General features: G+C 39.7%; 1 long non-coding RNA gene across 1 annotated transcript; it reads right to left on the bottom strand.

The window, feature by feature from the left end:
* Positions 1-33,888: 33,888 nt before the first annotated feature.
* Positions 33,889-52,774, bottom strand: LOC133276371 (uncharacterized). The gene is made up of 3 exons (XR_009745851.1): positions 52,672-52,774; positions 35,480-35,911; positions 33,889-34,350 (listed from the first exon to the last, which is right to left on the bottom strand). It is a non-coding gene; the product is annotated as an uncharacterized LOC133276371 (long non-coding RNA).
* Positions 52,775-53,974: the final 1,200 nt, after the last annotated feature.

The following is a 53,974-nucleotide window of genomic DNA, read 5'->3' as shown; positions in this document are numbered from 1 at the left end:
TAGGCTTGGAAAGGATCTTTAGAAGTTATTTGGATAGTACTTTTGCTCCCAAGTAGGATCCACTACACCTAACTCATTTGTGACTGATGCATGTCTAATTTGATTCTTAGTACCTTCTAGTATTTCACATCCCTAGGCAAACAGTTCCAACACTGAACTCTCAATTCTGAAAGCTTGTCTTAATGTTACCCTAGGCCTCCCATTCTGGGAACTTGTGCATGGGAGCATGCAGCCTAGCCTCTGTTATTGCTGCTCAAAAGATCCCAAACCCTGTCCCTGCTCACCCTGCACTGTGTTTTCTCAGTTCACGGAGACACAGGAGTTTTTGAGCATGCTGCCTCCTTTTCCTAGTGGAGCTGTTCTGCTCAGTTTGGACAAGGAGAGATTTTATGAGCCTTCCCTGTGTTGGAGGGAAAGACCCTGGGGTGAATCACTCTGGGTGCAAGAGAGGCTCACCTGAAAATAAAAACCCAAACCAAATCAAACCGAAAAACAGATGATGTAACTGTTTATGCTGAAGAGAAAAAGCACTTGCAAAGGGGGCCTGACCTGGTTCTCCACTTGGTACCAGTTATGGAGAAGGAAACACCATGGGGGTTTTCAGGGAGATAAGCAGAGATCAGGCATGCACTGAGTCAGGCCCCATCCCTCTTCCAGGAGCTGATGCTGGGTGTGCTTCTGCCAAGGATTCTTGGTGCTTTTTGGGCTGGAACAAAGGAAATCAAGTGGCACAGTCTGTTCCATTCAGCATTGCCTTGGAGCTTGGTCCCAGTCCTGCAAAGAGGAGGACAATAGCAAGAGGGGACAGTGACTGGGAGATGCAGGAGGGAAGAGCGAGGGAAGAGCAAGGGAAGGAGCTTTCATCCTCTTGCCAGCAAAGAGCTTGGAGCAACTAAAATCTGCACAATGTCCCTGAGCAATTTAAATCTATTAGTCTCGTCTGTCTGCAGCAAACATGAAAAACAGTTTATTCCCTTCGTATTTAAAAAAGGTTTTTGTGTTAAAAGGAATTCTCTTCCTCCTGCTCAGCTTTCTGTAGGCTACATGATCTCTCAGTCTTTCTGCATAGGCGATAAGTACAAATTCTGATTCTGTTTCTGCCCAGTTGAAGTACACTCTCAAAGGAGAGCCAGTCTTACCACATCATACTGAACAGACAGAATACTTTATGAGCTTACATATGACTGTCTTTGTGATACTTCCACAGAGGAAGTTGCAGAGTTGCCTTTTTACCCTAACCCTGAGCTGAGCAGCCATTGATGTCATTCTGTTTGTGTTAGAAGTGTGGCCCTGCATCAGCCAGAGCAGGGGTTTTGTGTGGTGCTATTGCCAGTGAGAACAGCTCTGTGATTGTGAGAGGCAGAGGGGTGAGGTGGGGCAGTAACAGGGATGCAGGAGGGGCTCAGCCTTTCCAATTCCATTTAGATTGCCTAGAGAAGTTGTGGATGTCCCTTCCATGGAAGTCTTTAAGGTTGGATGGGGTTTTGAGCAACCTGGTCTAATGGAAGCTGTCCCCATCCATGGCAAGGGGTTGGAAGTGTGTGATCTCTAAGGTCCCTTCCAACCTAAACCATTCTGTGATTCTATGAATTCTTCCTACTCGAACCATGAAAGCCTGCAGTTTTGCATACCAGCCACTTAAAAAATATTTTGAGGTCATTATTATCCTGTTAATTTTGTTTCCTGTGTGAGCTCAGATTCCTGGCTGTGTCTGTTAATTAGTTAACTAAAAATGCAGTTTCTCTGGACTCTTAGCAGAAACTAGGTCTATAACTGAATACCGCGATAGATGACTCTTCGCAGTGTCCAGGGAGATCCTTTGTTGTTTGTTCTAAAATCTGGACTTCAGCCTCAGTCTAGTGTTGTGGTTTAAGCCCAGCTGGTAACTCAGAACCATGCAGCCACTCGCTCACTCCCCCTTTTCTTCCTCCCCCCCCACCCCCGCTTCTGGAGGGGTGGGGAGAAGAATTGAAAGAATGTAACTCCCATGGGCTGAGACAAGAACAGTCCAGTAACTGAGGTATAACACAAACCACTGCTGCTACCCCCAATAATAATAATGATAAAGGAAATAACAAGGGAAGGGAATACAACCACTCGCCACCCGCCAATTGATACCCAGCCCAACTGAGCAGTGATCTAACGCTTCCGAGTAACTGCCTCCACTTTATATAGTGGGCATGACGTGCTGTGGTATGGAATACCTCTTTGCCTAGTTTGGATCAGGTGTCCTGTCCCTGCTTCTTCCCGGCTTCCCCTCCTCCCTGCCAGAGCATGAGACTCAGAAAGTCCTTGGTCAGAATAAACATTACTGAGCAGTAACTAAAACCATTGGTGTTATCAGCGCTGTTCCCAGGCTGAAAGTCAAAACCACAGCACTGCACCAGCTACTAAGAAGGAGAAAAATGACTGCTACTGCTGAACCCAGGACATCTAGTCACCTACAAAGAATTTGTTTTAAGTGTTATGTTGGAGTTCAGGTGGACTGACAATGTCCATTCCATTAGTTATGGAAATGAGCTGTCATTTAACTTGGCCCTATTCTGCACTGCACTGACCAATGAATGGAGAATCAACCTTTTGGAACTAAAAATAGATTAAGCATTGATGCCCTAATGTCTAGAAAAACCACCATAGTCAATGTTTGTTTTGGCAAATTCTGGATAATGAAATAAATGGTACAGCGGGTTTTTAACTTGTGTCCTAAATGATACATGTAAAGGAAATGTTCCTAGATGGCAAAACAAGATTTGCTGTTTAATCAAACCGCTCTTCAAGGATGATGAAAGTGCATGGAAATTTCTTTGAGTGTGAAATGACAAGAGAACCTTGTCATTCTGACCAGGTCTTCCCACTTGCATGCAAGGAAACCAGCTTGGCTCAGACCCTTATGGAGTGATATATAGTAATTTTCTGTTTCATGATGAAGAGAGTGTTTGAACACATTGGCAGACCTTTTACAGCATATGGTCAAAACAAAAAGAATCCCTGCTGTCACTGTTGAAATCTGCATTTTGACTACTTGGACAGTCAAAATCTGCTCAGATGCCTATGTGTGAGCTTGAATTTGATATAACTTCTTCTAGAAGAATTCTTTTCAAACAGCTTATGTACTTTATTTCACAGAAAACATTGCAGAGAATACAGATGGAGGCAGCTGTGCTGATCTTACCCAAAGGCTGCACTCTGGGAAGGGCAGAAAGCTCACCACTGTGATTATGCCTCTTTGAAAAGCTGCCTAATCGTACCCTCTTCTCCATGTTCTGAATGTAAATCCTGATAAGTTAGGACTTGATTCAAAGCCCACTGATGACAGAAATAAGCTCTTTTTTCCTTCAGTGGGCTTTTCTCTGTTTTCCAAAGGCTTCTGAACTGTGCCCTGCATTTGAACTTGAATGAAGTTTGTAGTTGGATATGGCAGAACATAATAATTTTTAAACCAGGAATAAGAGAAGTCTTGTTAGTGTCTGGGTTTGTAATTTAGAAGACCTTCTTATAGCCTTTCTGAAGGGGGATATTTTTAGACCTAGCAAGCTGGAACCATTTTTTGATCACTCTTTTTTTTTTAAATTACTATTCTGTGACTAGACTTGAATCCCATATTCCTTTAGGTTTTATTCTGAACCAGCCCAGTAATTTAAATAGTGTAAGTGACATTGCACTGTTTCTCTGCATCACTGTGTGAAAGTTTTTGCTTTCCTATGCTTTCAGCCTCTTGGTCTTCCAACATGATGCCTTGGATTAGCTGAAGGTCATATTTCAATGTAGTTGGTTTAGTACAGTTTCAGTGTAGATTTAATACAGTTTAGTTTGTTCCTCACAGTTGACCCAATGATTCCTTTTTCCAAAAAATTTTTGGTTACAACATAAAGTTGCATTATTCATGACATTTGCCACAATCTTTATAGTAACTGGATATGTTATCTTTAACTTTTGTCACCTGCAGTTAGCATGTTGAGTGAGAATTCAGCTTTCATATTCCCCTACCCTTCCTTAAAACCCCTGTGCTGCTGCTTGTGGAGGGAAGTTGAATTGGCTGTGCTCTGATAGCTTGTCAAAAAGGAGGCAATTAAAAAGAATGCCATTGTGAGCCTGCCTTTTTCCCTATCTAATGATTTTAAAGGCAATATCATGATTTGAGATCCCAGATTCCCAAGAGCTTGCTTGGGCTTAGTACTACTGCATTTGGCTGTATGCATGTCTTTATAGTGTCTTTAGCATTTTGTCATCTTTCCACTGTCATTACTGATACTGTGTTTGTAGTGTCCTGGTGCCTCTGTCAGGGAGGATGTCATAAATTCACTCTTCATATCATTCAAGACAAGTAAGATTTTGATTTATAGCTTGAATGAAGGTCTAATGTGATTTTACTGGAATTGCCAACTTTCTGTCCGGCAGTAAGCTGAAGGGAGAGCTGGAAACTTTTACCAGATAAGTTAGTCTTGCCTTTGCTTCTAAAGTAAGAAGATAGGTATCACCAAAGGTAGTATTTTATTTCCGTTTTTTTGCATCTTTTCATAAATCTAATAGGTCTTTTAAGTAAAGTGGGCATTTGCCAAGTACAGTTTTCAATTAATTCAGCTGTTTAATTTAATTGTATTTTTTTTTACAAAAGCTATTTTGAAGAGAGTAAAGTCCTGAATTAAAACACGTACTGCGATACAAGTTTGTTGAAATGTATTTGGCTTAACAATAGATAATGAAAGCCAAAGGTGAAGCATTTTCTTCATATCAAATATTTTAAAATATTTACATTCAGTTAATTCCAAAGGCAAACAACAAATATAAATGTCATTTCTTTTTGCTGTCCCTTCTCCTTGCAATCAGTGCTTTGGATTATAGCCTTTGTGGATGGTTGCTACATCATGGCATGAGAATAATGTTAAATGGAAATTTAGCAAAATGGAATGGCAAGAGTTATGCCAAATTCACCTGCCATTCATTGCTACTAGGTTTTGCAAATGGGTTTTCGATCTCCAGCATGACTTGACTGATCACCTGGTGAAGGTGTGGTCTTACTGTTTTGATGTGAAGCCTCAATGCTGTTACCTGCTACCAGGATACTGCACTGGTTGCCCCTTGGTTTCCGGTGGAGTTTAAGATGTTTATTGTAAATCATGAAGCTGTAAGTGGCCTGGTATAGGACAGTGTGGGAGAAGCCAGCAACATGCTCTTAATAGCCTAAGACAAAGGAAACCTTTCTCCTTCTATGCTCCTCAGTGGTGACATTTCAGGAAGACTGCAAGGGTAGAGTCTAATGGGATTTTTGGAGCCTATGCTTCCTAGAGAATCAAAATCCTTGACATTTATTCCAGAAATCAATTTATGTTTCAAAGCTCCTAGGATTTCACTGTATGTGCTGTATTGTTACTGAATTGCCAGGGTGCCTAGAATTTTAGATTGTATTTTAGACGTAATTTCAGATGTATTTATAACAAAACACAATTGATTAAAATAATGCAGTTTTAAATATTTGTGTATGATACACACGAGACATATATCCTACGTATGCTTTTTCCCCCATTCAGGGAGGTACTCCGTTTTACATATAAACTTAACCCTAGTCAAGCAAGTACCTACAGAACCTTAAGAATGTTGATTTTAATGAGACTAAAACCTCGATTTATGGTTAAACACATATTTCTGTGGGTTCCCAAAGAGGTATCTTCCTTTTTTTAAGGGGTGAGATGTCCTTTCCCTATAATCAGATCTGCATTAGTAGAGGGAGCCATGGTTTGTGTGTAAGGTCATTGTTGATGAGCTGGAGCATTCAAAGGTCTCCTGTGCTTTATAGAATACTTTAACAAACAAAGCATTAAACTCAGTTAATGCTTTGCTTGCCAGGGAGAAATGTCAAAAATAAACGGAATTGGTTCAGTATTTATAATGCTGATGGAAGATAAAAAGGTCTGGCTCTTAATTTCACAAAGGATTCTTTATGACATTTATGACTAAAAATTCTTGAAATATGAGTGAACCTTTACACCTCCATTAATTACAGGATCTCTTAGTTGATGGGGAGTTAAACTGGAAAACAGGATATCCAGTCCTTGCTATTTGAATGCAAGGGGTTTTATGGAGCTTCTGGAATCACCAAAATAACTTAAACTGTCATGGGAAGAAAACTGAAAAAGATAGTCAGTATTATTTAAAATTGCAGAGAAAATCTTGAAAATATGACCCTACTTCATCTCAATGACCCAGAAACCAAGAGACAAATAAAATCAGACTTAAAAGTATTTTTCTACTACCATGATTAAGAAATGAATCTCAAGTGTTTTGAAACCACTTACATGAAATATTATTACTTACTAGAAGCTGTGATACTAGGATACTGGGAATACTTGGGATCCTGATCCTAGATTTGTAGTTTAGTGGAAAAATTGCCTAAGCAAGTGTGTCAGGGCAACGTCTTTTCCCATTCCCAGAGCTATTCTGACTTTTTGCTATACAGAAACTGCACAGCGATGGATAATTCCGCCTTGCTGTTTTTTGTTGGCAAAGAAATATTTTTACCAGCAGAGAAATAGTTACACTCATTAACCTATACAGAACTATCCATAAGATGGTGCTGTATCTTAAATCTGACCAGAGTCATTCGCATTGAAAAATAAAAAGTTTGTTGCAATTGTAGCTTAAAGCTCTTGTTATAAGCTGAGTGCTGGTAACAACTTCTTTGGCAGGCATATTGCAAACGTTAGTTTCCAGTCACTCCAATATGTTAATTTACATGTATTAAAATATTAGTCACAGCATCTTTGTTTGAGCCTGAAAAAATGTAAAACCAGCTGAAAGGTAGTTTCAGTGGTGCCTGCGATGTGAGCTGCCAGTAGCTTGCTTTCACTCCATCTTTTTTTTGCTAAAGGCAAGTGTGGTCCAAGGACACCTCCAGACATGACTGTAATGGAAAAAGAGACAAAACAGTGCACTGGGGGTTCTATTTAAAGGGGTAAGTTGAGAGATAATGGCCAAATTTGGCCAGCAAATGGAAAGACTGTGGGAGAAATGAAGCTGAGACATTATAACCACCCACACAGGCAGCGAGAGCACAAATTTCATGTGCAGCCAACACATAGTATTGCAGGATTTTGGTAAGAACAATGGTGTCGAATGAAGGACTGGCTGGAGAGCAACCAATTACAGCATTATCCTGCTGGAGCCTGGGCAGTGAATCCTAGCTCAGTAATCACCTTCCCCCACATCTCATGGCTGGAGTAATGCATAGCCAGGGCTGAGCTGCCAGTAGTTCGGTGGCTCCCAGCCCAAGCCAGCCAAATTACTGACAGGAGGAGGGAAAGAGACTGAAAGAGAGGGAAAAGGCTGTCACATCTGCTGAGGTCCCTACAATACCACCTGTGTTTCAGCTACAGTCTTCTGAAGACCTTGTTACACTGGGAATTTTACCTGCACGAATCATTCAGGTTTGCCCTTATATTTTTATCCCTGCTCATTTCTCTGAAGGGATGAGATGACAAGAGTAACTGATCAGCTGATAAATCTCTGGTTCTCAACATAATTAATTTCAGTTATGCATGTACTTCTGGAGTTATTTGTACATAGTCTGAGTCAGTTTTTCTCCTTGAAAACAGGAGTCAGGGAAGACACAATATGCAAAATGGCTAATGCAGAAGGAGAGGAAGAAGGAAAGATGGGTTCAGTGCATCATCATGCTGTAGGCAGTAAGGAAAAATGTAAATGGCAAAGGAATTGTGAATGGTCAAGGGAGAGGGAGAGCACCTCATGTCAGCAGTACACCTGAGATGATCCAGGCTAGCCCAGGAGATGAAATGTGCCAGAAAGAGCCTCATAACATCTTCCCTCTGTTTTTGATGGATTTGGATTATATTCTCTGCATATATCATTCTCCTTTTCTTTTTTGGATAAACCTGTGACTCTTTTGATTCCAGAACTAGTGAAACTCCAATTGCCTCATTAGAAGGATAGAAACTCTCTCAGCCATCTAATAAATTTAATTCACTGGTAAATGTTATGTAGAAAAACCTGTGTGATTATACTCCTAACTTCAGTCCCTATGTTTTTCATGAAAGATGCAGCACAAACTTGAAAAATATTTCGTTTTTTCTCCTTGCTATTTAGCCATTAAGCGAAAACTGAAATATTCTTAAGAGTCCACAATCATATGATAACACCCCTCTGCAGACAAATTTTATTCTTGAACTGGTTCATATGATCAAGGAGAAAAAAAGGAAAGCATAAGCTACTTTAAAGGAGCTAATATAAATTAGAGACTAAAAATATACATATATATGGCAAATGTAGTGTATGCCAGATTATTAATGAGATGCTATAGGACTACTTGCGAGAGGCTACATGCTAATGTAAGGCTAGAACTCCTACCTTGCATCATGTAAGAGACGCTGTCAATGTACTTTGATTTAATCTGTGAATTCTTGTTAAACACACTTCAGGAATTTTTCTTCCTTGCTATAGTGCCATCTTTCAAGCAGCATTCTGATTGCTTTCTGGTGTAATGATGCAGGATCTGATTATAGAGACAGCTAACTCTGCTGATGTGCTGTGTTATTATAATGCCACCTGATACCTTATTCTTTTGATACATTAAGTACTGTACTACATCAACAAAGCAAAGTGCTCACATCATTTCTACAAAGATGGAATGTTTCAGTGGCAAGCATGAATTCAGGGTAAAGGCAGTGCCAAAATGCCCTTTGGCTTTGTTTTTTTTTTTTTTTTTTTTTTCACTGTTAGATAATTCAAGAAATGAAAGAGACCTATTAAAAAAAAATCAAAAAAATACGAACTCATGAACTCATCCATTATGGTCTCAACATGACAGAATTCTTGGTTTGCTTTACGTATATACATCATCATCAAAATAAGAAAAGGAAGAGTAAATTGTTTCTGGAATATATTTTAATGTTTTAGAAAGCAGCTATCTATCTCCAAGGGAGCTGATGACTAAAAGCTGTGTTTTCAGCAGGTATACAAATGACATACAGACAGAAGTAACTACTAAAATGGATTCTAAGATGTGCCATAAAATCATGGATGCTTGTTGTTAACAGTTTTTCTGACAACAGAAGACATCAGAGTACCACGTGAGGAAGAGGTTTCCTGACTAAAGGTCACCTCTGGAGAAACAGCCCATGCAATAGCAGGAGCTAATCACTCCTCTGAACTCAGGCTCTTGACAGAACATAAAAGGCAGGTGATGAATCAATCAACTGGGTCCCAAACCATTAAGAATATTTAGGTATTATTCTGTGTTCTGATGTAGGGATTCTTGAGGACATCCCAGGCTGGAGTACAGCCATCATATATGTTACACACTCTGCCTTGAAGGAGACTGCATCTGTGTATGGGACAGGGATGGAGCTGGGCCCATTCCTGCAGGTTCATCACTACAATGGCCCCTCTACCTGAGCCAGGCCACAGCTGTGATGGGTGGCCTCAGAGACAAAGAGAGCAGATATCCAAAAGTGGTTGGACAGCCTCATAACTGAGGTGCAAACAGTGCAAGTACACAACATGCCATTCACACATTGCCACTGCTTTTTCCTGGACAGATTCCTTGTTCCTGTTATTCATCATGTCCTGGCTTGTTGCCCAAGATCCTCCAGCTGTGCCCTTTCTTCTTAGGCACCAGTGGTTTGGGGCTGGTGGAGGTCACCTGGCTGTCTGTGCTGCCTGTTTGACATCCTTAGCAGGCTGCTTGTAGAAGGCAAGACTTGTAGCTGCATAAAGGTGTATGATGTTGGACTCCCTCTCTGAGAGTGGACTGGGGCCTGAAGTTTGGACATCCTTCAGAGCATCTTTTCCATGCACATATATGACTTCTCTGTCACAGTATTTCTGGGAAAGGTTATTTCTGAGGTACATTTTCTCCCTCTGCAAGTGGAACTCTGCAATGGTGTTCTGGTTTATTGAGGAGAATTGCTGTCATTTGCCTGACCATGGGCTATCTCCTTTTTTTCTCACCTTTACCTATCATCACACCCAACTGCAATTGCAGTGCTCGCCTTGCAAGGTGGTCTCCTGCGTGACAGTTGTGGTTCAGTTTCCTGAAAATGTTTTTTCCAGAGGCATTCCTTCTAGGTGGATGGAAAGTGACTGTCACTGTCATCTCCAAGAGCACTCCGGGCAGAGGGCTGCCGAGTGCTCTGATAGGACTGAGGAGCCCTGAGCCTTCTCCTTTCCCTCATGCTTTCATGCCTGAGTATTCCTGGTGTGTTTGTCAGGCACACCTGTGGCTAGATAGTGAGGAGGATGAGAGCTTGGTTTCTGACAAGCTGTGGGTTGTTGATCTGGCAGAGGATTGTTCTGGCTCTGTGGATAGAAGACTCTCTGAGAATGGTGAAGGCTCTTAGGAGTTCACAAAGAAAAACCAACAACTGTCCAGGCTACCCAATACTGTCACAGAATGGAGGAAATGCAGGTGCTGAATCAGTTGTGAAAAACATGCTTAAGAATAGAAATATTACAGTGGTGATTTTCAAAGGGTGTACGGACTTCCTTAAGGAGGCAGGGGAACTAATGTAGCTTGATGACTGTGCCACCATTATCTGGAATAAAGAGCAAGCCTCTGCTGTGTCCTACTCCTGAGTCAAAATCTGCCAGCACAAGACTTGCAGAACACTCGGTGGGCTGACTTTGTGGTATGATTGGGGTAGCAGACTCAGTGTGGTGGAGCTTTCTTGAGGTGCAGTGTGGGCCTGGGAGGTACAACAGGCCAAGGGAGTTACATCTCAGGGGAGCAAATCCTGGTTTGTGCTGTGGTCAAAATGTCCTTGTTGCATCTCTTCTGCCTCTTTCAGTGTCAGAGCCAGTAAATGTAAACCATAGCTAGTGCTGAGAGGCTGAGAGAAAGGAAGTGCTGACCATAAAGCAGAGCTGGAAGGGGGACTGAAAGCTGCTCTTTGTATGCTTTCAGTAGGTTTCACCTGACACCCCAGCTGAGAACTAATCTGCATGGACTTTAGCCTTACAAGGGAAAAATACACTGAAAAGCAGATTTGCCGAATTGCTGCCCAAAAAAAAACACTTGAGCAGAACTTTCTGTGCTCATTTGTCAGCTAATTCATTAGGGTTCATGTCAGGGTGTTTGGCTGTGTTCTTTAATGGCATTTTTTTCCTCTGCTGAACAGCAATTTTGCAATCGCTGCATCAATTATTACAGTGTAAAATATTTGATATTCTATTAGATGAAAAGTAAACTTATCTTGCATTAGGAGTTGCATCAGAATGTAATAAATGCACTTGATGCTCATCAGGCTTTACGGAGAGAGGCACTCAAGAGAGCAGATTGTCTAGAGTAAAACTACCATCTGGAAATTTTCTGAAGCCTGATTACAATTCAGGTTTAAAGGGCCACTTAAAAAATAAAATAAAATAAAATAAAATAAAATAAAATAAAATAAAATAAAATAAAATAAAATAAAATAAAGCTTATTTGAGGAATATATCTGTATGGGTAATTTGAAAGCCTAACTGAATCCCAATAAATTCTGATAAAGCAGATCTAAATAATTTCATAAAATGCTCCACAGTATTATCATTTAACTTTATTTGTGTGTGAAGAACAGTGATCTAAGTTATTTGAAGATTTTTGGTTGCGATATCAAAAGATTTGCTTTGTGTGTTTTCAGGGTTTTGTTGTTTTTTTTCTTGAAAACCCTCATGCAAATTGTGTTCTTCAGAATTACACCAATAATTCTCCCTAGAATCTATGAGCTTTAAGAAATTTGGTTTAGAAATAAGAAAGGCCCAAAGATTCAAGCAATTATGTGATGTGCTATTGCTGAGGAGCCAAGGTTTGTCACAAACATGTGGGTTTTCATTATGAGAATTTAATAGAAAAATGTGAGTCACAGCCAAGCTCTCCCAGTTTTTTGGCAGTAGTTCTTTAAATGACCCAACTGGTCAAAATTACATGTGATTCATTCTCTTCATCTGTTCTCCAAGGAGAGAAATGTGTGAAGCACAGTGCTTTGCTTTGATGGGATTCTTGTTTAAGGTTATTTATTTATTTATTTATTTATTATTAAATAAGCTTCTGTTTACTTTTTAAAAAGGTAATTTTGAAGCTATTTTTTTGCAGTTAAAGCAACAGGGTGAAGTTTGCACCGACCTTACTGCCTATGGGAATTCATATTACATTTTCATGCACCTGAAAAATCTGAATTCTCCATAATAATTTAGGAATAAAATTATTTTGTCTCTGAGATATAAACCATGATATTCATCCTGGATTTTCCAGCTGTTTTGGGTCTGTACCACGGAGCATCGTTAAAAAAAGTACAGCTGCTGTAAACCTGAATGATGCTCTGTGGGAAATCAGTGCTGCAGGTGGAGGCAATGGTGTTGTTCCACAGTTACCCACGTTGTTGGAGGGATGGGCAAGTGCACTTTGTGCTGCTGGCCCGATTGCTTTGTGCAGAGGCAGGTTGCTGTAGCCTGGATGAGACTGCATGAAGTTGTGCATACGGAGGCCGGTTGCTGCTCACTGAGATGGAGTGGGGTCTCCCAGGCAACTGAAGCCAGTCAGAGATGCTGGCTGTAAGAGTTTAGTGGCACCAAGAAATGAGAAAGAATGCCTTAGCAACAGGCTCAATTTGCCACAATGAGTATGTACCTCTAACCACAGATAGCTGCACAGAAAATTCTTCAGAGTGATATTACCTACCTGGTAATGTTGTCCTGCCTCCCCTGGACTCGGAGCCAGCCTGCTGGTCTTCACACGGGAGATATTATACCTAAGAACCTGGAAATTTACTGACACTGACATGATCAAACGTTTTGAAGTACAGTTAGGGCTGTGTGTCATCTGCAGCTACCATGCGTGTCTGTCATTGGCTCATCTACTGCCAGCATGTATGCATGATTTGGATTCCCAGTAAGTGTTATTTTCAACAGTATCAATAGGCCTCCTTAGAGGTAGGAGACAGGTCACAGGCAAATGTAGAAGACACATTAAATAGCAAAGTACCCACAGGGCTGGCTTAAAGAAAATCTTAAATATAGATTTCTTGGTGCCAGTAGCATCACCTGGGAAAAAAGACTAATCTGAATTATGTATGATATTGATGCTGTCAGGACTGATTGTGCCATAATATAGATGCTTTGGAAAGCAGGACAACATAAAAATATTTTTGAAAAGTTTTTTCATTCAGTACTGTGTATACCTGTATCAATTCATCTGTGAAAACAGCAACATTCTCTCCTCCATCTCTCTTTCCTGCATCTAATTATTCTCATCATCTGCCTCTGAGCTCTTTACTTTTACATAGTGTCTTTTGTGGGAATAGGAAGAGGAAGACTACAGCCAGATGTATCCTGTCAGTTCAGAGAACTGCGTTATTACACTTCTGTTATTACCTGCGCACCTGGTCCTTCAAAATTCTAGCAATTCATTTGCTCCTTAGCTTCTCGCGCAGACAGATCATAGATTTGTATTGCACTGTCTACAGTGATTCCCAAGTCCATTTCCTGAATGGTTACAGTGAATTTAGAACCAAGTATTATGTCTGTGTGGTTCAGATTGCTCTTTCCACTGCACATTAACCTCACATTTTTCAACTTTTAAGAAAAGCTTAATCCTTTAAACATTAAATAGATTGCATGAACAGAAGAATGGAGAAAATATATATACTTGTATAATTTTAAGAAAAAAGGCATTGAAAATGCCATTTTAAATGAATCTGCTATCAAATCAGAATGAAACCTGGGTGCTTACTGTGTGAAACCCAATTACTTTTGTTCACCAGCCTTTGGAAAGTCTTTGATTGGAAAAAAAAAAAAAGGAAAAAGGGAATTTTCAGGTTAGCTTCAAGAGACTATTTGTATAGACCTTCTAATATAACAGAAAGGGCCGATAAAGAATGGCACATTCAATATACAATGTCTGAGTTAAGTACAAATGTTCTTAAGGTAATACATGTAATTAGGGTCATATTCCCTAATAACAGTCTCTATTTCCCCAAGATCAACCTGCTTTCGAATTGCTGTTGCTTTTTCCTGATGAACATTCCAAATTCTATGCTCTCTCACCAGTAAAATTCCTGCCCCAGGTGATTTAGTTTCTCACCCTAATAGTCCCTCTGTTCACATCAGTATGACCAGAAGGGTGCTCCAAAATTAATCTCTATCACCAGGCTCTCTAGTCATATAATTCCTAAATTACTAGCATTCCCTTATATAAAACTGAACCTTCCCTTCGAAGCCCTTCTTAAATTTTGTACCAAGAGAGCACAAGGTCTCTCTTCTGCTGGCAGTTGCCCCTTTTGCCCCTTCTACTGCTGACACTCTTCCAAAACAATGCAGCTTCATGGACATAAGCAAAGCAGAATCTGACCTGCAGAAACATCAACACCAAGCAACAGGCTCAAGGAAATCAAAAGGATCATGGTGTGATTCTCAGTTAACAGGTTTAAGGCAGCCATTTGAAAAATTTGCTGTTTCATTGTAAAGGGACAGTTGATACAGAAGTTGCTGAGATGCTGTCATTTTGCAAAATTATTTTCACCAGGGTAAAATGATGTATAAAGAGGTAGTTAGCTGTGGGAGTTTTCTATGCTTAACTTTTGTGCATCTGATCAATATACTGCATTCTTCCAGACTGCATTCGACTTCTTTAATATCTTAGAAATAAAAAGGCAGTCATATCACAGGAGAACTATGTCATTATTTCAGTAGGCTTTGCTTTTAATGTAGTCATTTAAAAAATAAATAGGGATAATTCTGTGCTTCCAAGGTTAACAACTGGCTTGTCAACTTTTCAGAAGTGTTAGCCATGGAAAGAAAGAAAGAAAGAAAGAAAAAGCAACCTAGCCTGATTTTTAATGTAAGAGTGGTAGGAAATAGTGAGTATTTTTATCTTTTGAAGTCTCTTTATATTTGTAAATGTAAAAATCTCTTAGTTGACGCACGTGATATTCTTGACATATCATCTGTGAGAGTCTCAACTGGTAGAAATTAATTTACCTTATTGAGTGTATAAGGTTTATGTTTTCTCAGCCTAGTTGTAAAACTCACCAAGAGCACAAACATGAATGTGGAAATAAGGCAAAATTTCATTATTATTAGCATTATTCTGATATATCTGTTGAAATTAGGAGCTAAACACTAGCTGTATGTCATGGAGGGAAGCCTTCACTGCTGCTGTTCTGGAGTTGGTGAAACATGTCTTGGAGTATGTTTGGCGAGTCAAACCTCTTCATATGATTTTTCAACTACCCTAAGTACTATTGTGGAAAATAAGAATAGTTTGATCAGATGAGAGGTCCGTGCATTACAAATACTCTTATAAAGAATAAGCAACAAATTCTTGTAGGTCCATTTTCATATCTACAATTGATTAGACAAACTGTAGCAGTTGAATTGCTGACTGTCCCTTGGATTAGTTGCTTGGACAGGTTTATTGACTACACAAGTTTGATGTGTCAGCATTGCTAAAATACCCCAAGAAAAAAGCTATGGCAATCTTTGAAAAGGTGAACCTAGAAACATCAATCTATAACTGTTGTTTTAAGTAAATACTGGTTTCCCAGTATAGCATCTGCAGCAATGACTTTAACCCACAGCCTGGGTGCTGTAGGATTCCCATGTGGGGTGCTGAGCTCGTTTCTGGGGATTTATATATTTCCCCATAAACTTCTTTAGAAGTCATTGTAGCTTCTGAGGTGAGCCCTGAGGTGAAGCATGTCACTGAGCAAGAGGGCTTTGAAGGACAGCAAGAAGGAAGTAGAGCTCAGTTTTCAAGTGAGATCACTGCTATGAACATGTACTCACTGTCCTGTATGAAAGTCTCAGCTATCCATATCATGTGAGGACTGGAGCAGGTTGGCAATTGAGTGATTTTGCTTTCAAAAATCACTCAGCTCATTATTCTGGAAGGATTAGGAAAATGCCTTCCTGGGAAACCTCCCAGGTTTTGTTTTCCTAACCCTTTCTTTGCTCACATAGGCTTTCTCCTAAGTGAGGATGACAGAGACCATAAACCTCCCTGCAGACCTGTTCCCAAAGTAAACAAATAAAGAAGAACAATATTGTCAAACAGGCATCTAGGAATTGGACAGTTGATACTGGAATTAGCACACAGCCATCTGGCTTTGAAAGGAGGAATTGGCTGGCAGTTCAGCTCTAAATGAAACAGACAGTCCTGGGCATTCCCCACCCCCACCCCTTTTATTTTTTATTTGTAGGCACAGAAAAATATAAAAATCAGTTCATTTTGACTATACCAAAGAAACCTGTCTCACAGCACTTACCCATAATGACTGTTCATGACTTAAACAAGCCTATTTTTGTTCTGTACCAGTGACATGCTCTCAGGCCTCTGCTGCCCCTTCTTCCAGGGCAAGTGGATTAAAATCTCTGAAAGACCCCCCCCTTTTAGGGGAAAACACACATCTGTGTGGAGTGAGCACCCATGCCGATCAGTGCGCATGTTGTCCATGGGTGAAGGTTGGACTTGGCTGCTGATGCCCATTGGGCTGGCTCCGAGGTAGCTGTCATGGTTTAAGCCCAGCTGGCAACCCAGAACCACACAGCCGCTCACTCATTCTCCCCATTATTCCTCCCCCTGCTGCCGGAGGGGTGGGGAGGAGAATTGAAAGAATGTAACTCCCATGGGTTGAAATAAGAGCAGTCCAGTAACTAAGGTATAACACAAATCACTGCTGCTGCCACCAATAATAATGGAAATAACAAAGTGTTGTGGTTTAAACCCGAGCTAGACAGCTTGTTCACTCACTCCCAGTGAGTGGTGCCAGGCTGGAAGCAATTGAGCCCCCCCCCCCCCACCCTGGGGCTCTCCCCTTCCCTGCTCCCGAAGGGATGGGGAGGAGGATCGAAAGAGTGCAACTCCCACGGGTTGAGACAAGAACAGTCCAGCAACCAATGTACAACACAAATCACCACCGCTACCACCAACGACAACAATGATAAGGGAAAATAACAAGGGAAGAGAATACAATACCACCTGCTGAGAAACCAGTCCGACCCAGAAGCCCGTGTCCTTCTGGGTAACTCCCAGTTACCTCCCACCCCGGGCATGACATGCTGTGGTATGGAATACCTCTTTGGTCAGTTTGGGTCAGGTGTCCTGTCCCTGCTTCCTCCCGGCTTCCCCTCCTCCCTGGCAGAGCATGAGCCTCACAAAGTCCTTGGTCAGGGTAAACATCACTTAGCAACAACTGAAAACATCGGTATTATCAGCACTGTTCCCAGGCTGAAGTCAAAACACAGTGCTGCACCAGCTACCAAGAAGGAGAAAAATTGACTGCTACTGCTAAACGCAGGACACAAGGGAAGAGAATACAACCACTCACCACCCGCTGACTGATACCCAGCCTGACTCAAGTAGTGATCTAGCCCTTCTGGGTGACTGCCCCCACTTTATATAGTGGGCATGACATGCTGTAGTATGGAATACCTCTTTGCCTAGTTTGGGTCAGGTGTCCTGTCCCTGCTTCCTACCAGCTTCCCCTCCTCCCTGGTAGAGCATGAGACTCAGAAAGTCCTTGGTCAGAGTAAACATTACTGAGCAGTAACTAAAACCATCGGTGTTATCAGCGCTGTTCCCATGCTGAAAGTCAAAACCACAGCACTGCACCAGCTATTAAGAAGGAGAAAAATCTCTGCTACTGCTGAACCCAGGACAGTAGCTGAGAGCTTGGTCCTCCGATTTCCTCAAGAAATAGAGGGAAAAAGTTTCCTCAAGTGGTCAAGGACTGCTCTCCAGAGAACATCTGATGTCTGATAAAAAATTCAGACTCATGCCTCTGTATCTACCTTTCCACGTCAAATATTAACCTTATACAACATTCTTCAGACATTGGGCCTCATCCAGGGATTAACAAAGTCAAAATCTCTTTTACTGACTTCACTTCTTTAAGGCTGAGCTCCTTGCTTTGTTTAGATACTCCTCAGATGGACTGGGGAAGTGATAAGGCCTTCAGTTCAGTGTGTGATAATTTCTCTTTGTTCATGCGTGGCATTTCTTAAATGGCATTGCTTTTTTGGGGGGTTGGTTTTTTTTCCATTTTTTTTTTTTTTCCCATTCAACCTGCATATCACTCAGATTGCTTGAAGCCATTAGACTCGATGATTTCTTTGGAAAATGAAGTGGAAAAACATATTCGGTCAAGGCCAGCCTCTGAAAAAACCCATTGTTTGCAGTGGTTCAATTTAATTTGAAACATCTCACATCAGTTTCTATTGTTAAGTTTAGTATTTCAGCACTATGGAACCTGATGAGACGAAATTGTATTTTCACTGTAAAATCAGATTTAGCTCTTTGAGTGATGAACTGGTGAAGGATTGTATTTCATTATGTATATTGCAAAAAAAAAGAGTGTGCTTTGCCACAAAACAATAGCTTCCACAGTTGGTTTTGGTTTGTTTTGGTGGTTTTTTTTTTCTTTTTTTTCGTATCGGTTTGTGTGCAAGTTTTATTTGGATCAGGAAGTGCTGGTGCCTCTGAGTTTTGAGCTGCCTGACTTTGCCAGTGAACTTGAATCTACAAAATGGTTACTATGCTCCTTTGAAGTGTTATGTTATTTTCATAACCTTGGATTTTCCGACACTCTGTAGCTGAATATTGTTGTTTGTTTAAGTGCAATGTGATTAGCTGTCCTTGAAAATATCACCTGTGGCACTCTGATCATGTAGCAGAATGCCAGGAGTCAAATGATGTACAAACATCCTCTAATCCTACCAGGTATATTTACACATTCTGCAGCAGGTACATCATTTCAGGCTTTGATTCGGGAAACTATTCCTAAAAGAGACAACTCATATAGGAGCATCTAGTTAAAAAACATTGGCCTAAGGAAGTGTGTGAGTTCATGTCTTGGCATCTGAATAATACCATGATTAAGGGTATGTATTTTCCTGAATCATGGCCTTAGATTTTTTGCCACTGAAGTCCAGCAACTGAGCCAATATTAGACAGCAAGACTGGGGAGGCCCAGGAATTCCTTTAATAATTAGAATCTGTCCATTAATTAGGTTTACAAAATCCTTGTGTCCTGGGTTCAGCTGTAGCAATTACCTTCCTCCTTCCTAGTGGCTGGCGCAGTGCTGTGTGGTTTTGAGCTACTGTCAGAGTTTAAACCACGACACCTTGAAACATTGCATGACTTAGAATTCTTTAAAACTGCAGAATCCCCAGTTTCCAACATGAGCATGCTTTCAGCTACAAAATGGGAATTTGTTTACACACAATTTAATGCAGATTTGAATGAATAAGATGCTTTTCTGAAAGGTTGATAAGCCATTTGATCTACACAACGACCCAGATTTTTAATTATTTTTTAATGTAATTACATGAGCCACAAAATCTATTCAGATAGTAACAATACGGGTTTGTGGTTTTTTTGTGATATTACTGCCTTTTTAGTTGTAAGAATTTAAAGAAGTTCAATGGAGCCTGGAAGAATTCAGTCTTTTGATCTGATGGGTAAAAATTACGTATGGAAAGCTTGTGCAGCGTAAGACTCATCTAACCACCAGTTCCATTTTCTGTTCCTGCTTGAAATTTGTGGGAGGAATATTTTTTTTAATGTTACAATTGACAAAAAGTCTTTAAGGATTGGACTTGAGGATTAGAAAACTTCAGGGAATGAAATCAGCTGCTACAGTTTTAGGGCTATTATTTGCTTTAGAGTTATCTGTTAGCAAGTTTGTAAAATACAATGCTGTTAAGCAGACTGAGAAGTGCACAGCTTGAAAGTCTGTTTGAGAATACCATGAAGTCTAACAGCTATGTGCACCCTGGAGCCATCTAGTTTTGTTAGACATATTCCTCCTTTCTTTGCTGTAGCTGCAGCTGGAAGTCTCTGGACTCTTGTAATGCGCACCTTGCGCAGTTATTTACAATCATAGCAACGTACCATGGGCAAAACTATAAATTAGTAGACACCTTTTATTTGAGCCCATCATCATCATCACCTTGCATGGCTTGTATCACCACAGAAGCAGAAAAGTATGTGGAGAATATGATGCTAGGTATAACCATCTTTCTGCACAGTACAGTCCTTTGCTACCATACCCTAAGTCCTGTGCCTTCAGCCACCATTCCTGTCCTCACCAGAACTGTTGCATTGCATATTAATGCCACCCTCTCCATGCATAACTATTTTGATTTCCATGTGGAGACCCATAATCTTCTATTTCTGTTACCAGGAATCAACTTCACTCAGTTTTGAAGCAATCACCTGGGGTTTTTTCAAGTACATTTGAGCAACCAGCTGACTAAGTAGTGGGCTGTCAGGATATCGAATGACTATCAGCCACCTTTATAAGGTTTAACTCATTAATAAACCTATGACATACCTTTTAACTAATTTGCTTTTGCCCTAACAGGTTTCCTACCCTTGTATTGATCACTGCTGCTCCCCTCTTTTATTCCTTTTTGTTTCTCCTAAGTAGCACTCTCTACACTGTAATGATACTCCTCATTGCTCAAAAAAGGAATATATGGAGAAACTCACCATTAAAATCTTAACTAAAATAGCAAGGCTGCATGTTTACTCATACAATTGCAATGATTATTGTCTTGGGATATAATTCAAAATAGTACATTTTCATCAGAAAAGGCAGAGAGGTGGCATCTCTGGTTGTGTATTATTCCGTCCAACTTTCACATTCAGACTGTCGTTTTGTTCTATACAGTTGTCCAATTCATGTATCACACACACACAAAGTGATGGTGACAGATACAACTGCTACTTGACAACCTGTCCCAGACATTAATTTCCTTATGCATTAAAAAAAGGAAAAAGTAAGTGTAATCTGAATATCCTCAGGACTTGCTCTCACTAAAATTAACATTTATAGTGGTTGGTCCACAGAAATTCATGCAAATCAATCACAGTCCTTAAAACAGGTTAATATAGAAGTCATTTCACGGGAGTCTTTTCTCCAAGACTGTCTCTTTCTAACCCTTGCCCAGGTGGCATTCTTTAATGAATAATATTAAAAGAAAAAAGTAACCATGCTCAGGAGTGAGTATGCGCTGTCAGATCAATCTGCAGAAAAACAAGAAAAAACAAAATCTGGCCACAAGCGAACAATGGCAATATGCCTTTCTCTGAAATCTGTCAGGCAGGATGTTGTATAGAACAATGATTTGAAATACAGAACTATATTTCCTCAGAAGTGCTAAGTACTATTTTATTTCAGGAAACCAAGGGCTTCTCAAGCCTTGGTTTTCCACAGCAGGAATTTCTCTACTGGCAGTCTCTTACCCCTGAGTTGAAGTATTTTACATATCTGATGGTTTCTATGTTGCACCATTTGCATGCAGCTCTACTTAGTGCACTGTGTCTCTTAGCTAAGCAGTCAGAGACGACTTTAACACCAGATTGCTGTGCAAGAAAAGACCAGATATAGTTATTATTAAGCAATTACAGGCCTGGATGTCTCAGCCAATTACCATGATCACAGCCCTGTTCTGCCTATTATATGCGACCACCCTACCTCAAGCTGTGATCTTGTCAGAGCTCATAAGCAAAGCAGAGCAGGGCTGGTGAGGCAGCAAGATGGATTTACTCTGGAAATAAGGCAGAATAAATAACACAAAATGAATTGGTATTACAAAAGGTAGCATCTCATAAAATCAGCCTTACCAGCTTACAGAATTTTATCCTGTGGCTTGTGGTAGTGGCATTTTTCTTGACTTCTGATTTTCTAGGCTAATAAGGAAAAACAGGGTTTAGTTTATTTAAAGGGTTTCTAAACAGAAAAAGGAGATTTAAAAGATATCCCAGATGTAAGTAAACAACCCCTTCCTGTATTACTCTTTTAAACACTTTCAGTCTTGATGGTTGATTCATGAGCTTTGAATACTTGGGCAAAAAATGGAGCACTGCAGCATTACCCTTCTGGTGAGACATGAAGCCAGACATAGCACGGTGCTCACTGTTACTGTGCTGTTTGCATTTCTGATCTTATATTCCCCACTTCTGCCAGGAGTGAAACATCCAACCATCCTGTGCTTCAGGAGGACCTTGGGCAACTGCCTTACCTGTGCTGAGTAAGTCAAAAGTTGTATTTTTCTATAACATCAAGCCAGAATGACCTTCATTACCACATAAAAAGCTAGCCCTGCCACTGTTTCCCATGCCTGCTTCTTCTTATCCTCACATCATTAGTTCCCTTGTGCTAAGTCAACCTCCCGTCAGCTGTACAACAAAGGATGAAGATTTGAAGTGGGTTAAAACACAAAACAGGAATTTTAAAAAAAAAAAAGGAGAGAGAGAGGATAAAAATCATAAGGAAAAAAATTGCAGATAAGCAAGTTTAAAACAGAGTTTAATGCTCCCGGAAAGCCTGTGGACTTTACACACCTTCTTAAGCAATAATACCAGCAAAAGCTACATGTAGTGGAATTGTAATGGGGAAAAAAAAAGCAGTAAGAATGTTCCTCTGAACATTCAGCAGTGACCCATCATCATCTAACTGGGTCTGACATATGGGATCAGAGACTGGAAAAGAGTGTGCTCCAACCCCAGCCTGGGGGCAGTGTGAGCAGGTTTCCCCGCATCAAACCTGATGGGCCTGCTGAGAAATGCTTTGCTCCCAGGCAAAGTGCTAGAAGCATTCTATCAATTTTATTGAATTGATTTTAAAGGTCTTTGAGTCATAATTTCTTTCTCTACACTGCAGGGCAATTCATTCTGTGTTTAATTGTGGGCACAGCTGAATAGTCCACATTTGGAGTATAGTAATAGTAGGGCAAAGGTTTGTTTAAGAATAATGTAGCTACTAGAAATTGAAGGTGCCTCATTGTAAATACTGGAGGCACAAAAGTCCCCAGGCAGAAGATTTGATGAACCAGACAAATCCTTTGTCACATAACAGTATGCAGCATTCTTTCATGTAGTAGAGAAAGATACTTCAGAAGTCTGAATAAATATAAGAAGTCCTTACCCACTGTTTTGGCTTTTCTTTTCCAGATTAAAAGACTGAAGTGCTGGAAAGAGACCCTAAAAGTTTTGTATTTGGCATGTGACAGATTGTCCTTTTGCCAAACGTAAACATATCAAGCTGTTTGTAAAGTCTTCCTCATAGCTTTGGCAGAAAACCTGAGTCTAAACTGGAGGTGAAGGATGTACAGGATTATTGCATGTAGTGACAGAAGTATCCCAGGAAAAGCTATGTAATTATAAAGGTTTCCTGTTCTTCCCATATGCAATCTGAATTACATGAGGTCTTCTCCAACCACTGGACGTACAAACCTGATAAGGGGAAAAAGATGTCAAGCAGAGACATGAACTGCAAAACCCTGCAGTGATTTGAGAAGTTATTAACCCATGAGTGTTTCTTGCAGCCTCTGTACTGGGGATACTTGATTCCCAAGCTTTTCTGCTTAGCAGATGGGATCACGTAAGCATTCTCTTTGGAGCAGCTGAGGAGGTGATGGGAGTTAATTTGGGTGATTCTGCCTGAGCTGGATGATGAACAATTCACCTCTCATTCCCCCAGAGCTGGAAAACCGGTGAGCTCCACCTGGTTTACTTGTGCAGATCTGTGGCCACAGCTGGCTCTGCAGGGGCAGGACAGCTCTGGGCTTTACAGGGCAGTCCAGAAATTCACCCTAGGTCATTAGCAAAGCAGAGTTAAACCCTGATTTTGTTAATCAGAGAGCATTATCTCGATTCAAATGATGCACTGAGAAAGGTCATCATTTAAATGTTAACATTTTTGTTCTCTAGGTCTGTCCCTTGAGTTCCTCTATTTCATACATACAATTACTTTTCACATATATAATTGGTTTTCAATCTGAATGACAGGGAATATTGCCTTCCTCTTAGGCCATCAGTCGTATTAAAATTAGTTCATCTTAGAACCACTGACACTTACATGAAAAATATGTTTTAAATGTAACTGTCATTGCTTACTGCAGCTTGATCGTACCACAGACTCTGTAATGAATTAAAGTGGTTAGCTAATGACAGCATATCCAGAATTACCAGGATAGTAAATATGGTGTAGAATTACTTAAACCATTTAAAGCTACACTTTGTTGCAAAGCATTATTTTGCCTGGATTTTATACCAGTCTGCACTTGAGTGTACTGACCTGTAGGTCATACCTAAAGTCTGTCTGCCTGACTGTATAAATTTTAATGCACAATTTCTTTTGAGTAATGTTACAGTAAATAAGGGTTTCAGAATTCTTCAAGAAAAGAAAAACCCTCGATGTTTCATTCATATAAAAAGATATTCAGCTTGACTTTTCATTCTTTTGTGTTAATACTGATGATGGAAGTGTCTTCAGCCAGGATTTAGGGTTATTTTACTAGACAAGCAAACATATTTCTATTCACAGCTGTGCTAAGTAGAACAGTGCCATCTAGTCGCCTGTGAGGCAGCAATTACTGGTGCAGTTGTGTGACCTGTCTTAAGTGTGGGCTGTAGTTCCCTGCAAGGTCATGTTGTTGCTGCTATGCCTTGGTTTTATGGAGGACTTCTCTTAGACTCCTGTTATATCAGCAGTAATAAGGTTGTTTCAGACTAACTTTTCTTCATGCTGTTTCTTGAACACCCTGACCACAAAGGAAATAGAGCTGTTTGATTGATTGTGGTTATAATCAAGCATCGTCATGGACTTGCCACCCTGATAACACAAAGTAGATCTTCTCCTATGAGTAGAAAATCCCGATTTTTTCCTCACCTGATTGGATAAATTACGTTCCTTCTTACCAGAGAGAAGTCCCAAACAAAACAATGTATTATCCTAGTGCAGAAATTGAGAATCCATTAAAAAAAAAAAAAAAAAGCCTTCAGACTAAGGCAGTTCTACTTATGTATGACATAACTGCTTTTCAGCTTCATTTGCTTTCTCTCTCTTATTTCTTTATCTTTTTGATGTAATTAAGTAATCCAATATTGAATTTGATGAATGTTTTAATGGACTTTTCCTAGTAAATTTTATAGAGTACTTAGTAAATCTGAACTGATAGTCCTAAAAGGTTAAAGATATCTGTGAAAAAAACCCCAAAGCTGGAATCACTCATGTTGTCACATGAGTGCAGGTTTTTTTTTTTTTTATTATGTAATACATCATAACAAGACTTTATATAGTTTGGGGTGAGGAAGGGATCCTGTGATTAAGTGACATCACTTGATTTTTCCTCAGCTGAATATGTACACAGTAGGAATAAATGGTCATTGCATACTGTAAAACCATATTCAGACCAGAACATGCTAAGCAGATTAAAACCAAGCCCACAATGCACAGACTGATTCCTGCTCTCCTTTGATCTGGTTTAAGTTCAGAAAGTCTACTGGGACCATTAAGTTCATCAACAGAGGAACTAGGACTCAGATCTTGAACCATTTCTATTACTTCCATCACCATGGTACCCAGGAGTCTGCAGCCCTGGTTCAGACTTGTTTATCTCAACAAACAGAGCACACATCAAAAGGAGGCCTCAAGCATGACATATGAAACAGCAGCTCTGAAAAAAGGTAGGGCTGTGGCAACAGCCAGTGCTGACCATCATGGCTGAACATGTCCACTGGGAGCTTTGACAAGTCTTGGTGGGAGACAACCCAAGACTTGGACTTCCCAAGTGCATGGTGGAAGCTGGTGTTACAGGAAATCAGAGATGACACTGAATAAGAGGTTCAGGTGGAATAGAGAGAGGCTGGGAGGAATTCAAGACACATGCTGTGTAGCTGGAGAACAGCAAAAGAGAGTCCATGTAGAGACAGGGAGGAAAGCAACACTGCTGTAGCAGCTTCCAAGAAGGTGCTCCTTGAAAAGGAATTTTGATACATATAACTGGGCAAGAAGACACATGTCAAAATCAGCAAAAAATATGTCACAGCAATCAAATATTGAGATCATAAGAATCTGGCCAAATATTTAGTTGCGGGGTATTAAAAAAGGTTCCAGTTTAGAAATGTTATGTAGAAAAACTGTTGCTGTTTCAAGAGTCCTTGCCAAAAGTGCTGGCTGTACTACGGGCTTGACTGATAGGCAAGATGGAGGTGGTTTCCATGGTGATGACCAAAGGTGGAAGAGACATAAACTGAGACAAGACCAACTACCCCATTAACAAACTAAAGGGCAGATAAAGTGGTTGAGGATCAAGAGCTGATGAGCAATCATTAAGGCTCAGATTTAAAGTCACAGAGAGGTTGAGCAGAAAAAGTTGAGGGACAGGCACCCTCACCACAATGAGAAGATGTAGGAGAGGGAGGGGGATCCCATAACAAGGTCAGAGCAAAGCAGCGCTTCCTGAGAATGAAGGCAGCTGTGTGGCCCCATGGCAGATGAGAAAACTGTAATCAAAGCTGTGGGCTGACTGAAGGGGTGAGGAGTCACTAGAAAGCCCTGTAATCGCTCAGGGTGAACCCATGAGATTTTTTAAAGGGGGTGCAAAACAGTATCAGGACTATAGTAAGCTACTGAAGTTCAGCAAGGGAGGTAAACTGGTTCTTATTTAAAACAGGGAGAAATTTAATGAACTACCTGACAGTCTATGGTATTCCTTCTAATGGGAAGGTGCCTGGGAATCAGCTAATAGTTTGCAGGCATGTGAGGCAGAGCTCTTAACCATAGGAAGCAGGAGGCCCTGAGAGTGCAGCATCCAGATGGGTGAGACCACTTTGATGTTTCTGCTAAAGTAGAGATGCCATGGCACAAAGAATATCAAGGATTTAAAAAGACACTTGTATTCCAGAGAGACAAACTCTATCCATATGTAGGTGAAGCTCCTCTGTAAAGACCTCAGATACGAGAGCAAACAGAATTGCAGTCCTCCTCCCTGTGCAAGACTGATGGGTGGATAAATGCCAATGACTGCAATAGGGCTTTCTTGGCCAAGGAGCTGCGTGGGCTCTGAAAACGCAAATGTCCTAGAAGCTGTTTTTTTCCTGCATGTCTCCAGAAGCTGAGAGCTTCTTTTAGTGGAAAGGGTAAGAAGAAATAAAATCTGCCTTAGTCTCTGTAAAAATCATATGATAACTAAAGAGCTGTGACTCTATCATGCAGGACAGGGAAACAGACAATAGTAGTAAGTAGACTAATTGTATACATTTATCTAGTCAGCTATTTATAATATATGAATCTTGAGATTATGCATTCTTATGCTTATAAAGAACCAACTAGTCAGCTAGTGCAATTCTGTCGTGCAAACCAAAATTGTATGCAGAGTGTACGTCTCTTGTGCTTAGTTTTTTATTGCTCATTTTGAGGTGAGGAATCTATTCTTAGCAGGGGCTCTCATTCCATTCAGGAAAACAAGTAAAGAATGACACTGATAAGTCACTGATATTAATGGAAACTGCCTGTGTGGATTCCGTATTCATAAAGTACTTCTGTAGCACCAACTCTAACTCAGTGGTATTTGCTTTGTAATCCATTATATTGTGTGATCTTGAAGTATGTTTTGTTAGCAACAACAGCTCATGGAATTATTGTAAGCCATAACAACACAGATACGTTACATTCATAGTTTTATTTTCCATTTGGACAGAAGTTAATTTATTTTACCTTGGGTATCTTGCACTGGGGAAAAGAAACTATTCAAAAATTGTATTTTCAGGCATATAGTTGCTTTTCCTGGTATGTCTTCTTTGCAGATGATGAAAATATTTCTCATCAAGATTTAGTAGCAGCTAAAGGTTAATAGAATTCTTACTGCTGAGATGGGCTTAACATAGTCAAAATCAGGAGGCATGGTGGAAGACCTGAGCCTTAGCAGCTGTGTGTGTACTGTAAGGTGGTAGTATGGTAGCTATGCCTAGTCTGGCCACCTGCAAACATTTTATCAGGGCAAACTTGATTTGCATCACCATTTTGTGCACCCTGGATTACTCAGAAAGGTAAGAGAGTGGCTGGGCAGGGCTCTCCAGTGAGTGCCTCAGTTTTGGCTTCTAGGTACCTGTGTAACAGGGACCTGTGTGGGTGTACAATTCATGGTGGAGGCTTGTCCAGCAAGAGTTTACATTGACCACTAACCTGTCAACACTACTTCATCTTACAAACCTGTGGCCTTAGGTCTAATTGGGTATTATTTCTTGTTCTGTTTTGTAAAAGCTAGTGGTCTCTTGGTCAGACTATTTCTGCAATGTTCTTTATTGCTTCATTTCCTTGCTGCCCTAGTATTTATCGTTATGACTTTACTAGATACAGTGAGTTCAAATGGAAAACTTTAAGGACCACAGAAGCAATACTAGAAAAAATACTAAAAATTTCATGAGTAGACATGCTCTGTACTGAACCAGTGCCCTGGCATGGGCTTGCCTCCTGGAAATGCTGCCTTTTCAATTATAGATTAACTTAAAGGTTTACTACTTGCAAGAACAGAGCTGTACAAACCTTCCCTGATTTAGTCTGAAAGAATGTGTATACCTTTGATTTCAGATATACAGACTTAAAGGTGAGAGGTGGAGGTGATCCTGCCCCTCTACTCTGCTCTCGTAAGACCTTACCTGGAGTATTGTGTGCAGTTCTGGTGTCCTCAACATCAAAAGGACATGGAAGTGTTGGAACAAGTCCAGAGGAGGGCCACGAGGATGATCAGGGGACTGGAGCACCTCCCGTATGAAGATAGGCTGAGAAAGTCGGGGCTGTTTAGCCTGGAGAAGAGAAGGCTGCATGGAGACCTCATAGCAGCCTTCCAGCATCTGAAGGGGGGCTATAGGGATGCTGGGGAGGGACTTTTCATTAGGGACTGTAGTGATAGGACAAGAGGTAATGGGTTAAAACTTAAACAGGGGAAGCTTAGATTGGATATAAGGAAGAAATTCTTTACTGTGAGGGTGGTGAGGCACTGGAATGGGTTTCCCAGGGAAGCTGTGAATGCTCCATCCCTGGTGGTGTTCAAGGCCAGGCTGGACAGAGCCTTGGGTGGCATGGTTTAGTGTGAGGTGTCCCTGCCCTGATCTTAAGGTCTTTTCCAACTCTAACTATTCTATGATTTTATGATTCTATGATCTTGTGCTAAGAAATGGGGTGAAGTAAGCACACCGAGTTTAATTTCCTGCCTGTGCCACAGACTTCCTATGTAACCCAAGATAAGCTACCAAGCTCTTTGTTCATTATTTCATGCTCTGTAAAACTGGGATAATAACGCTTCCTTTCCCTTTGTATGCTCTTATTCATGCCTAATAAAAGATTATACTTTCTTGCTTAATGTAGTTGGTGTTACATTTGTGTATTAGATAAACAAGCACCTGAATATAGAGCTCCCTTTCCAAGACTTCATATCTATGCATATTCAAGACTCGCTCATAAATGTAAATTGTTCTTGAGTGTGAGTACTTGCACAATCTGTCTGCCTCTTCAGCTGGTTGCAAGTATGTTCAGATCTGGGTACTGGAGCTGTTTCCAGCTGGACTTGATAAATAACATAAGAGTTTTCAGGACCTAATAGTTCAATCAGAATAAAGCTAGCTTTTTCTCTGTGTAATGTTCATTATCAAGTAACGAGGATGGTTCAGTTCACTGTATACCTCTACGACTTAGCTTATTTTCCTGAAATGTTATATTTGCTTAGAATCCTTAGCATCTAGTTCTTCCTGATTTCTAGTGGATTATACTGAGAAGCCAGTATCTTTGGAAATCAAGAGGTTATTCCTTTCTCTGCTTCCCTGGAAACTCTTATTTAATAATATTTTAGTGTAACTTATGATCAACTGAGAATTCTTAACTGGTATTTTCATGACAAACTGTACCTGCTATGAATGACCAGACTGCACTTTATGATTTTTCTCAGACAATTCCCTTGCAGTCTTTGAGTGTTAACTCATTCAGCAGGAGTAAAACATTTACGGCCAACATTCATGAAAAGCTCATTAAGGCAATCACTATTAGTTAATGAGTAGAAATACATTTGGATCCAAGGCTGATAATGTGACTGAGTTGGAGAATGAAGTATTATTTATATCTCTTTATAAAGAGCATCAGAAGTGAAGATCTTTATCATGTATCCTATGACTAACACAAATTTGAGTAAATATATGTATTCTCTCCCCAGATTCTCCCTGTAGTCTCAGTGGTTATGACTTTACTCTTCATGTGCTTTAATCCCCAACAGCCACGTAGATGTTCATCTGTACTTAAATCAGTGCTGTATTCTGATTCAGACTTACCTGCAGGTAGAGGGATTGATCTCTGAAGCAGAAATGTTGCCAATAGGGTAAATGGTATCTATCATCTGTCATTGCCTTGTGCCAAATAGTGGGAGAAAAGCAGAAAAAGAGAAAAATGTGTAATCCCATTGCCTTGTTAATAATGTAGTTTAATTTTGGAATAAAAAGGTGCTAGGTGGATCTGATCATTAAAGCAATGAAAAATTTTCCCATGGTTAGGACTGGAGTGGTATTGGTCTTTAAAAGAAAGTAGTATTTTATTACTTCATTATGCATGGACCTGATCTATTGGTGGCATATTCTAAAAATGAAATGCCTGAATTTCTCAGGACTTGAGCCTAAGAAATCAGATCAATACCTGTTGGTCTTCTGCATATCTTGGCCTCAAGATCAATGTATTAGATTTCTGTTAACTGTCTGTTAGCCTGGAACATCAAAAAGAATATCAAGAGATAAAATGCTGGTCTTATTCAAAATTCCAACAGCACTGAAAACCAGACAATAGTACTGAGGGTTTAGGGAAAAGACTGATCTTTCTGACAAACTGAGAGCTCAAGGACAGACTTGTCATTAAAAATGCTAAAAATCTGGACCAACTCCACTAAAATTTGGGGAGTTTCTTTGTGTTTACATTGATGAAAGTGGAATTAGAAATTACTCTTCAGTCTCAGTTTTTTATTAGTTTTAATTAGTCTTCAGTTTTTTAATCAGTCCAAGAAATGGATGCCAGTACCCTTCTTTACCAGAAGGCTTTCTATTTAGCTCACATTTCATTTCTTAATGAATCGGGTTCTTCTTGGAGGGACAGAGCTTTAACTGTTCCTAGTTGTTGATTCACTTTGCTGGAAATGAATGCTTAGCCTTTACTTGTCCATTAATCTGGAATCCTAGGACATAACTATTTTATGCATTTGAATTCCTTATGTTTGTATGTGCTCACATGTCAGAACTCAATACTCCAGTATCAATCTGTAAACAGCCACCATTCAGTCTTCTAAGACTGGCTATGTTGCTTTTTCTCCTTTAGTTTTTAATACTTTTTAATGCACTATTACAAGTTTCCATTGTACGATGGCCTTTGCTGCACAGATTCATTACATATGGACATGCACAAGTCTCCATTTGTCACAGTGAAGCGGGTCAAAGGAATCAGTGTGTAGTTAAGTGTTTCCTAATAGAATTTATGTTAAGCATAAACTCCGTGACAGAGTTTTGTTATGCTAAAGCCTTGTAAACATTATTACATTAATATACCCTTTGATCACCTAACTGGCTAATAACACAGTTATTTTGGTTTTGTGTATTAGTTCGATTAAATCAAATAAAGCAGCAGCTCAAGGAAGGCTATAATTCTTTTTCAACTGTCTTTTATCACTTCTTTCTGTAACAGGTAGTAGTATGACAATTTTCTATTGCAGGACTTGAAAAGCCACAGAAGCCATGCAACATGCATTACTTGGGGTTCCTCTTCTCTTTCAGAGCCCTTATGATTCTCACCGTTCCTGGTTTTATTTGTCTCAGCTTTGGAATGTTCAGTTTCCAGCTTAGGAACAGGTTATAGAAGTAACATATCAGTTTGCTTTTTAAAATGCTGGCCCCCTTTGTGTTTGCTGAACTGTATCACTTGACTTTGGCTTTAGGTATGGTGATAAAAGACAGAGGGCATGATTCATTTCACACTCATGCCACTGTATTGAGGTAGCCAAAGTAAATGGAGGCAGACTGATATAAGACCCCAAGAGAGTACCCCAGAGAAGAAGGACTTAAGGGTATTGGTGAATGAAAGATTGCACATGAGCTGGTAGTGTGCGCTCGCAGGACAGAAAGCAAACTGTACCCTGGGCTGCATCAAAAGGACTGTGGACAGCAGGTCAAGGGAGACGATTCTGCCCCTCTACTCTGCTCTCATGGCACCGCACCTGGAGTCCTGCATCCAGCTCTGGACTCCTCAGTACAGGAAAGACATGGGCATGTTGGAGCGGGTCGTGAAGATGATCAGAGGGATGGAGCATCTCTCCTATGAGGAAAGGCTGAGAAGCTGGGGTTCTTCAGCCTGGAGCAGAGAAAACTCTGAGACCTTATGGACAATGATCACAGAGCCATTCAGGGTTGCAGGGATTCAGGAGGTCATCTACTTCTCCTGTAATGCAGTTGCAGAAAAGCAGAACTCATTTCAGTTGCACTGACCTAGTAACTCCTGCCTTAGCTAATGCCAAAAAAAAAAAGGATATTTAAAAGCATTATTTAAAATGAAAAGTTGATTTTAATACTGTCATTTTAGTGCAAAATAGTAGTTATTTTTAAGGAGGTTTTCTCTGAAATCTCTCTATATGTGAGTATAAAAATATGTACTGACAATTTCTGGGGACACTGTTCATGGAAAAAGTTAAAAACAGGAGCAAATTCAGACATTTAATTATTTAAATTTCCGTATGACTGTAGGTGATTGTGATAGGAACACAGTCTATAAAAGGAAGATGTCTCTAAAGATTTCTCCTTTTTAAAGTTATGCACATATAATTACCGTATTATGAAACATAATTATGGTACCCTTAGGATTTTTCTGCAGTCTCTACAACCAATCTGACAAGGAATTGATAAAGTGCAGGAAATAATCCAATAAAAAAACTGCATGAGTTTTATCTCACAATAACAATTTTAAACCAAAACTATTAAAATATGATAGTAATAATCTTATGAAAATTATTTCACAAAGTCATCCTTAAGACAACATAGAGTAGCAAATAAATTTATTCCTCTCTGGAGAAATGGTCCTTTAAAGACTGGAAATTCTCACTTTTCATAAAGCTATCTAGTATAACACTGAATTTTGTTTCTTGTAAATAATTGTTTCAAAAGTCATCCTTATTATATGTAAAGAGTGTTTATTTTCATGTGTGTCTCTTAGGTTACTCAGCCTGAATTTCCTCTGCCTTTTTTTGTCCTGTTACCAGGACCATAATGTGCCTCTGTACTTCTTTTCAGTGGAATTGTCTATTCTACCTTCGTATCATCAGCAGACTTTGTAACCTCATTATTTATCTCCGTGATTGTGTCTTTATCATTGAGTCATATATGGATCCCATTACAAAAAGATGTGTATGGGATGGTAAAACGTGTATATTTAATGACAGGAGGAAAAAAGAACCATGCTCAACATCTGCAAAAGTGGTGTTCAGACTGGTGGATTTGGGGATTAGAAAGCTCCTCTCATTCCCTTCCCCTGTCCTAGCGTGAAGCTGCACTGGGTCCTCTGTATTGAGCTGGCTTTGTGCAAACTAAATTGCAGTGTGGATTGAGAATCAGAGTTGAAAGACATGCATACAGGTGTGCTTCTTGGCTGGAACTGAACATAATTGTCCATATTATGCTGATCTGCATGAGATCTTTGAGAGGATAGCTATGTGTAAACCACATATGGTCCATGTGCTTCTGCAATGACTGCTGTGTCCACAAGCAGAAGATGTAGCCTAAGAGCCAGGTCTTCCTCTTGAGTTCCTCAGCCATTAAGGCCACAGTGGACATGAGGAAGGGACTTTATTGCTTGCAGGAGCCCTGAGGACTGCTGAGCAAGTTCACCTCTGGTGTGATGCCAGAGGAGAGAGTCACAGAGTGTCTTCATATTGGTAATAACACTGGAGATGAAGCAAGATCTTTCAGGGTGCCCAGCGTGAACTAGGGACAGCTGATGCAGTGGACTGCCCCTGCCAGCTAGAAAACATGCGCTGATAAGATAGGAACCATTCAGCACCATCCTATTTCCCTGTGCCCCACACAACCCTCCGTAGATGGGGGTTGTGGTTTACTCATGGCAGGGCTCCCCACCATGTTTCATTAAAAATTGCTTCTGCTGCAAAGACTGCTGATGGCTGCTCAGGTGTTAGTTCATTCAGGAAGCATGCTGGGATATACAGTGCTGAGCAAGCGCTTTGTTATCAACAGGACAAAACACAGGCTTGTTCCCACAAACTTGTGCTCATTCTTGCTTTAATCCACATGGTTATTTTAAAGAGCATGAAGTACTTCTGAATTTCAGTGGGAGTACTCACATGCTTACCATTTAGCACAGCTTGAAACGCTTTGCTGAATCAGGGCCAGAAGACACTTACAAGAACGGAACCCATAATGCTCAACTTTTTATTCATTCTTGGTTAGTTGCCTCAGATGTGACCATCAATTATTGCTCAGTGAAAGAAGAGCATCCTCTTTGTTCCGAAGTTCAAACTAAAGCATAAGGTGACCTGCAGGTGGGTCCCCCCTGTGAAAAGAAAGACATTTTGGCAATCTGATGCGCTACTTCCTAAGAATGATACCTCTCGCCTTCAAAATACAGGGGGGCAGACAAATTACCAGCTGAGCAAAGATCAGGGCTGAGCCACCATCCTTCTCCTGCTGAAAAGATTACTTCATCTTCTAAGTTTGTCATGCAAGCTGCTTTAACTATGAGCTAATTTAAATTTCTTATCCTTTGGCTAAGATTAGTTCATATAGTGACATTTAAATTTCATTTGCTCACAGTAATTTCGTTGTGCATAATGTTGTAGATAACAGAAATGGCAGATTATGTAAATAGCCATTTGTAAACAGCAGCTTTTTTCAATCCATTGTTCTGAACATCCTTCACAAATTGCCTCGTACATGTTCCTCATTTTAAATGTGCCTGTCACCAGACACTTTGCTTCTATAAACATTTTTTTTCACCCATCTCCCCCAAAGTGCAGCAGTTAAATTTAAAGTGCTGTTGAATGCCGGTTATTTCGTCAAACTACAATAACAACAAAAAATCCTGTGCAAAGGGCAAAAGATATAAACTAGCCATCTGCTACAAGCAGCAACAGCAACACAGAAAAGTGAAAGAAAGAAACAATGATACTTGAAGTGAGTATTGAAGTGAGATTGCCAGACATTTGCCAGAAAACCATATACATGCATTTCTTTTTCATTACACTTGGAAGCCTTTTCTAGTTATTGCAGTGAGAACTTGGGATAGACAGTTAAGCTGAATATTCACCCAAGTCCTAGTGCTAAACTCTGTAACTTTCCCCATGTTCCTGATTTCTCTTAGGACAGTGATATGCTGTCACACATATAAGTAGTGCTGTTTGGTAGAGTCTTTGTTGGAGCTGGGAAAGCACTTACTGCCAAGGGCAGGGCTTCACAAATTCTACTTGAAAGAAGAACCCACGGAGGAATTGCCAAGTGTGGTTTTTGTTTCACTACCAAAATTCAGAATGAAAAACTAAATTAAAAAAAAAAAAAAAAGAGAAAGGAAAGAAGAGGATGGGTTCTTGGATGGATTCTTGAAAAGGGATGGTACCAGCTGAATTCCAAACAGGAATACTTAGTGGTGAATGTCAGAGGGAAAACGTGAAGAAAACAAGCATTACCAGCATTTCCAGTTCTCTTATCTGCCACTGAGGATACATAAAAGAATGAATTAGGCATATTCAGTGGTGGTGTTGAGGGTGGCCTAAGCTGATGTGACTTGTGGCAATGCTTGACAGATGTCTACCAGCAGGATCTGGTTACACCAGCCCTGCTAGGCATAAAGATTGCTTTCCTCCTGGAGCTGCACCTGCATTTGTGCCAGTGGGTTGCCTGTTTCTCTGGGCTTTTGCAAAAACCTCCATTCTCTGTATTGCTCCTCTCTGTGTCTTGCATTTCTGGACTGGTGAGTAGTTTTCAGAAATGCCAAGATTCAAACAGGGGCCAGAAGCAAATACTTTTCATGTGAATGGGATGCTGCTGAACTTTTGTCATCTCTTACTTATATTCAACTTGATTTTGGTTTCTCCAGACCAGGTCTTTCAATGCTTGACCTAGAAGAAACCAAATTAAAAAGATTTGAAAGGTCCAGAGAAGTAGCTGAAAAATGTAGGAGCAAACTTTTCACAAATGATATAAGTACATATTGCATAAATAAATGGTATATTAACCCCCCCCCCCAAAGTTGTATGAAGGGTAAATGTACAATTACAATGAAGTTATTTACACCCTCTGATCACAGGTGTGAAAAAAACATATGAACTGTCTTAGAAATTAGTATAATTTAAATATCTGGTTACCCATGTTTTCAAGATAACCTCTGCAATGTGCTTTCATTATAGCTCAGATATAAATAAATGGTTTCTAACATATTTTATTAAATTTTGCCTAACTACTATTTTAAATATGTTCTTTTATGTTTATATTTGAGGTAACAGAATTGTACAAACAGTTTAATGGCAGATGCAGGCCAACAAAGTTCAGCTATGCATAAAACTGTAAAGCTGTGTTATACAGCTATATGCATTAGACAGGCCAAGTAGGGTGTCATTGTATTCTGGGAAAGAAGAAAAAAAGAAAAGAAAAACAGGCTAAGTTGCCATCTGTAAACTGTGACTATACACTTAACACGGATCTGACAACCATGACTAAAGAAGAGAGTATGAATTGAGAGGGATTCAAAGAGTCAGTTTGAGAGGCATTCAATTTTATCTGAGTTCTATTAAGATAAGGATGTGGATGGAATACGCTTTATAAAAGAGAGCATTTCAACAGCAGCACTAGAAGCTCCCTCCATATTGCATTTGTTAGCATGATAACTGCTTTTCTACTATCACAACCGGGAGTCATGCCTGTTTGAAAGCCACACAAAATGTATCGGTCAAATCCTGGGGCAGCATATGCTCTCAGTGTAAATCTCAGGAGCTGTTTGGACACTGCACTTATTACAGACAGAACACTGGGGCAGACTGATACTGAAGACAATATGAACAAGTAGAAAAATGCACAGGAGGGAGGCTGCCATGCAGAGTTTCTGGTTTTCAGCTCCGCAGCCACGGAGAGGATAGTCTTCCTGCCTCGCAGAGGAGGCTTCATTGGACTGTTACAAGATCAGATCACAGAGTGGGTCAGCAAGGACTAGTAAAAAGGTACAGTACCTTCAGGAAGGAGAACATATAAGGATGTTTTAGACACTGTTCAGTTCTCGGCTGCACATGCATTGACTGAAGAGAGGTGGTAGACCTGGCAGTGCTAGGTTAACAGTTAGACTTACAGGTATCTTCCAACCTAGATCATTCTAAAGTATCTTCCAACCTAGATCATTCTACGGTTCTAAGCACTTCTTGAAGAATGAGCTTTCAGGAGTGGTAGCTGGTGGCAAAGATAATATTTTGTTTGTGATACAGGTAGGGATAAAATAACAAACCTCATGTAATTGCATATATATACCTTTAAAAGGACTTTTGAAACCTCTATATCTCTTTTCAAACACACCTATTGTTTCTTCAAAATTTGTTTGCTTTTCCTCCCTGAAGTTAAGCACAAAATTTGATCCTGTTTTTCTGAAACACTGCAGAAAATCTCTTTCCCAGCTTACTGCAAAACCTCTTTAATCTTCTTTTTACTCCCTTCCTTTCCAAGTCTTTTTCAGAGGGTATTTTTTTTGTCTTCTCAACATGGGGACACAAAAGCTCAGTTTGGGGACCTAAATTAGCAGTTGGCAGTCTAGGTAATTCACCAAGAGAAAACAGCAAAGAACTCGAGCAGGTAATGCAGATATCTAAATAATGCTGTGAACTAGTTGGTTAACCTAATTAGTTAGCCTAAATCTAAGTTTGATTCTCTAAGTGCTTTACCCTGGTGACTCCCTGACTTGTAAATGACTGTAAAATTCTGTCGATACTTATGGAGCAAACTTTCAACTGCAGTATTTTTTTTGATGTTTGTAATTTACAGTTTAGATGCAGATTTTCTTGATGTCATGCACAACAGGAGTTATGAAAAATAACTGGAAGCATAAAGTAATTCAGGACTCAAAAAACTTTTGATCAGAACTAAAATGAGTAAAATCTTTAAATATTGCCACTAATTCCTTTTCTGTTGTCTGCATCACTTTATTCATTTTGATTTCACCAAAATAAACAGTTTTCTATTTCCTATGTCTATTTCTATGTTAATATTTAATTAAAAGATTATCAAGTAATTTAACCATCTAACTTAATAGAACATATGCAAATTTAAAAATTAAGCCAGTAATTTTTGCACTGAATCAATTATTTTCCATTTAAGCTGCAGTGTGTCTTTTGGAAAGATAATTCAGATGTAAGGATTTCAAATAAAGGAAAATCCGCTACAATGCTTTCATGTGCTCTATCATTGGTTAAACAGAAAGTATTCCTCACCACAGTGATTGGGAGCAGCCCTGAGGAGAACGACTCGGGGGTGTTGACTGACAAGCCAGCCCAGAAAGTTGACTGTGTCCTGGGCTGCATCAAAAGCAGCATGGCCAGCAGCTCAAGGGAGGTGATTCTTTCCCTCTACTCTGCTCTGGTGAGACCCCACCTGAAGTTCTGCTTTCAGCTCTGGGGCCACAACACAAGAAGGACGTGGACTTGCTTGAGCAAGTGCAGAGCAGACCATGTAGGTGCTCAGAGGGCTGGAGCACCTCTCCTGTGAAGACAGGTTGAGAGAGTTGGGTTTGTTCAGCCTGGAGAAGAGAAGGCTCTGGAGACATGTTACAGAAGCCTTCTAGTATCTAAAGGGGGCCCACAAAAAATCTGGAGAGGGACTTTTCACAAGGGCATGTAAGGATAAGACAAGAGGGAATGGCTTTAAACTGAAAGAGGGTGGATTTAGATTAGGTTTTAGGGAAAGATTCTTCACTACAAAGGCGGTGAGACACTGGAACGTGTTTCTTGGAGAAGTTTTGGTTGCCCCATTCTGGAAGTTTTCAAGGCCAGGCTGGATGGGGCTTTGAGCAACTTGAAGAAGTAATGTCATAAATTTTTGTAAAAAGAAAAATTTAAAAAAGAAAAAGGAAAGTTACCCAAGAGTTTTTTTACCAATATTCATTATCTGGATAGACCTATAACAATTCTTTCAAAATGAAAAGCTTTCAAAGCAGTAGTTGTTTCCTGAAGCAGCTCGAGCTCTAAGTCTGTTCTCCCATTCTGCTCTAACACTGGAACCCATCCAACCACTGCATGTGGTATGAATAAGGGTGCTGTGTCCTGCTGTACTTGGTGAACTGATGTTTTTCAGTAGAGTATGAAACTGCAGCGTAAGTGCCACCTTCTGATAAGGCATGATGGCTCCTGGTTACCTTTCCAGCCTGAAGCCCAAGACCAGTCACTGGGATGCAGATGTTTCCTGCACAATCCCATTATCTGCAGTGGATGCTGGAAGTCACAGTGTGCCTGGTATGCAAAAAAGCAGCTGTCATCCTTGATGGCTATTAGGAATAATTACCAGGTTTTCTTATTCTTTCTATGCACAGGGTGCTACGCTTTGTATTCTTTCAAGTAGCCTGGAGAAATGACATGGTGGCACTCTTGTCTCTGTGAAACAAACTTCTGGAATTTGAGCTCTATTCTTTCCAGTGTCAGTTTCACTAAAAATATATTTTCTGCTAGTTGAATTCAGTGACAAGTTTTACTAATGCAAAAGACAATGTGAACTTATATCTCTTCTAGTTTATCTGTATGGTCTATCAAGCTGTCTGTAAAAGCTACTTGCTTGTATGGTCCCTGTCACCACAGTGTTGTCAGTGGAAAACTTGAGGGCAGAATTTCTTTTCCTATAGGGAACTTAGCTAACATAGGATAATGCAGAAGTCATGATAAATCCACACTGATACTCTCTGAAAACTGCTGTGCTTTATTGCTGACTAAAGGAATGACAATTTCCTCCTGTCTCTTGAGTAAGCAGATGGGACTCTGAATACTGAAAGGAACAGATTACTTAGATTTAAAAGAGACTTTAGTGAATAAAAACGTATTACAGCTCAGCTTGATGGGGCTCCAAGCTGAGAGAAGAGGGAGAATGCGGTTGTTGTATGAGTATTTCTGAGTTATACAACCCCTTAGGCAGTGCTAATGGGGAGGAAAATGGGAAGAGCTCCCTTTTGTGCACCCCTTTCAGAATAAGAAATGCAGAGGCAGTGCAGCATCTCTCTCATGGCAAAGCCTCAGTGGTGGTTGCACAGTTAAGGACAGAAATGCTGTTTGCAGTACTGAGTTGTCTCATCTAGTTTAACCTCATGGTATCTGCTGGTGTGAATGTTTTATTACAGCTGTTAAGACTACAATAACTTCCTTTCTCCTCAGCCTCATTATTGTTTGAGAGAGATGTGGTGGGAGGAAGTACGAGCTGAAACAATCTTGTTTTCATGCTTCTCGCTTGACACAAGTGCTGTTGCACAAGATTGCTGGCTGGTGGAAAGATCGACGACATTTTTAAACAACTGTTACTGTCTTCAGCGGGTTTTTTTCTCTCCCACTGCAGTAATTTTTTAATTAATTTGCTGTAAAGAGTAGTGATCCCAGAAGCCTTCCTACTTGCTGATATTGTCTTCAGTGTCAGTCCTCAGGTGGCTCTTTTGTTATGATCATCTACACAGGTCAGCTGGCTGCTTTTGCTGTGGCTTAATGACTGAAGGAAAAAGCAGCATCTGGGCTTTCCTGCTGGGGGTGTGCTGTGGTGAGTTCTGACATGTAGGTTTCATCAACAGCCCCATAGGGCTGCCCAGCAGATCCTCCCCAGCTAAGATGCAGAGCAGTTAGTCTCTTTAGGGACTGCATGCTCAGACTCCCTCGTTGGATGCTGTTCAGACAGAAGCACACCCGGGTCTCACTCCATTACACAGCTGGAACACGGCTGGTGTGTGCCATGAGCTCCTGAGTTCCCTGCTCTGCATGTATTCGAGAAACCTATGATCAGATAACAAATGTTTGTTCCTTAGAAGACAAGAAAAACTGAGAGGATTTTGTGTGTGTTACTTCTCTGTCCTGTTTTCTTTAGAACTTTTATTCTAAATGATTGATTTATCTTGTATAACATGACTCATTCTCTTCTTTAGTGCAAGGTTGGGCCATCTAATTATTAAGCTTACTGCAATGTGGGACTCTAGTTCCCTGAGGGTCTTCATCTGCCAATAATCTTAATTGCAGTTTACTGTAATTGACATCTTATCTATTTCCTCTCCTTCTTTCCACTTAGAAAATTCAAAATGCTGACAAGCTAGCTCTAGTATTTGGTGAATGTGATAATTAAGGAGGAATTTGTCAAACACTTCATCGTCAAACTATTTTTTGATTTTAATTAAAACTGATTTAAGCTTTTGTTGAGGCATAAAAATAAATTTTAATCATAACTGGACCTAAAGCTATGGCCCCAGATTTACAGCTGGTATAAATAGGTGTCTACAAAAGGTAGTTTTCCTCTACTGGTTTACATCAGTCAGCTGAAAATGCTATTCATTGATCTTTTTTAAGAACTTTTCAAAAAATTCCATCCTTCCTCAAAGACTCCAAATGAGAAAAAAAGTGACCGTTTAAGTACACTTTGGCCTTGGTGTTGCAGTCTATTCAGATTTTATAGAAATATTTCATCTTCTACAACGTAAAATTGCTGGACATTGTTAGTTTAGCTCTGATCTGCAGACTATTTAAAATGCATTTTAAAAGAGAAAGCAGTGCAAAACAAAATTATTAATTATTAATTATAATTATACCTATGAATAAAGTTGAGTGTTGATACAGTTTTGACAAATACTAATCTCTAATATTTTATTTAGTATTAGAAATGTTGTTTAGCTGCGGTTTTGGTGGAAAAAAAAAAGTGATTGTTTGTCCTTTTTCACAAATGTATAGAAGGGAGCAGTGCGAATTTAAATGGTACTTTGGAGCACACAGATTAGATCCTTCTGCATCCTGGAAAGTCTGTATGAGAAGAGTCCTTTTCCTTCCCCCCAAAAGTCCTTATCCAGCAGGTTCAGTCCTGGCTTCTTTCTGAGCTGGGCTGAGCAGCTGTTTGGCCCTGATAGTATTTCTAAGGCTTTGTGGGCACAAGGTAAAGCATCAGTAGAACATTTTGGTTTAGATACCGTACTGAACCAGCAGCTTTCAAGGCACAGGCTGTGACATGTATCTCTCCAAGGTACTTCTGCTCTCATCTTCTTAACCTCCTTTGCGGTAAACGTCACCCCTGGTAAACCTCCTTTCACAGCTGGATATTTATGCTATATCTAACCCTAGTCTAGAAGAAAAAGTGAGCAACACCTTATACTTCTGTGAGTCTTAGGTGATCTGTCTCTTGAATGACAACCTGGTTGTCATGAGCCTTTGCTCAGCTGAACCTTTATTATTTGGAATAGCATGCCAGCTGTTGATATACTAGTCCTCTTTGCTTCACTGTGAATTCACACAAAATAGCATGGAAGATATATTCTAAAGAAATCCTCTTTGAAATTGAATGGTAGAGATTTGTATGAAGCCAAACAAGAAGAAGAGGTGTTTCACTCTATGTCTAGTTAGACTAGAACTCCTTGATTTGGGATATTGTAGAAGTTTGACATGGGTTCAAGGTGGGCCTGTGTTGGTTCATGGAAAAAAATGTACAGTAAGAGTTATTAAACAGAGAAATGAACTACAGGAAATCTCCATTTCCTTTAATGAAGCTTGAGAGGATATTTGCTTATTCTGCTTTATACTGTTTCCTATGCTTCTGCTTTCAGGCACTCCTGGAGATTCCATAAGCTCTGGTCATTTCCTGTGGATTTATCAGTAGGTCAGCAAAAAATGAAGGATAAGACTGGGAATTATCAGGGAAATAGTATTTTGGTAAAGGGTTTTTTTTACAAGGAGGGTGGAAACTCCTAAACAATTCTGGGAAAAAAAAAACCCACAACTAAAACAAACCAAAACAACACCCAAATCCCCCTCTAAACCAAAAAAACCTTGCCATGGTTTCTGTTACAAGGATGTGGTCATGGAAGCAAAGCTTACATTCAGACAACTCCAGATAAACGAACTTACAGGAAAGCCTGTAAGATGGGGCTCAGTGGTCATGCTTGGCAGAGGGGGAACTTGCATGTTTTCCCCTCAAACATGAGAGAGATGGATATGTCACCCAGCATCAGTATCAGCCTTTCAAGAGCACACTGAACACCTTGCACTGTACTAGTGCAGGTTATTCTCTGTGTCATCACAAACCCCTCCATTAAGCATGCTGTGAAGAAGTCATAGTAGATCACTGCACCAAACTAACTTTGAGTTTTTATGAAGTAATTTGCACTAATGTCGCAACAACAGATAAAATCCCACAGATGTCTGAAGAAGACTGCAAATGAGGAATACACTGGCTGGGAAGGGAATAAAATGGGAGCCAGCTCAGAAGCCTCCAGATTCTGATATTACCCTGAGAAGGGATGGGCTTTGCTTCTTTTCTAAGAAGAGAAGGTTGCTTTTCTTCTTGGGGGAGGGGCATAGGTAGAGAAAACAAGAAGTATTCATTTTAATAGGATGTTAAGGGAATTCTGAGCTTGTGCTTAGGCAAACTTAAATTTAATCCATAATCATGCCTTCTCATCATAGAAAGGAATAGCTAGGATGAGAAAAGGGATATGTATTGCCTCACAATGGTTCACACAGTAGAGGGGCGCACATGTGTGTGTATTTACACTTATTGTTTACCTAGTGAGACTGTGTATATATATATGTATATATATATGCTTGTGTATGTACTGTATTGCACTTTATATAGAAACTCAAATGGCATTAGAAATTATCCAGATGGGCTGGATCTGAGGTAAAGCATGGTGGCTTATCTCTGACGTGAGCTATACAGCAGGCTTGAGAGAAATGTCAAGCCACACAGCCATTGGCAGGAAGAGGATCATGTTCCCTCCATCACGCAAAGGCTTACCCAATCTGCTGGAAAATAGAGACTGGATAAGCCTTCAGGGGTAAAGTTTAACAATCCTTCCTATATTTCTATTTTTTGGTGTTGGCATTTCTGGGTATTACTGCAAACAATGCTTACTTCGTACTTATATGCTTTGTTCTGATTCAGAGATGCTTTCAGTGCAGGGCTGGATGAGGCTGGCAAAATGAGAATAACCAGCCCTTGATAAGCGGGGGTCAGAGAGACAGCGCATGTAGTCTTTTAAAATGAAAAAATTCTTGCTAGTTTCTACAGATGAAAAACACAGGCTCTGTAACCATAGAAACATGATGGGCCAAGAATAATGCTGAACTTCTGATGAATTTCTTTTGTTTAGCATAAAATACTGTTTGGAGGAAGAGATATAGTCTAGGTAAGGTGAAATAACACTCTTTTTTTCCTATACTTCCTTTCCTTCTTAGGTCTTGGATTACTTTAGATAGCTCTTATTATTCTATTTTATAGAAAGGAGAGACCTAGGGAAGTGAAGCTGATTTCTCCAAAGCCACATTGCAGAAGCTGGAATAACCCCCAACTTTTTTCAGGTTAATTGGGGTTGAATTAACAGTGCTTAAATTAAATTTAAACTAATTGCTTGAATCAAAGTGCTTACAAGAAGCTTTTTGGGTGTTCCAGCAAAAGTTACATGAGATGCAACTTGCTACTCTGCCAGAAAGATGCTACTCTCAGCCTTGTTCTTTGGCTACATCCATGCAATGGGAGATGTGTTATACGCACCTGAACTAACAGCTCTGATATATCCAAACTCTGTACAACTGCTTTAATTTCTTAACTAAGCTATAGGCTTTGTTTACTGCCTCTATGACTCCTTTGCTTTTGATGTGTATATAGATACACCTGGACTAATTTGATGACCCTACCCTGCAGCAGTCATACCATTAACAGCATTGAGATGGAACTTGAATTTTTCACCCTGTTCATGACACCAAAGAACATTCTATAAAATCCAAACATACAAACTTCCATAAGTGTTTTGTATAGTAATTCCTAAATATTAGGAATGAGGATTTAGGATAATACCTCATTCTCCCATGCAAGTAATAAACTCCACTGACTTTTTTTGGCATGAATGAGGACAACATTTGTCAATAGAAAATTAACAAGATGAAAGGAATACAGTGAGCTAGTATGAGCAAGGTGAGATTTGTAGAAAGCTGGCCAGGCTTCGTTACCGTCAGTTGTCTTACGTGTTGACGTGAAGCAAGTATCATCAACATGAAAAAATAGATGTCAGCCTTAGTGAACAGTGGAGATCATGTACTCCAATGGCAGAATATAAATGTAACACAAATGTGTTGCCTGGAATTACTTGCCAGGAATTTGATCTGTCTCCAATTTCTGAAAATACCAGCAGTGCAGAGGCATTTGGTTTCTAAACCCGTAACAATTGCACTTAATCAGTGCAAGAAATTCTTTTTGTAAAAGAAAATGTTTATCAATGTAAGAGTGTAAACAGGCCCCCTCCTAAGATGAAAGAATCTGTATATATGCATAAATACTAAGGGTGCTAACTAAGTATCCACAGATATGACATAGGATAAGACAGTAATGATATGGCAATTACAGAAGTAAACAACAAGCTTAGATCCCACTGTAAGTAACCTTTCAGTCAATGGAGAAACTAATTTTTTCATTCTTTCAGGTTAGAAATGAGACTTTTTTATTTGGAATCCCTTCTGATTTTGATGCAGAGTAATTCATACAAAATTGTGTCCTGTGGAGGCATTCATAAAGCCAAAGGACATATTCACAGAAAAAAAAGTATCTAAACTCCCATATAGCTACAGGGAATACAGTTTTATCTCCATTCTACAGGAGTCCTTAAGGCCCTTTTGCAGTAACGTTACGATGAAAAGAAGCTATTTAAGCCCCGAGAAATCACATATTGCAGCATTATGAAATTAGGCACTAACCCCATTAGGATAATTTGGAGGGTCAGACTAGGGCCACTATATTCCTTGTAATATAGTCTTGGAAAAGAGTTAAGTTCCCTTCTAAAGATGATTCAGTGATGAGTGACTTGAGGCATCTGGCTGTCCTAGAAGGTATAAGGAAACTCCCTTTGCAAGGAAGCTGCTTATAGATAATCAGTAGAGGAACAAGCACAGGCAGTATCTGAATTCCTGTTTCTCCTTATCAAGAGCATGACCTGGGTCTGCTCATAGGATACTTCCATCCTCTTGGCAGTATTTTTTAACCTGATGGTTGCAGCATTCTTGTGGGGGATAGGGATTTGGATTCCATCAAATTAAAAAAGGAATTAAGCCCTGATCTTGCTTTCCTGGATGGTGGTGCTTGGCAGGATCCAGCTGCAGAAATCACCGCCACCTCTCCATTTGCTGTAGTCTGAGAGATAGCAGCTATGCCCTTTGTAGGGCTCTGTGTTGTCTGTGTCTCCATGAGATGAGGGTCAGCTTCCAAAGGCAAGACAATTTTCAGAGCCAAAATACAAGCACTTAGTGAATTTTAGATTCAGTAGATACTCACTTTGGATCATTTGATATTAAATACTGGATTATGCTTTATGGCCACTTTGAACGCTGTCCTACAGGAGTGGGGGTTAACCTCTGTGGTTTTGTTACTGCTTTCTCAGATTCTCTTGAAGTGTTACTATTGCTGAAATAATTAATCTCAAAAATCAAATAGTATTTCAAACATTTTTGTCGTATCAAACCTTGAAGTGGAGATCAGGGGTGTCAGCCCATTTGGATTATGTGTGATGCGCTCTGCTTTTCTCTTGGTGTTAGTTTCAACCAAACAGCTGGATTCTGCATCTGGGAAGAAACAGAATTATTATTTTTAAAACTACTTATGCTGGACACACTGTCTTTGAAATGCTAATGCAATGGAACTGCGAACTCATTTTCTCTTCTGACAGGCAAATTATTAAATCAGCCTGTCTATCCCTTTTTGGACTCTGAGCTGTCCAGTAGTCATGATGCTTCAGCAGGGATATCAGATTTTAGAGGAGACATCTGATCATGGGGAGCTTTCCTTTGTGCAGGCACATGTGAATTTTCATGCAGAAAAAAGAATTGGCTCTGGAGTACTGCACATAGCTAAGTAGGAGGGTGGTTAAGTCTTCCCATGGAAGAGTTAAACTTCTGTAAATAAAGGGTTGTTTATTTTCTGTCAGGCATGAAAATATCACTCGGTGTCTGTTCTTTGTCAGGTCTGTGAACACACAGTTCCTAGTGTACATCAAATACTCAGTCCACTCTGACCCAGGATTTTGGCTCATATTTCCTCAGGATAATAAACCTTTTCTACTGTTTTCTAAGAGGCTTTCCTTGCTTTTTTTTTTTTTATAATGCCTAGAGTTCTGCCAATGGTTCTTGAAAGCACATTCATCTTTTAACGAGGAACATAGGCAGCTGATGCAAAATTTCAAACAGAATATCGAAAAATAAACTGTTCATAAGAATAAAAATGAGTTTCACCTATAGACTGCCATATGAGACCATTCAAATTCCAAGTGTAACTGCAGAGCTAGACTTTGAACTGTGCCAGAGCAGGGGATTCTGCCTCCTGTTGAAGATGCTGCAAGGGAAAAGAAGGAGCTCGACTGGAAAACTAAGCTTCTAGTCTCTTTCAATATTAAGAGTAACTGCTCCTTGAAAATGTAAATTACTTTAAGGCAGTTGATATAAATTCAGAAATGATCAGCAGCAAGGCAGGTATTTGTGTGACATGTGTATGTGTAGGAGGCAGGCAAAAAGGGGGCAACAAGGTATAATTCATGCTCAGAAATGTAGTCTGTAGAGGACCAATCAGACTGCTGAGTCTGACTCTCCCCCATCATTTTCCCTTTAGCTTACACAGTACAAGCCCCCCCAAAAATTTCCAGCTCTGTAACAAATTTAAGGCTTCTAGTATAATAGACATAAAATCTCAGAAGTGTAGATCAGTAAGCATGTCTTCTGTATCACATCTACGAGAAGCCATGCTTTATTTAGCAGTTTTGTAGGATTAATCTTTTGGTAGCACAAAGCTAGATATCTTAGCCATGGCACTGATAATTTTTCCTACAGAAATGTTTTGCAGAAAGCCTTTCAGCCTGGTGGCTTATTTGCATGAAATTTTAGCTGTCTGAAATTTCTCTTCAGATGTGTCCTTTTAGCTTGCAAATATACAAAGTATTATGTCTGGAGTATTCATCCACTGATGCATCATGTTTCCTCCAGCCAATCAGTTCTTTCATTTTCCAGTGCATTGGTTAGTTTTGTGTGTTTTCACAGTAAAAAGAAAACCCGGTGAAAATGTTTTTATTGTTTGTAGCAGAGTCTGTTCCCTAATTTCATCAGCCTTGATAATTCTGCCTACCTTATTAACACAGTAAAGATGTTGACAATTTTTTCTCCTGTTTCATATGAGCTCTTAACAGTAAATATCAGTAAGGAACATGTATTTAACGGGTTCAATTTTTCTCTGAATTTCTAAACCTCAAAAAATATTTATTTGACGTGAATCTGAGGTATAATTCTCTCCTTGATTTTGGATCTTGGCAGTTAAAATCAATTTGATGTTTAGTGCTTTTAAAAAAGCAGCATTATGAAGCATGGGAATAGCTTCTAAGCTGTTATGACAGCATCCATAATCCTGGGGGATATTCAGTTTGTTTACATTGGAAGTATTTTAGCACATTGGAAGTTCTAATAAAACTCTTGGCATTTGTCACCATATCTAGAGCTACATAAGGATCTAATAATTTCTCCAGAGTAGTATACACAGCTGTGTTTAGCCAGTACCATGAGTAAAGCGTGTACACGAGGGAGGGATGTTAAGAACCACCATGACAAACTGAGAACTGCATCTTCTGCTTGGTCATATATGTTCTCAAATTAAAACAAGCAAGCTTAAGAAATCACCTGGTCTTACTTAGATGCCCAAACCTTAGATCTCTAAGTCTAAGCTAGGTGTTCAAGGCTTCCTTAACCATCTACATGGGAAAATACGCATGCAGAATAAGATACATCTCTAGCATGAACCTGATAAACTATCAATGGGAACTACCTCTTTTTATGCCTCAGTTAGAAGCAGAGCACAAAATCAGCTAGGTCTTAGGCTTCTAACTTAGAGATGCCACAAATAAATGAAATAAACTTTAACTCTATTGAACAGATTTGTGAAAACTGCTTTTTACATCTGGGTCTCTGATACACAGTATGTGCAAATCTAGATCCTCACAGGGTCTTCTGAAGATCAGTGGGGGGGATGAATTTTTAGTATCTTAGTCCATGGGTGGTTTAAATCTGCATGCACTAGTATAAGCTTTTAAATTTAGAACTGATAAAGACTTAAACTGTAAAGGTATGAGTGATCTGTCTGGAATTCCCACTTTTAGTCTGTTTGTCCTTTGGCTTATTTTTCTGCCAGACTTTTCTTTCAGCTTTTCCAGGAAGTAAGCTTCTTCATCCCCAAAATGTTTTTGTGATAACAAAAGAATTTCTTTTACAACCTCAGGATAGGCAGTTGACATTGTGAAAGTTTTCAGCACAATAATGATTGTGTTAGCTTGTTTGTGACAATCAATCAGAATATAATGTTCTAACCGACTCTGAATTTTTTCAGATATTGGTTCATTTTTAACATCTCTCTTGTTAGCTTGAATTATGAAGCTAAATATAATTCCAAACCGAGGAACCAGAATTTGTATTTTGATAAAAGAAACTGGATCAAAAAAATGTCAATGCAGTCTTTCAACAAATTGTTAATTTTCTGTGAACAAAGCACATCAACCCCAAAATACCCAACCGGTTTTATTGACTATCATCTTGTTTTCCAGTACACAGGTGTTTGACATCCTATTCTGAGCTGGAGATAATAAAAGCTCTGTCCTACTCTGCTGTCTTTGATTGTCCAAAAAAAGACTGTGTGATGGTAACAGACACCAATTCTTTACATGCTGTCAATGTACCTTGTGAGGATGTACTGCCTGCTAATGAAAGACAGAAAGGGAAAGCAGAGTAGAAAATAACAACAAAAGATCTCACTAGATGCAGAAACTGAATCACACAACAGAAATGCACAGAGATCAAGGATCTTGCAATCAGTCAGACACAAACTCATTACTCTCATAACTGCAGGTTGTTGCTTCCATTCTCAAACAGGCAGATACACACAACAGACTTAGAGAAGCTATAAATACAGGATAAATCTAAACTGATCTAGCTAGGCTTCATTAGCTAGGCAAGAAGACAGATTGTCATAAAGTCTGATTTCCTGATATTTTTATAGGCAAAAGCTGCTTGGGAAGTAACATGCTTTTGAGGCACTGACAGCTGTGGATTGAACTGTGGTCTCATGTATATCTGGAATGCATTTTTCATGTCCGGATTCTTGTACCTCACTGTACAACCTTAGGTTATCTAACAGATTGACCCTTGGAGCGAAATTAATTTGATCCCATATATACTACTCTGTGGGAAGTTTGCAAGAAATCTAGCAAAACGTGGTGATAAAAGCTTTATAAATGAAGTTAGAGATAGGTAGACAAGATAGATAGGCTGGGTTTAACTTTAGTGGATGCAATAAGACATTTTCAAGGACAGAAATAACAGTGTTTAGGCAATATCTGTGATTACCTATGCTGAGAGAAAAAGGATAAAGGCCTGACAGTGAATATATTCAGTGAAGATTCTTATCATCAATTGACTTTTAGCAGTCAAAGTGAAGGTTATGCAATGTCTGCAAAGATGAGTAGGTGACACAAACCTTGAAAAAACAGTCTGTAGCCTGAAGGTGTATTCAGTCTCAGATCTTGTTTCAGGGTGAGTTTCATTCAGGGGAAAAAAGATATCTTCAGAACACAAATATCATATGCTAGTATTTCACAGGGTAACAACGCCTTCTTTAGTTCAGTAATATGGGTAATTTCCTCCCTCTTATCTCCTTACAAATTTTAGAAGAGCAAAACTGTAAGCAACCTGGAAAACTCCCAAAACAAAAGAACAAAAAAACCTCCTTTGCTACTTGTTTCCTGGCTTATGTGAATTTGAGGTTTGTTAATCATTAGCAAAGGTTAAGTATGCTTTTGTTACTTAGCAACCATGATAAGTTTTTCAAAGTTTTATTTCAGATTTGATGATGTATTTATCCTTGTTTTTCTCTGCTCCTTTTCTTCTCACTGGAATTCAAACTCAAAAAATTTGAATGCAGCCAGACATCTGAACTCACAGTCTTTGCTTCTACCTGCTTGCAATAAACATGGAAAATCAGAATTGAAATACAAAGCAGAGCAAAAGAGCCATTGCTATCTCATCTACATGGAGATCTATTAGCTGGTTTTCAATTTGTACTGTGATGGCTTAGGCAAAGAAAATAACCTAGAGCAAATCCCAAGGGTATTTTTGGTCTTTGTTTTATTTATTTTCCTTTTCAGATGTAGTGGAGCTTTGTGCTTTATCAGTTTCAACCTAAAAATTGAAGCCTGAAATGAGTGGCATTTTCAAAATTAATTCTGAAAAGTGTGCTTAATTTGGGTATTCATTAAAATATTAGTCCTGCTGTGTTTAGGTTAAACTCATGTATATTTTAACTTCAGATGAATATTTAACCTAATGCAATATGAACTATAAAGCTTGCGCGCCCAAAGGCTTACCTGTTATTTCCATGTCAGTTACTGTAATAAAAGATGTTACTTGTCTCTAAAGCCTTTGCTTTGCTTCTCCATTTTGCAATACTAAGTTGACATCCTAACTTAGCTAAAATCAATGGGAACTTTCTATTGAGTTTCCTGGGGTCAAAATTTTACTCTGAAAGTGAAAAAAAACAAAATCAATTGTAAAAACCCTCATACCCTGAAGATGTGAAAAGTTGAAGTAGCCAGCTGTCACAACTGCTAAGCTCTTGTTTCTTCTGGAAGCTGTAGAGCACAACATGCACATGAACTGCAAACTGCCAAGGCCTCTGGCTGCCTGGGAGATTCATTCTTGGGAGCTGGTAGAGCAGAAGCTACATGTAAGTTGATAGTTCCCATTGTACTTTTTAACATCAATTTTGTTCAGCAACCATTGTGAGCACAGTTTGTACAGGGTGTTACAAATGTACTGGTGTGGTGAAACATATGCTTATTTTGGATTTTTTACTGTACTTGTAACACATCTATTTCTGCTCTTAGCCATGGGGTGAGACTGAAGAAATACTGGAAGCCAAGAAGCATGATTGTTTGACTATGTCCCGCGTCTTGGTCCATCCCGGAATGTATTGTTCCAATTAGGGCAAGAATGAAATTCAGACTCTCAGGCATCCAACATGAAGGTGGATTCCACTTATCAGGGCAAACCAATCAGCCTGTTTCAAATGCCCGTAGATATCTGAAAAGCTCTGGAACAACAGGTGAGTTTATATTCACAGGATGAGGAGTATAAAAAAGGTTGAACTGGAAGGACAGGAACAGCTTTTGCCAAACTCCTTTTATTTTCCTCTCTTTGGGAGAAGATTTTTGTTCTTCATCTCCTATGAGCAAAAAGGCAACTGCCTGAGCCTGATGTCATGGGAAGCAATGGTGAAAATCAACAAATGTTGGTACAGGCAGAAAAGAGTATATGTCTTGGTCTCTACCTGAGGCATTCATGAGCCTAGTTTGGGCCCTAATGATTCTTTCTTCAACCTTCCCACTCTAGAAATGGCTTTTAACTCTCCACTCTGCCTTGATGCAGAGCAAAGGCAGTGTGATTGGTTTTCAAAGGGAAAAATCCCTGATGAAGCTCAGAGCACAGGCACAGAGAAGAAGCAGCAGGCTCCAGAAGGCACTAGCATGGGGCAGGCACCTACTGCTGCCTCCCAGCCACAGCTCTTTCGGCAGTAGCCCGCAGAGGCTGACTGCTTTGCAGAGACATGTATGCCTCACCTCTGTGTTCTTGAAGACCAGCTGCTGTGCCTGCATCTCTTTTCAAAGCCTGGGAAGCTTCAGGCAGGTGTCCACACTTCTCGTTCCTCCCTGAACAGGACTTTAGCTCCAGGAAAACAGAGAAATATCTAAGGGGTGGGGCATCTACACGGGAGGTTCTTGTGTAATTCCGGGAGTGGAATGGCCCCAGATGGGTGCTGCATAACCCACGCTGGTTTGTCCATCAGTGTTGTTACCCCAGTATTCATTGCATATGTCCAGAAAACAGACACTTTCAATGTGCTACTGTTTTTCTTCTACGCAAGAATATGTTTTCTAGATTTGAAAGTGCATTTCCCAGAGTTTCCCAAATTTACTTTCAGAAACAGCAACTGACATTTCCTTAAAAAATAATAAAGGGGGAGGAGAAAGAAAGCCATCCCTGAGCTGACAGAATGCAACAGTAGGAGGCAAGCATTCAGCTGGCAGTTACTTACTTCCTGGCATGCAATTTTAATTAAGGAGTCAGCATGTCTGCTACACAAGCCCACAGGAGGCAGTAACTAAAAATGACTGGGAAAATGTCCATGGATAAAAAGGTAGGAGAAAGAAACAATGACACTGTATTTCAGGAAGCTAATTGAATATGTTCATCTCTACATTTCTCTAGATAAGACTTATGACAAAAGGAAAAGTAAGCATAAATTGCTGTATCACAGACACAGATGAACACCTATTTTGCAGCGTATATTAGAGATTCACTATTGATCCAAGATAATTCAAAGCAGCATCCTTTTTCTTTTTTTCAGGTAGGTCTGTATTTGCACCCATTTTCAGATCTCTGCAGTAAGGTTTTGTTTTTCTTTTTATGCTAGAGACATCACATTCAAAGCATTTATGTCCTTTACTGAGCCTAGTGAATAAGAAGCAGAAATTACCTGCTCAGGACTTGTGTTCTGAGATATCAAGTCATATTTTTAAACTGAAGCCAGGTCAGAAATCTTTCTTTCCGTAGACCACAGCTGTAGTGGTTACCTAGCTGTGTAAGTCAGCAAGTAGATTGCTTTAAATCACTATCAGTAATTTTTCATAAATACGTATTTTCCCCGGTATGATGATTTTTTTCTTCTTCTCACAGAGCCAATCATCAGGACATAGAGGCTGATTCATATCCTGTACTTTCAACAAGCATTATTGATCATACAAATATCTTTCCAAAGAGGTACTGTGAAATCCTGTGTAGAAATCTCACCACTGGCTCTCACTTTCTCCACTGGTAAATATTCAACTGCAACATTGAGGAATAAAAAGGAGGGAGCTCATG

The sequence above is a fragment of the Pezoporus flaviventris genome, unplaced genomic scaffold, assembly GCF_033815535.1.
Source record: "Pezoporus flaviventris isolate CSIRO_AGI_PZ_B2104156 unplaced genomic scaffold, CSIRO_AGI_Pfla_v1 ptg000045l, whole genome shotgun sequence".
NCBI classification, from domain to species: Eukaryota; Metazoa; Chordata; class Aves; order Psittaciformes; family Psittacidae; genus Pezoporus; species Pezoporus flaviventris.
Note: the sequence above shows the minus strand (reverse complement) of the source record. Positions and strands in the feature narration are given on the sequence as shown.